At 30.9% G+C, this 68168-nt stretch overlaps 6 protein-coding genes across 8 annotated transcripts; 3 read left to right on the forward strand and 3 right to left on the reverse strand.

Moving 5' to 3' along the window:
• The first annotated feature begins 13891 nt into the window (after positions 1 to 13891).
• On the forward strand, positions 13892 to 17363 carry LOC124826921 (ABC transporter F family member 1). 2 transcript variants are annotated; one of them, XM_047299889.2, is made up of 6 exons: positions 14134 to 14276; positions 14791 to 14915; positions 15033 to 15106; positions 15195 to 15405; positions 15498 to 15732; positions 15911 to 17363. In XM_047299889.2, exons 2-6 carry the CDS (start codon positions 14853 to 14855, stop codon positions 16966 to 16968), a joined length of 1641 nt encoding a protein of 546 aa, XP_047155845.1. In that variant the 5' UTR covers positions 14134 to 14276; positions 14791 to 14852; the 3' UTR covers positions 16969 to 17363. The 2 variants fall into 2 exon arrangements, with proteins under 2 accessions (XP_047155843.1, XP_047155845.1); XM_047299887.2 differs by lacking the exon at positions 14791 to 14915 and having other exon boundaries at positions 13892 to 14276.
• Positions 17364 to 19327: 1964 nt separating this feature from the next.
• Positions 19328 to 20052, reverse strand: LOC124826917 (protein SMALL AUXIN UP-REGULATED RNA 54-like). The gene has a single exon (XM_047299881.2). It carries the CDS (start codon positions 20015 to 20017, stop codon positions 19613 to 19615), a length of 405 nt encoding a protein of 134 aa, XP_047155837.2. The 5' UTR covers positions 20018 to 20052; the 3' UTR covers positions 19328 to 19612.
• Positions 20053 to 34879: 14827 nt separating this feature from the next.
• LOC124826922 (cell division cycle protein 48 homolog) lies at positions 34880 to 40618 on the forward strand. Its single transcript, XM_047299890.2, has 9 exons — positions 34880 to 34971; positions 35077 to 35242; positions 35319 to 35544; positions 37852 to 38618; positions 38716 to 38937; positions 39048 to 39119; positions 39206 to 39487; positions 39673 to 40032; positions 40164 to 40618. Exons 1-9 carry the CDS (start codon positions 34943 to 34945, stop codon positions 40440 to 40442), a joined length of 2403 nt encoding a protein of 800 aa, XP_047155846.1. The 5' UTR covers positions 34880 to 34942; the 3' UTR covers positions 40443 to 40618.
• A 5427-nt stretch (positions 40619 to 46045) lies between these two features.
• Positions 46046 to 48657, forward strand: LOC124826923 (uncharacterized). Its single transcript, XM_047299891.2, has 4 exons — positions 46046 to 46214; positions 47028 to 47176; positions 48015 to 48163; positions 48241 to 48657. The coding sequence occupies exons 1-4, from the start codon at positions 46166 to 46168 to the stop codon at positions 48326 to 48328; spliced, it is 435 nt and encodes a 144-aa protein (XP_047155847.1). The 5' UTR covers positions 46046 to 46165; the 3' UTR covers positions 48329 to 48657.
• Positions 48658 to 49920: 1263 nt separating this feature from the next.
• Positions 49921 to 52445, reverse strand: LOC124826924 (high-affinity nitrate transporter 2.1-like). The gene is made up of 3 exons (XM_047299892.2): positions 51590 to 52445; positions 51212 to 51327; positions 49921 to 51051 (listed from the first exon to the last, which is right to left on the reverse strand). The coding sequence occupies exons 1-3, from the start codon at positions 52397 to 52399 to the stop codon at positions 50385 to 50387; spliced, it is 1593 nt and encodes a 530-aa protein (XP_047155848.1). The 5' UTR covers positions 52400 to 52445; the 3' UTR covers positions 49921 to 50384.
• Positions 52446 to 57604: 5159 nt separating this feature from the next.
• Positions 57605 to 60337, reverse strand: LOC124826925 (5'-AMP-activated protein kinase beta-2 subunit protein). 2 transcript variants are annotated; one of them, XM_047299894.2, is made up of 3 exons: positions 60070 to 60337; positions 58137 to 58233; positions 57605 to 58047 (listed from the first exon to the last, which is right to left on the reverse strand). In XM_047299894.2, the coding sequence occupies exons 2-3, from the start codon at positions 58161 to 58163 to the stop codon at positions 57721 to 57723; spliced, it is 354 nt and encodes a 117-aa protein (XP_047155850.1). In that variant the 5' UTR covers positions 58164 to 58233; positions 60070 to 60337; the 3' UTR covers positions 57605 to 57720. The 2 variants fall into 2 exon arrangements, with proteins under 2 accessions (XP_047155850.1, XP_047155849.1); XM_047299893.2 differs by having other exon boundaries at positions 60139 to 60336.
• Positions 60338 to 68168: the final 7831 nt, after the last annotated feature.

Consider the following 68168-nt stretch of genomic DNA (forward strand, 5'->3'; position numbering starts at 1 on the left):
CCAAATTAAATTATTATTGTGGTACAATTAAATAACTATCATATCATATATTATTATACAAGGTAAAAAAAAAGGACAAATCAAACAGTGTGACATGCTTTATATGGAGTATACAAGAAAGAATATATAAAACCAAGACAGAGAAACCATACGACATAATTTATGACTAACATAAGTCATTGTAAAAGAAAAATACTCATCATCATGTCTTTATTATGGCGCTTTTAAACTGATTTATGGCTGTTACTTTTGTGGACAGAACAAACTGAACTTTCCATTTAATAAGAAATTTAATCTATACTTTTAAATTTACATTTTCTATTGTAAATTTTTAAAGAATAAACTTACAAAAAAAAAGTGTCCCTGCAACTGCATTCCTTTACCCTTTTCCTTTTTGATTTTGAGTTTAGTTCTGGCAAAGAGATTATTTATTTATTTATTTATTTATTATTTATTTAATAATAGAAGAATATTCTGGGCACTAACAGAGCGAGAGGTCAACCTAAAACTTTTCGGCTTTTCCCCTTTACCGAGTGTTTTAATAAAGTGCATTCACGAGAAGGTGTGCTTTCATGTATATTCACAGAAACCAAATATCATGAATTTTAAAGATTCCGTATCCATGTGGTTAAAGCCCTTTTATTTTCATAGGTTTTTCCCATTAGTCTAGCTTCTTAACACGGTCACTCACCATGCTTTCAACTTTAACTGTTTTTCTCTCTGTATATTATTAAACTGTTTGGAAGCTTTAAATTCAATTATTATTTGCTATTCTTGGTGAGTTTGTATTTGGTTCAACAATAATTCACACATCGCTCACAGAACAGGCTAGCTGGTGCCAAAATCGTACGCATCAACGTACACTTGTGAAAGAAAATAAATAAAGTGAGCTTTATTCAGAGTTAAATTTCTCCGAAATGGGGCCACACGCGTAAAGGGTCAGGCACTGCACTAAAGGACCTTAAATATTCTTTTTCAGATATAAGTTTGAGAAGGAAAGGTTCGAGTTGGCAAACTAAGCTTTCTGGAGAAGAAAAAGAAAATCACAATTCTCACTCTTTGCTTTCCTGTAACTTACAAACACTGTGAGACTAATCCTAATAGATACTATCTTTCACTTTTATTAAGGTTTGAACTCTTGATTTTGTACAAATAATCTATGTTGGATATACAGAGGAGGATGTTCACTTTTGAAGATACGATTTCAATACCACATGGGTCTAATTATATAACAGATTGATACCACTTTTTATCAAAAATCTTAAGGTAATGAATTAATGTATTTTCAATCAGTGTTTTACTTTCTAATTTTTATTTAATGTGGGAATTAAACTCACTTTGAATTTTAACAATCTCTCCCTTCAAGAATGAGTCACTTCCATGTTAATACACTCTCTCTCTTTCAAGCACAAACATACGAGTCTCTTTTTTCAAGGTGACACTTTGTTTGTATCCTAACAATGTGAGAGATACAACATTAATAAAACCTGAATTCAATTATATAAGAATTTGATATAATTTTCAACCCAAAATTTTAAAATAATAAATTAACACGTTTTTATTTGATACATGTTTCACTTTTTCATGTTTATTTTTATTTAATATAAAACTTAAATTTATATTTGAATTTAAAAAAAAATATGGTGAGAATTAAAATTACACTTAAATTTACAATAAATATGAGACTATGCTTATCCTTGAATACCTCAACTGTTCTTTTGGATAAGTGAAGAAACATAATTGATTGTCGAATATGACAACTGCAAGGGAAAAGTCATCGGTCAAAAGTCTTGTCGTCTATGTTCTACAAACATGAGATTTTAGAGGGTCGAGCTAATACTTATTAGGATTAGTTTATAAATAATTGCAGAAATAATTGAAGTTTGGATGGATATGCGATTAAGCAACTTTGTAGTAGGATAGGTGGAAAGCTATGCTATATATGTTGAATGTAATTAAGATCAAACCAGCAATTTCCAAAGTCTGTTGTCGCATTTTCTTATCCTTAATATCATCATGGTAATCACCCAAAAGGTTCTTTCATGTTCTGCATAAATTAAGAACAGTAAAAGTTATGCCTTTTATTAAAATAAGTTTAACCCCTTAATTAATAAGTATATGATCCACTCCTATAACTAGTATATTAAATTTTTCAATACATTTTCAGTGATGTTGAAGTACTCTTTCCATTCGTAGTCCTTTATTATTTATTCAAAGAGTAATTAAAACTTAATTGTATCTCGACTTAACTGTATCTCAAGGGACACACATATAATATTAAACTTTGATCAGATATTTTTAAATCTTTCGCAAGTTTGTAAACACTGTCAAATATTTATTAGAAGTATATTTTTTTAATACAGATATTTTTAACTTTGAATGATTGAGATTAAAGTCAAAAAGTTCTCATAAGTATAACATTCCACATTTGAAGAAAGCAATTAGAAAATAAATAAAGACTACTTATACAATTGAAATGTCCATTATTACAAGATGTGCTTCATTTTTTTCTTATCACCAAACATCAAACGTTATATATATATTCGGTATAAAAAGATATCAACCCATAAAGTAGGTTAGAAATCATTATTATTGAGAGATAATTATATCATATTTATATAAAATCTGCATAAATAATAATTAACCTAGAGGTTTTTCAACCAAAGAAAGGCAATAGAAAACATAACGACTTTATATTTCACCATAAGCAAGAAAACCAAACCTCAAAAAACTTTAGTGTTTGTTTCGGATGTGAAGGACTGTGTCGTCCAATGTCTCCACGTTCTTCTTGGCTCGTGCTTCGTGTGTCCGGTCCTCCGTACTCGCTCTTCAATTTCTTCCTCAATCCGCGGGTGGGAGACCTGCGAAAGATTCTCCGATGTCAAAGTCAGTTGAAAGCAATGACGTTTTTCTATCGAACAGTAATAAATGTGCAGTAAATGCAACCTATCTACCACTCACCCCTGGATCTGTATTTATAGTTTTCGCTATGGGCTTGGGATTAGTGAAAAGTTAATCACGGCCCAAATTCAGCCCAATAGCTTTTAACCTCAACTTACCTTAAACCTGGTTAATTAGCGGTAACGCCGGCCGGTCTCCTAAAGTTCGGCTTTTGAACCAGCCAACCCCCATAGACGGCATGTGTAGCAAACGGCATGTCCGGCCGGCCTTTTAGTGTATCCGGATGACGAGGTAAGGTTGCGTGATCTCGGACGCATGACCGTCCGGTTTGTTGCGCCGAACCCTTTGATGACGAACCAAATAGTAGCGTGTTTGGTCCACTGTAGACTTCCGACTTATCTGACGTCCGGTCCCTACTGGTACAGTGTTATATGTAATTTTTTCATTCTTACCCTTTATTATACTCTTCGTTAGTTAAAGATTCTACTACATTGGTTAAATATTCTAGTACACTAGAAGACAAGATCCCAAAAAAGTTATCCTACATGATAAACATTGAATAATTCAACTTATTAAAAACTAGACATACCGTGCAATTTTACATACTATTTTTTATTCAAATATATATGATTGTGCTACAACAAAATATTTAGGATCGTGGAACAAAGTATAGATCAACATTTTTTCTAAATTACTTGTTGCACTATATCTTTTTACATGTTAATGAATTCAATTCAAGTAAAACTTAAACATAATTAAAAGTTAATGCAACTAAAAATGAAGCGTGTTTTTATGTTGCATCCTTTATTTTTTTTTATAAACTCTATAATTTACAATTTTATAAGTCCTTTACAATCCTAATCATATCTTAAATTTAACTACATTGATCTCAATTCTCGTGTGTCACCTGTCAAAACCCTATGTTATTAACATATTGTGAATGTTATTCAGATATTGAGTATAGATATGTTACACTCTTAAATTTGTAAGGTTTTTTTCCTAATTGTAAGAAGATTTGTCTCTTGAAAAAGCTTCTCAAAGATAAAAAGAAAAATAATAAGAAAATAACACTACTAAGACTCTCAAATATGAACTCATGAAAAGATTTTCATTAAAGGTGATTTTACAATAGAGACTCACTCAATTTTATAAGGATCATGCTACAATATTGAAGAGGAAAAGACACCTCTCAAGTATTTAAAACACATTAGGAAATCCAAATGCAAACATAATTTAAGTTAAAGTTAACTCAACTAATCATATTTTAACATTTAGTTAACTCTTAATTAATCCCAGTATAATGGTGATTCTTTAAAATTAGGAAAATGTGCCTGCTAAAAATATGAAAAATTCGTCATTATACTTCCAAGAAGCATACATGTCTCTCATTCAGAGGTTAAAAAATATGTTAAATAGTTACAATCACCATTATACTCTAAAATGTGTTAATTATAAATGTTGATGTGATTTATATATTTATAAATTTTGTACATGTGTCTCTTGGTGACTCTTGAAACATAAAATATTCCAAGGGAATAAAAAAATATTTCATAATATAATGAATTTACAAATATTGAAAACCTTTTTATATTTTTTTCACTTTTTTCAATTTGTGAATCTTCCTCGAAATCTCGTGGAATCTTCTTATTTATTTATTTTTCTTTGTCATGTCTCTTTTATTAATTCTTGAAGTCCCTTTTATCTTCTTCTTTTTTTCATTATATATTTTTCTTCATTAATATTTACATCATTTTATTAAACCACTCAACCCACCTATGATTGAGAATAAGAAATGAATTAAGAATCTCCTTTTAATAAACACTTTTTATCTTAAGGTAAAAGCTTCTCAAACTCTCTCCCACCTCTATTGTCTTTTTCTTTTTGCATGTTTATTATATTTATTTGAAAATATTAAAAATAAGAAATTAGATAATCGTTATCCTCTTTAATCTCAATAAGATTTTTGTTCTATTTGTCTCATCACCAATATGTTATTTATAATATATTTAGTATAATTTATGGATACAATTATCATGTCCAAAACTAAATTTAATTTCATTTAAATTTTAAGAAACGAACGAGTTAATTTGAATATTGATTTTAAAAAAATGTAAAACTATACTCATTGCAAATGGAGGTAATAATGAATTTGATATCTTTCTACATAAAAAAAAAGTAATGTAGAAGAGTTTCTAAAATAAATTATTTCTTTTACTTTTCATTTTCTTTTTTCCATATTATTATGAAAGAAAAAGTATTTTGTGTCACGTTTTCTTATCCATAGTACAATGGGGGGCCAAAAAATCCTTTCATATATATCCTTTAACTTTTGAGACTTCCAAGTCAATGAATTTGAGAGACTTTCGAACACGGAAAAGAATAGAGACGTACGCCACTTTTTGTTCTTTCAAGTTAGATGGCTCAAAGGAAACAAAATAAACAAAAAAGTCTTCCTAATTATGATTTACTAAACAACCAAAGAGTACATTTTGCAAGAAAACACACAAAATTACTATTTTTGCACTAAGTTTGTAACCACAGCTAAGCTTATTAGTTTCTTAGTTATTATAATTGATTTAAAATTAATTTTTCATACAAAATTGATTTGTAAAATAAAATTTATAAAATAAATTTTAAATTTAATTTAATTCTATAAAATTGTCTCAAAAAATATATGTATTGTATGGCTGAGCAGCCACTCCACTAAATAGGGATAGTCGGTCACGTAGGTTTGAATTCTCGAATTTGAATAAAACAAGACGAAAGTTATCCGGTCATACATGGTCAATAACCGAATGGTCAGACTCAACAGCCAAATACTTAAGAAACATTGCAAATAAAAGTAAATATCAATTAGTGTATAATTGGCTGAAATTCAACCCTGAATATAAATAAAGGTTAAAGGAAATAAGTATGTGATGACATTTATTGTGAATTTAAAATTTTACTCTAACTCTTGTGAAGTTATTTGACCCTATACCAAAAACAATATATATTATGAATTATTTCTAATCATTGTTGAATTACCAACATGAATCATTCATAAAAGATAATCCGACATTAAATAGAAAATTTAAACTAATTAAATACACTTTTTTATGTAATTAATTTGTTTTTGCGTGCAAGTAGCTAGTATATAGAAAACAAAGAAAATGGTAATAAAGCAAAAGTTTAATAATTGTCTTTAGCTAAAAGTTAAAAAAAAGTGCATGCATTCAAAAGTTAAAGTAGACGAGATAATGAAAACAATGCTTAGACTGTTAAAGAATGGGCAAATAAATAATAAAGGTATGGAAGATTTCCAAAGGAATAAAAGTTTAATTAAATGATGACAAAATAATACTGCCAGTGCACAAAGACTCCAAGAATCTTACTCACCTGAAAATCATCACACATTTTTAGTTTTATATATAGTTTTTTATCGTTTTATACATATACTCCAAATCCATAACTTCTGAAGAAGGTAAAGATCATTTCATTAAAAAAAATGTAAATTTTTAACATAAAAGCTTAAACAAACAAAAAATAAAAGTAGTAATATTGTAGAAAAAGGTGAGTTGAATTCGTTAGTATGTTTTGATCTGACTCATCTAGTTTGCCAAATTGGAAAGTCAGTCTAATTCAGGCCAGCTAATTTTTTTCTAATTTAAAATCAAAATAAAATCATTTAAAAAATTAACTTTTTTATATTATAGTTTTTAAATATATAATAATATTATAATTTAAATTACTAAAATTTATAAATTAAGTTTTAATTTTTAGTTATAATATAATAAATTAGCATATAAATGTGAAGTGTTAATTATTTAATTAAAAGCTCAAAAAATATTTATATAATTAAATATATTTTTAATATATATATGTGTGTGTGATTTTAAAAATTTAAAAAAAATAAAAAGATTTTAAAAAAATGGTGAGACAAATTACAACTTCTAATTTGTTTTTGTTCGACCAACCCGACCCAATCAGATTCCTTTTTGGTTGTCACTTCTAATTTTTTTTTTCTTATACTTTAAATTATAGAAAAAACATAAGTACGATAAAAAATAGTTTTCACCTAGGTTTTTTTCACTTAAATTTTTTTTTCAAAAAGAATAGTTTAATATTACTTCTAATTTAATGGATATATATTATCAGCAAAATATTTTGTATTGTATGACTTCTATTGTGGTTATTATCAGAATAATTATACTTGTTTTTTGAAGCAGTCGAAATGGTTAAATTTTTTTATATATAATAGTTTAGTTAGATTATGCTGTTAAAAAGTTGACATCATTAATATACATATTATTTTTTGGTTTTATTTTATTTTCTTGATATTAATAGAACAGCAATATAAATATACTATTTGGGTTTGATAGTTTGATGATCCTTTCTTGCTATATGGGAGGGAACCAGTTGATCCAAAAGTATGTCCAATCTTAATAAAAGTTAATTGATTTTTTTTTTTTGCCAAATACATATTTGGCCCACTTCTTTTCTTTTTTTAAAAAAAGATTAATTTTTAAGGTATGTTTGGAGAAAGATCTGGGCTATCCCATTTACAAGATCAAAATAAAAGAACTGGCCCATCTGGTACCGGCGGTCGTGTCTGTGGTGGCGGAGCTGCCGGTGCTGCTAATGATGAATCTGGAATTTCTGACGAGGTATGTTTGTCACCAATTGTTTAAATTAAAGTTTTATGTAATCTATGAAGATGTATTTTTTTGAAATCCAAATGTACAGTATAAGGTAATCGGATTTCTACTGTGTTTTTGTTGGGTAGTATTCTCTCCAAGTGTTGCAATCTCACTTTATTCTATAATTTATTTAGATGGTGAGATTCTTTTGCAATGATAATTTAATTGCAAAAAATAAATGCTATTATTAGATTAGTAATATTATGTTATTATATAACTATGTTATTATTATATTTCAATAAAAAATATACAATCATCATTCATATTATTTTTGTTAAAATTAAAGCATACAGTGTCAAATATCAGTGTTTATGAAAATTAATTTAGGTCTAAATAATTTTTCATTACGTAAAAATTTTAGATTGATATAAGAAGGACTCTGTTCATAATGAAGGTTTATATGAATATCTTTAATTTGTGATTAATTTATTAATTAATTCAAAATGTCTTATAATAGAAATATAACTTAAAATAAGATGTTCAACAATTATCAACATGTTATAACTATTTGTAAAAGATTTGAATATTTAGATTTGTTCATAACAATGTCAATTGGAGTGAGATTGTCATTTTGTGTTGGTAAAATGTTTATCATTATCACATGTTTGTAAAGTGTTCAAAATGAAGCTACAACTGGACAAAATGATGGCAAATTTCAAGAAGAATAAATTCTTAGTTGTTAGCTGGTCAATTAAATCAATTGAAATTATTCATATAATTTAATACTAGGAAGTTAAAGTTAATTTAACCTATTTGTTTTCTTTTATTAGGAATGTACAAAATAGAATTTAAAAGACAGGTTCACCACATGTTCATATATTACATGTGGAGATAATAAGCTACAAATGCACCATAAAATATCAAATAATATATGTTGAATTGCATGATTTAAATATTTATCCAAAATTGAAAAATGTTGCGAAAAACTATATGATTCATAAACTTCATGATGGAGCTACTGATAATAATGACATATTTTATCATAATTTCAATATTGAATTGAGAGAAAATGTCAACTATTTCTTAGTTTTTTGTCTTGTAAATTATAGTTTTCTTTTAATTTATTAAGTGGTTGCATCTTAGGCTTTAATGAGATAAATTGATCATTAACCCCTGTTTTTATATGTTTAAATAAGCTAGAAGAAGTCTTTGCATCTAATGAAGGCACTAGAACCCAAAGAAAGAAGGAAGAACAACAAAAATGAAGAATCAGGACTCAAATGAAGTCGTGCCTGAGCGCTCTTTCTCCATGGGTAGTGGAGCGCCATTGCACCATTTCTAGCTTGCAATCGGGCGCCCTATGCCTAAGGGCGCTTGAGCGCCACTTTTCTGACTAATGCGCGTTGGAGCGCAGGCTTAGCGCAACTTTCGCTAATGTGGAAGATTAAGCTTATTTAACCCTAAAACGCAAAGGGCTCGAGATCTTTTGGCATCCAAACACAATTTCTCTCTGTTGGAGCTCTTGGAGGTGAGCTAGGAGCTATGAGAACAACCCTTCTTCATCCTTGGGTCTTCATCTTCTTCCATTTCCACCATTTGTAAGCTTGAGCTCTCAATGAGAATGGAGAGCTAATTTCATTGTTGTTGGGGATTGATGTAACCACGAATATCTTATGTATATTACAGTTGATTTGAATGATTATATGCCTATTTAATTGATTGCTAGTGTTTAATTCTTTCTCTTAAAGTTTGTTATGATTTGATCAACCATGACATTATTTTAGGGTTTGGTTGATATCGGGAAATATTGTGTGAATCTTGAACTGGATAGAAACTAGGACCTTTGGTTGTCTTGAATCTCAATTCTTAATGCGAAAATAATTGTTAGGTTTTCAAAGGGATTGAAGTCTAATAAGGAAGTCTAGACTCTATCTACCAAGAGATTGAGTTTGAATAAATTAGTAGATTGACATTGGCATATTAATGAAGAGGAAGTGGTTTTCCATGCATAAGAGTGAAGTAGGTGAAATCATCCCCCAACAATACCATTCCATATCATTTCTAATCTTATGCATTTTCAAGTGTTTGAGTTAACAAAGATCACTTTTACCATTTATGTTTAGTCAGTTAGAAATTATACAATTGTTTGGTGACACGAGTCTCTTGGGAAACAATATCCGGTCTTACCGGTTTATTACTTGAAACGATTTGGTATACTTGCCAAAGTCTCAACAGTTGCAAAATTAAATTAACCATGCATGAAAGAGGGTAGATGTTCTAAATTTTATACAAAAAAATTTACATCTTCCACTACCATTGATGAGTCCTTCTTATAGACGACATGATGATGGTAAATTTTTGGAAAAGAATGTAAATAGACTTAACAATCCTAGTTTTGTTCCTTATAGTCTAAAACTTCTAATGAGATATCAAGCTTGTGTCAATACTGAGTATTACAACAAGTATTTGTTCAAGTATATTAACAAAGATTCAGATAGAGCTACAATTAAAATAAGTAGTTGTTCAATAGAATGTAACAACACACCCATTGTTAATGAAATAAAGACGTATTATAATTATATATATAAATATATGTGTGTGTGTGTGTGTGTGTTGTGTGTGTGTATTACCATGTGAGGTAATTTGGAGAATTTTTGCTTTTGACATTCACCATAGATGGTCTACTATTCAAAGATTGACATTCCATCTTCTGGGTCATCATTCAAGTTTGTTTAAAGATGACAATAATATTATGTAATTTTCAACTATTACCAAAATATGAACCCTATGTTTCTAGCTTGATTTCAGGCTAATAAAACTCATTTTGAAGGAAGGTTTGACTTAGTATGAATTTCTAATCAAGTTTGTATTGATGGCTTAACAAAAGTAATGAAAACAAAGAAAGCAAGGGTACAACATTGGTAAACTTAATTAATTATATTCCTCTATAATATGGTGAGTTGTATTACATGAGAATATTGTTGACAATTCAAAAGAGTTGTATTGATTATGATAACATTGAGACAATTAACGGACATACTTTTGAAACTTATGAAGAAGCTTGTTATGCTTTAGGATTATTGGCAGATGATAAGGAATTTATTGACGCAATCAAAGAAGCAAGTGAACTTGTTTATGGAAATGAATGAGAAGATTGTTTGTTATTTTGTTGATGATTAATACAATGCCCAAACTAGATATACTTTTGAAGGCTACTTGAAAATCATTATCTAATGAAATTTTATATCAAAAGAGAAAAGAAATCAACTTGCCATTACACGTAAAAATATTTTTGGTGCTTTCACAAAAAGGGAGAATTTTTTTTTGTGTGCATATAGTGGAACATTAAAACTTTCATGTGAAGAACATTATGTTGTGAGATGCAAATGAATAATTGTTTTAAATGTAGCTTCCAGTGATATTGCATCTATACTAACACACCCTACATTTTGCATACCAAAATAAACTATGTTTAAAACCAATTGATCATATGGGATGAAACACCCATGATGAATAAACTATGTTTTGAAGCATTTGATAGAACATTAAGGGATATTATGAAAAATGTTAATAGTGTAAACAAGGACAAACCTTTTGGGGGTAAAATAGTTGTTTTGGGAGGAGATTTTAGGAAAATTTTTCTTGTGATAAAAAGAAGCTAAATATGATGTTACCAAATCATCAATAAACTATTTTAAGTTATGGAAATATTGTGAAGTGTTCAAACTTTCCAAGAACCTAAGATTAGATGCTACCACAAATCAAATTGCAACAAATATTAAAGAATTTATCGATTGAATATTGAAAATTGGAGATGAAGACATGAATTTAAATGAAAATGGTGAACGAATTCTCAAAATATCGACAAAACTTTTAATTTAAAATAGTGAATCGTCTTTACTATCATTAGTCCAATTTGTCTACCTTGAATTTGTGATAAATATGATGTCTCATGGATTTTTTTATTATGAAGGAATTCTCAGGCCAACAATTGAATATGCAGAGAGAAAAGAGTTATTGACTTCGTGTTATCTTTGATAAATGGTGAGAGAATTACTTATTTAAGTTTAGATACAACTTTTCAATTAGATGAAGACCAAAAAATTTAAGTTGAGTGATTTACATATGAATTCTTGATTGAAATAAAATGTTCAAGCATACCAAATCATTGATTGAAGTTGAGATTAAGTGTACCGATTATATTTCTAGGAAACATTGGTCAAGCAAAAGGTCTTTGTAATGGCACAAAGTTGCAAGTTAATAAGTTAGAAAAATATGTGATTTCTGCTACTGTGTTCACAAGAAAAAATATTGGGCAAAGATATTTATACCAAAAATGAACTTAACGCCTTATGATCGAACCATTCATAAACATCACAACAAATATTATTAAAAAATTTATAGTACCCACGTAAATAAGTAGTTATGAGGTATGAAATGAGAATTTGATAAAATATAGAATGAAGATACACAAACAAGAACTAGTCCCAATGAAAAAGCAAAAAAAATAGGATTTGTAAATAATATTACTCATAGACTTTCTAATATGAGATCTGACCCAAGAAAGATTAAAATAAAATCATGTAGCGATTCAAATAAATCCATTATATGTAAAAGAAGAGATAGATAAAAAGTTCATGACCTTATTGATATGACCAGGAAATAACTTGTTAAATACTAAAATTATTTGTGCATAAATTTGAACCAAATCCTAAGATAAGATATGTGAATTGCTATACGTTGTTCTATGACAACCTTATCTACAAGCAAACGTCATGGATCTCTTTCTAACGTAACCTTAGTAGAGTTCTCAACCTGATATGTAGAGTCACCTTGTGTTTTTAACATTTTTGTAACAAAAAAGGACTAAAGTTATTAAAAAAATAATAACAAAATTGGATTTCAAAATCTGAAACATAACCTCAACCAGATTTCAAAATTTGGTATGTAACATTAACCAGATTTCAAAATCCACTATGTTCGTTAACGAAATTTCCAAAACTAAAATGGATTTCGAAAGCTAATATATATATATTTATATCAAAATTTATCACATTTCCTTAACCAAATTTCAAAATCTGGTATGTTCCTTCAACCAAATTTTGAAAATTTTGTACATTCCATCAATCAGATTTCGAATTATAATTCATGTCCTTACGAATCTCACCTCTTCAATAGATTTTGAAATTTGTTTCATCTATCCAGCTAAATGAACAAAATTTCATAAACCTGTTATCTATCTAATATAATAGATTTAAAAATCCGTCACCTAGCTTTTCACCTGCTTGATTATCCCAGATAACGAAAAAAAATTGAAACTTTCTTGAGAGGAGTGGAGTGCGCGATGCATATGAAGAAGAAAGTGAGTGAAGAAGGAGATGCACAGAAGGGAAGGAGGAAAGGAAAGGACGAGGTTAAAGGTGATAAAAGGAATAAAGAAAGACAAATTTTGAAGTGAAGAAGTGCAACATTAACACTAGGATAAAAGTGTAAGGGGTAAGTGTTGAGAGGGTTAAATAAGGTGAGAGTAATTAGTTTTTAACCCTTGTCAAAGTGAAAGGATATCTAGTAATAGAGATGACAAAAAAATCCGTGCCCGCGGGTACCTACGTATAAAATCTGCGATGAGTAGTTGATACCCATGAACCGTTTTAGTAACAAGTATTTTAATACCGTTTATAAACGGGTTTGATGCAGGTATTATACTACCCGACCTGCGAGTACCCGTTGCCCACAAAAAGTAAAAATAATAATTTAATTTAAAATAAAATTAATTTATATTTTATTAGATTAAATTTAATTAAAATAAAATTTTGATTTAAATTTAATTTAATTTATATTAAATTTTATATATTTTTTTGTAATGTTATTTTAAAAATGTATAAAAAACATATTTATAACATTTGCGGATATTCGCGAGTACTTGCAGGTTTGAAAATATCTGCACATTTTTTTGAAATGGATACCCATACGAATAGTGGGCGGGTTGTGGGTAACTTTCATTTTACGGGTCGGAATGCGAGTATAAACTATCTGTACCTGACCTTATCCGTTTTCATCCCTATTTAAAAACATTTGAGTGTGCATGAAGAACAATGTGGGGTGCAGGAAGAAGGCCCCTAAGCTTTTTTTTTGTCCGTGTAAGGTTTGTTTGGAGAAAAATCTGGGCTGGCCCATTTAGAAGATCAAAATAAGAGAATTTGCTAGGAAGCCCATTATAATAAGGAACTTAAGTTGCATAAAAGCACCACTGGTTAGCACAAATTTATAATTTGACATAGCTTCTTTAGTCACAGTCCAACTCGAACACGCAACCAAAGCGGAAGCCCACAGCTCCCTCCCTCCCTCTCTCTCTATATATATCCCAAACCTCGCCTCACTCTGTCCACAACTACCTCCTTCAAAAACGCAAACCTCGAACCCTAAGCTTTCTCTCGGGTTCGGTTTTTATTTCTCTTTGTTCCGCGAAACCCTAGGTCGTATTTTAGATCTATTTTCGTCTCTCCTTTCCGATCCTCTTGATTCGTCTTCGATTAGCGATTAAGGATGGTGTCGGACGCTAGCAAGAAGAAGGCTGCACAGAAGAAGGCCGCCGCCGCCGCTAAAAGAGGTGGAAAGGCCGCCGCCGCCGCCGTCGTCGCCGCTGCATCTTCCAAAGCTGCCGATAAGGCCGCCAACGGAATAGCCGATATGCATATATCTGATCGGACCTGTACCGGTGTCCTCTGTTCACATCCTCTTTCCAGAGATATTCGAGTGAGTAACACCAACCGTGACTGTTGTGATTACATAGTTATACATAAATCTCTTTGTTGTAGGGAATTCTCTCATAATATAGGATCATTTTTGTAAAATTGATGAAAAAACTACGACAAAAATTTATTTTAGTTATATCATCTATCAGAGAGACTTTTATGTTATGCTAGGTTTTTTTTCCCCTGAACTCTACTCCTAATTTTTGATGATACTCTACCAGCCTGCAAAATGTTTAGTAATTTAGCGCTTAGATTTTTTCGTTTGCACTTTTAATGAGAAATTATGCCTTAGTTTGTGGAAAACACAAAATTCTGGGAAGAACTTCATTAAATATATATTCGATTTAGTGTATACGTTTTTTAGATCAAAGTTTACAGCAGACCTAACATTATTGACGCACTTGTTGCCTGCATCCTTATAGCGGACATAATCTATCTTGATAATGTGTAAGTTTTCTAGAATGTGGTAGACATTCCCGGTTTAGTGAGTCTTACTTGTAGCTTATTGTTGCTAGCGTGCGTGCACGTATTTGAGCGCCTAGCTGGGCAGTTGGGTCTGTAGCTTGGCTATTCTACCATGTTGCCATGGTTCTCCTTTGTGAATGTAACCAAATACTCACCCATTACAAACCCTTCTGAGGTAGGTAATGTTGTGCAGCAAATGGACATTTCTGCCAAATTAATTATAACTTTGTTAATGCTGAAAATGATTAGTGTTTTGTATTGATGCGATTGGTCATGTTTTCTTAAATTGCAGATAGAGTCTCTGTCTGTTACATTCCATGGACATGATCTCATTGTTGATTCTGAACTGGAGCTGAATTATGGAAGGTTTGTTGTCCTTACCCTTTCTGGTACATATGTAATGCATTACTTCAATTTTTTGCCAATGATTGTTATTGCTTTGAATTTCTTTCAGGCGTTATGGTTTACTTGGGTTAAATGGTTGTGGAAAATCTACACTCCTTACAGCCATTGGTGAGCGGGAACTTCCAATTCCTGACCATATGGATATCTATCACCTCACGCGGGAGATTGAAGCCTCTGACATGTCTGCATTGGAAGCTGTCATAAGCTGTGATGAAGAAAGGTTGAAATTGGAGAAAGAAGCTGAAATTTTGGCGGCACAGGTTTTTTTAAGTGATTATTTTTCTAGATTTTACCCCTTTTTGTTTTTAATTTTGTAGGCTTGCTAACTTTGTTTGAGAAATCATTGTTCTAGGATGATGGAGGTGGTGAGTCCCTGGAACGTGTTTATGAGCGATTGGACGCCTTAGACGCAGCAACTGCAGAAAAACGTGCTGCGGAAATCTTATATGGTCTTGGCTTTGACAAGCAAATGCAGGCAAAAAAGACACGTGATTTTTCTGGTGGTTGGAGAATGAGAATTGCATTAGCACGAGCTCTATTTATGAACCCAACCATTCTTCTACTTGATGAACCAACCAATCACCTTGGTATACTCTCTACCTTGGCAATCGTCCATCTTTGGCCTTTTAGGCATCTTCTGTTTTTTGATTTAGTTATATTGAATTTGGTGTGTGCATTTTGTTCCACTATTATTGTTGTTATGATTGTTGCCATTTTTGGAAATTTCTACCTGCTTGTTCTTAATTTTTTAAAATCTGTTTGCAGATTTGGAAGCTTGTGTTTGGCTGGAGGAGAGTTTGAAGAAGTTTGAACGTATTCTGGTTGTGATTTCACACTCTCAGGACTTTCTTAATGGTGTCTGCACAAATATTATCCACATGCAAAGCAAAAAACTGAAGCTCTATACTGGTAACTATGATCAATATGTTCAGACTCGTTCTGAGCTAGAAGAGAACCAGATGAAACAGTATAAGTGGGAGCAGGAGCAGATTGCCTCAATGAAGGAATATATTGCTCGATTTGGTCATGGTTCTGCAAAACTTGCTCGCCAGGCACAGAGTAAGGAGAAAACATTGGCAAAAATGGAACGTGGTGGACTTGCAGAAAAAGTGGTCAGGGACAAGGTTTTGGTTTTCCGTTTTACTGATGTTGGAAAACTTCCCCCTCCAGTTCTCCAGTTTGTTGAGGTGTCGTTTGGTTACACTCCTGATAACCTCATATACAAGAACATCGACTTTGGGGTTGATTTAGATTCTAGGGTCGCACTGGTTGGACCCAACGGGGCTGGGAAGAGTACACTACTGAAGCTAATGACAGGTGATTTGATGCCTTCTGATGGCATGGTTAGGCGTCATAATCATCTTCGGATTGCTCAATATCACCAGCATTTGGCTGAAAAGTTAGACTTGGATATGTCTGCTCTACAGTTTATGATCAAAGAATATCCTGGAAACGAGGAAGAGAAGATGAGGGCAGCGATAGGGAAGTTTGGGCTATCAGGTAAAGCCCAGGTGATGCCAATGAAGAACTTGTCCGATGGGCAGAGGAGTCGGGTGATATTTGCTTGGTTAGCTTGGAGGCAGCCACAAATGCTTCTTTTGGATGAACCAACCAATCATTTGGATATTGAGACAATTGATTCTTTGGCTGAGGCATTGAATGAATGGGATGGGGGCTTGGTGCTTGTTAGCCATGATTTCAGGCTCATAAATCAGGTGGCCCATGAGATATGGGTATGTGCTAATCAAAGTGTGACTAGATGGGAGGGTGACATTATGGAATTCAAGGCTCATCTAAAGGCCAAGGCGGGTTTATCTGACTAAAGAAGGTAAGGTAGTAGGGATTTCTCATTGCCCAAGGATTTCTCACTCGTTGTTCTTGAGTGGGTGGTACCGTTTGAGTTGGATTTCCCTCAACTTGGACGATTTCCATTGGCATAATCGGTATATGGTATAGAAAGTGGTTATGATTTTTGTCCTAGCCGAGATGCCGGGGTTTGGACTGGTAATATTTTTTTTTTCCATTCTACTATTACTATTTGTTGTGCTTATCATTTATTTGCTTGGTTGTTAACCAGCATGGATAAATGGGATATCACCTTGAGGTAGACAGTCCCTATCTGAATACCTACGATTGAGAGGCTTATTCTAGAAAATGAACTATTGTACCCAGAGTGTTATATTTTTGGTATTATAATTACTGTTAGTTCATTATTTCACTTTCTTCCCTGGTAGCTTTTCATGAAAACCTTGTAGGGGGAATTTCGCAGTACATGTCAAAAGTTTAAACCTTCTACTTACTGAGAGTTAGGAGACTTTAATAAACAAGGAAAAAAATAATGACTTTTCTTATTTGCTTCTCTCGGATGAGAAAATTTAAGAATTAAACTGCTATGTTTCAATAATTTTGAATTTTAAAACAGGTAGATGTATTTTATTGAGAAACTTGAAGTATTGTAAATATCCCTTCTGTTTAATTCTTTTCAATGCTACACGAGAGTATATGACAGGGCTATTATTTTTTCGGAATATAAGACTCGTTTTTTATTTTTCTCTTTTATGAGTATATAGGTTTTATATAAACACATAATTTATATTATTTTTTAATATGATTCTTAAGTTGTAAATTACACATAATGTGTATTTAAATGAATATATAAAATTAAAGTTAATATGAATATTAAATATTTTTTGTATAAAATAAAGTAGCGTAAGTAGTAAGAAAATGTGGACACGCAGGTATTGCTTGTGTTATTCAATAAAACGGAAAAATATGCAAGACATGTTCTCGCCTATAAAAGACATGTATCCGAAAAATGAGAAACACTCTATAAATCTTTCTTTCGAAGAGAGGATTTTATAATAGTTATTGATTAGTAAGTATTCTGTGGTCATAAGACTTTATTTTCGCTCTAATGCATTGATAATTCATATCTCATGCTGTTGTATTGATTTGTTGGTTCTCTCTCTAATGTTGGTTGAAGTGTTTTAAATGAGTAGTCATTTTTAAGGGAAATCTAGCAAATTGTATGAGAGTGGTTTAACACATTAAAACTAATTTAACATATTAAGATAATAAATCGAGAATATTAGAATATTTATCTAATGCACTGATTTAGTCAGTCAAATACTGTTTTAATTGACTTATTGAAAATTATATTTTAAATTGTAACTCAATATAATGTTTGTAAGTTGAAATTTACATAATTTATTTACTATAAAACACAATCAAAATATATATTAATCTTGATTTAATCTATTAAATTATGTGAAAGTATTTTTCGAAACTCACAGAATAATTAACAAATTTAATATGATAGTGCCTAGATATGACCATAAGAGATTTTTTAGAAAAAAGAAAAAAAAAACATTTTTACGTTGATCTAATATCTCTGAACAGGTTAAAAAAATTTCTTTGGCGATAAAGATCAAAGTCTTCAACATCTCTTTTACAAAAATCTTTTGGCAAAACTTAGTCGAAGTGATGCCTAAAACTTTTCATTTACTTTAAAGAATCTTAATAAGGGCTGTGTTAAAAGGTATACATACTTACGGTAAGTTTCATATAAGAATATCTGAAAGTGTTTATGTAAGCTAAAAAGGAAAATAAAAATTGTTGATTATTTTTTTATACATGAGTAATAATAAACTTATGAAAGTTTATTAGAATGTTAATTTCTACATTGAGAGTCTGGATACAGCTCTTTATTAGGATGAAAAAGTAAATCATATATAAAGTCTTGATATATTACTATTTCTTTTGAACTCAAACTTTTTTTATATATGCTTCTCCAAAATCTGAGAAATATCTTTTATAATGTATTTTTCAATATTGAAAAGTTTTAAATCAATTTCATAATCTTGCAAAAGAAATGATGATACTTGATTAGCATAATTAATTAATTCATAGAAAATAGTTTTCGATTCTTTTTATAAACTAAAAAAATATCAATTCGCCCTGTTTTTTTCTTCTAATTACCTACTAACTAAACCCCTATTTTTAGATATTTTAAATTAAAAAGATCTTGCTTGAATTCGAATACAGTAGAATCATTATGTTTAATATTTAAAATATTTAACTCAACTTTCCATTTTAATATCTGAATTTAAGACTACAGATTGCATTGAAACAATCTAACAAGAATTGATATATATATATATATATATATATGCACTCTTGAAACCAATCTCAGTCGTTATATATGCAGAAAACATTATAAATGTTTCAATTTATACTGTCATGTATAATTAGTAAACATTAATAATACGAGAATACTAAAATTTTCAGCTATCTGCTATGTGCTATGAATCTATGATCCTTTTTTTCCTTTTTCTGACAACTGCTAATAGTACTTTAAATAAAACCCTCAATGTAAAAACTCTAGCAGTAGTATATGCTCAATACATGAGTACATAACTTTTGTAGCTTTTAGCCATGGTTTTTCTGCAGGAGTTTTCCCTAGCAGCATCAGAATCGTCTTCTTTCTTTCCATTGTTGAGCCAATAGCATCTCAAGTTCACTAGGCCTGCAAGGTATGGTCAGTGCACCATGTTGATCAAACCCATATTCTTCTGCAGCTTCCTCCAACAGCCTCAAGAATCTTGCGTTCTTTAAACAGCTCAACGGAACCACCAATCTCTTTGTCTCAATATTATCCTTTGCAATCACAACAAAATGCCCTTCTTTCACATCTTCAGCAACACACCCTCTGTCATCTCCCAATTCTTCATAATCTCCCTCACAGAAACTTGATTTATGTCTCCGCAACAAGACACTCTTTTGAAGCTTTTCCAACATACCCTTCAACTTCAAAATACATCCCAGAACCCTCATTTTCCTGCTGCTGCTGGTTCTTACGCTGAACCTCCCCATTGTTTATGTTCTACTGCTAGATTATTGCTTCTTAGGTGACTGACTGAACATATATTTATATGTGTAGTGGTGGACGAAGAGCTTGAGAAAAGAAGAGACTAATTGGAGGGTAGATACATCAGCATGTTGAACAACACTGAGACCAAACACGAAAAAGAGATATGGTACAAGTTAGTGGTTGAAAATTGTACATGCATGAGACTAGTAGTGCATGCATGTGCAGGTCCTAATTTGTCGAACTTTAATTTACCAAGAAACGTCTTTTGTTGTGCATGTTGTGTCATGTCATGTATCTGCCTGCACTTCCTAATTATTGATTAACGAATTCTTAATTAACTCTTTGAAGGAATTTCTTTTTCCATTAATGTCATTCCTTATTGAACAGGTTGGAGTAGGAACTAATATCCGTGGTGCAGGTACCTATCAGGAAGATCTTTTATAGCTACTTCTTTTATAGCTACGTTTTCTTGTTTATAAATGTTTTTAAACAAGTTTTAGCAACATATTATAGCCACTGTTTTCTGGTTTTTTATATGTTTTCTCGTTTTTGATATGTTTTTAACTAAGAGTGGCATAGGGATCTGAATCACTTTAAAGTAGACCATAGAAAATAGCACTGAAAATTTTGCCCCACAAGAGGCAGGCTGACGGATTAACAAGCAGGTTTGCTATTTTTTTTTTTAATTCTTAAAATTTTTTATATGTTAAAAACATATTTAATTATGTAAATCTTTTTTAAGTACATTTAGTTACATAAATATTTTTTAGTCTTTTAATTAATTAATTAATATTTTTAATTAAATAAATTAAAATAACTATTAGATTAAATCTTAAACTACTCGATATCTGTAATTTAATATTTAAATATTAATAATTTAAATTACAAGTATATTTGTATCATAATATAGAAAAGTTAAATTTTATATTATTTTTGTAACATTATAAAAATACAGTATAAAATCATATACGAGAATAATCACATATTAATAATACTACAGATAAGTTCTACACATAACGAAATACTATTATGGCCGAACGACCTTACATAATATCAGGGAATTAAAACCGTACACTGACTACAACTAGACCGAACGGTTTACAAAATAAACTTATACCGAACGGTCCTACAAAAGAAGAGGCCAACAACTTACCGAACGTTTCTAAAGTTCGACCTTCACTTCCACCTCTTCCAGTGCTTCTTCCAGCAACTCTTCTCCTTCTGCTCACAACACAGACAAGATAATAAATAGGGTAATCTTATGTAATTTAGTTGATTAAATAAAAACATACAATGTTCGTGATTAAATCAAACAACAACCAAATCATAATTCATACGTCATGGCATACAAAGACCGACCACTTGACTATGACTGTCAGGACTGTATGAATCTGTGTAGCTATGACGTTTGTGCACCCGGGTGATGTAATAACTGGGATACCCTCAACAGCTGCCACCCGAGGTTAATCCGTTTCGTCCAAGTTAACCTTATGGACTAGGACCTCCTGCCATTCTCACACATGACTTACTTCTCTCTACGTGAGAATGAGTAATCACGGAATATCAGGATAAACGCCTGCTAAGCTTTGCCCACATTCATACTTTACAAATCAATAACCAATTTCGGAGATATTCCTCCCTGGAATACTCTTTCATAACCAAACTATTTCATTCGCATCACATTTCAAATTCTCTTATACTTCATCATCAATACATTCAACTGAAATAAGATTACACTTTCTCATCATAGCACAAGTTCGAAGGGAATAACACTTCTTAGAAACTAACGTGACCGAGCGCTATTTACGAATTTATCTACTTTAATAAACAGACTCCTAAGAGTTCAAACCGGACGCCACGAAGCCTAGGACGAGTACTAAGACTCTAGGCCGAACACCTTTTAAAGACCAACACTGTTTGACACTCAATACTAATAACTGATGAGAAACTATGAAGTAACGAACGCTATTGAGTTTGGCTGAAGACTCTTATTCTAAAAACGGTAATAATAGATTACTGAACGAGACCGAGCACTTGGTTTAAGACCGAGCCCTGTAGAAACCGAACACTATTGAACGAGCGCTGGTCCAAGATCAAGTACTTATCAAGAACGAGAGCTACTGAGACCGAACGCTTGGTCCAAGACCGAGCACTACTAAACTTATAAAATGAATGAATATATATATATATATATATATATATATATATATATATATATATATATATATATATATATATATATATATATATATACACACACACACACACACACACACACACACACTTGCGCCACGCTTCTTTTTAATGAAAAATAACGATAACATCCACGACTTTAAGTAGTATAGTATACATTAACGAAACTGTTTAGGAAACCTAAGGAGAACTACACTTAGGCCGAACGCTCATTTACATATATCTAATATTATAAAACGATCTTCATGAACGAACTTCTCTCCAGAAGAAGAATTTAGTTTAGACGAACGCTCAAAGGAAAACTGAACAGTCAATACTGACTCTTGGTTATAGTTTACAAAATTTTGCAGAGTATTACAGAGTGACACTTAGACAATAACCCTAAAGCATGAGAAATTAGTTAAGACCATGCACTTCCATGAATAATCGAACGATCACTAATGACGCACGACCATACTACAACATTTACTCAAAATATTACAGTTTGAAGATCAAACCCTATCTCAACTCAGTTCACACCATTTATCAATCATCCATCACACATCTAAACATGTAGTAACACGCATATTTCATACTCATCAAATAATCAAACAAAGTATCATACAAACATACAAACGTTCAAAACAAGAATCTTAATCAAATTATATAAGCTTCCCTTACCTCTAAACGTAACCGAACGCTCACAGATGCAGAATAGAGCTCACCACTATCAAAGACCTTAACATTCGATAGTCACGCATTAAGAAACTAAACCAAACAAAAGACCAGAAATACTCAGAATAATACGATTCGCTCATGCAACCAGAAATCTGGGTTTACATGCGAAAAGAACGAACGTGCTTAGGAGAAAGTAACTCACCGACTTAGAACCACAACCCGATCGATTTAAACGAAAGCCCTTGACGCCGGGAGAGTTCAAACAGTGTCTGAGAGGTGATCGGAAGAAGAAAAATGAGATTTTCTTAGAGAGAAGATGAAGGAGATTTAGAGAGAAGGAGGAGAAAATGGTTTCAGTAGTTTGGAGAAGAAGGAAAGCATGCAGAGAAGTGACACGACATTTGAAATTTGGCATTAAATACTGCCTTCACTAAAACCGAACGACCACTCTCCTGCAGCCACCTGTTTTCCACTAACTGAAACGTTGACTCTCTCCTTGGCACTTTGCTCCCACTACTTGGGGGTTTTTAGTGGATTTTAATAGATTCTGACAATTGTAATTTTAATTGAAAAGAATTAGTATACCAAACTAATATATTAAAGTTCAATTTTGACTTGTTGACAAATTGACTAAACGAGTCAAAATATCCTAACCCAATTTGTTGGCGTGATCAGCTTTATATTTTTATACAAGTTTTAGTAATTATATAGTTACTATTTTCCTATTTATAATGTTTTTCTAAAAAAGTTTAGGACCATATTATAGCCACAGTTTTCTTATTACAATATGTTTTTAAACAAGTTTTTAACAATTTATTGGATAGTGGTTTGGGAAATAAAAAGAATCACGCATTTTACACAAATTGGTCAATACTATAAATATCTACGAGAAATTAATATTTTAACTTGTAAGATATTATTAGAAACTTGGTTAAGGGTGGTAAACAAGAAAGATATATAAATATGTAAGTGATAGATGTGATTACAAAAGAGATAGGTGGATAAAAATAATAGGTATTAGTTATGTGCTAAGAAAATGTGAAGAAGATTAAACTAAAACAAGAAAAATAAACAATGCACGAAATAAACATTAAGTTTAAATAATATAAAACTAAAGACGAGTAGTTTCAGGTTTTTTTAATTTTTAATTAAAAGTGGTCACAGTTAATATATTTTAACAGTGATTATTTAGTTTGATCTTCTGCCTAATGATAGTGTCTTAGGTCTTGTAGAGAGGAGTGAGAGTTACTTATAAGAATCAACAAGGAGATGTTTGTTTAAAGATATTTTCAGGAATTATTTCCAGAAGTGTTATTACAAGGAGTAACATTGTATAAAATGTTTAAAGATGCTTTTATTTTGTTTTAACATTTAAAGAAATATGTTTGATAAAAAACAATAAGCAATTGTTGACACGAAAATTATATATAGATTAAAATAAATAAAGTAGGCAAAATATGTTTTGAGTTCCTATAAAATTTCTAAGTTATTAAATATGTTTCTATGTTGTATTATTTTGATGTGCCTGAAATTTATAAATATTTTTAGATTTATCTAAAAATTTAACATATATTTCAATAGTATGTGTTCTTCCCAGTTCGGTTATGTGTCTTGTCTTAGGTCTCCACGATACTCTTTTGAGTTGTATTTGTGATGCTGCTAGTTGAACGTACTATTTTGAGTTGTATTTGCGATGCTGCTAATTGAATGTCATCGTTGGTTGTCGCTTGTTTGCTTGCGTCTTGCAACACATTGTGTTCTCCATTCCAAGTAAGTTTTTTTTTAATATTTTTAATATAAGTAGGGTTATTATTTATAAAATTAGATATGATTTAGAGATATTTTATTAGTGTTTATAACTTAAATATAATTTTTTTGTTTAATGTTATTTATATTTAGGATTTTGATAATGTTATGATGTGTTATAAATACTTGTTTTGTTGGTGTTGTTTTAAATGTCGACCTTGCTTCAAAGAAAACATCATTCGATGTTATTATTGGAGACTCTTTTGTACCATATTATTGATCATAGTAGATTTTTCTTTGGTCTGGACGACTCGTGATTTTTACCCTTGCATTGAGGGGTTTTCCACGTTAAAAATTGTTAATATGTCTTTGTGTTTTGGATTCTATTTTTGTTTTATTTATTTGGTGCTGCTCGCAGATTCTCGCAAGAAGAAAAACTGAATTTCCGCTGCGTTATTACTCTTTACTAAGTTACTATATTTTTTGTCCTTCCCCGTGCTCCATAACAAAACTTTTTTTCTTCAAATCAAAACCATCATTGATAAAGCATAGTCAAGTACGTTTCAAATGACACCTTTGTTCATTCATTCTTTTATACTGATAACAAACTCTCATTCTATAGCTCAAATTCCGTTTTCTTTTGGTATTTAATCCTTTTCTTCAATACATCATTTTCTATTCCACCTTTTTGTTTCCTATTACAATATAGACTAATTTTTACTTCAATTCATTTTTGTAGATTTTTTATGACACAACCCTTGGATTCAAATGTCTTAGCTTATGTTAAAAAATGCAGTATTGTAACAATTTAAAGTAATAGACAATTAATTTATACAATTTGTATATGTTTATAAAGATTTGTTCAGAACTATGTTTATTAATTTTTGTTTATAATTATATATGTTTATTAAACTCTGTTTATAATCTATTAAACTGTTGTATTGAATGATTGAATAATGAATATGCATCTCACAATTTATGGAGATTGAGGCTTTTGTAAAAATAGTCATTAAAATAAAAAAAATCATTTTTAACTATGGTTCTATAGGGAACTATTGATGTACCTTTTTGCTAATTTTTTTTTTTCCATATTTAACAATGGACAAAACCAAACCATCGTGGTTTTTAATCTTTTAACAACAGTCATTTGAAACAGTTGCTTTGTCCAAACTTTTAACAATGATTCAAAAACCGTCTTTCGAGAAACATTTTAACCGTCTTAACCAATATGACAAGACTACATTCTCAAATTTATATTTCAAAAAATATTTTCTTATTTCATAATTAAAACAAACACATGTGATGCTCTGCAAAATGAAAAAAATAATCATTTTAGTAATGAACATCCTTCCTAAGCAATGGTTGTGACCAGGTGATGAATCTCTACCTAACATACTTTCCTCTTTAAAATGCTTCATTTATATTTTCTTTAAGATATTTCTTCTACCTATTTTTATAAAACAAAATGATTTTTATATCTTGTTATTTTTTTAATAAGTAACATATAAACTAAAATTTAAGGAAAATTAAATAAAAAATAATTATTATATATGAACAATATAAAAAGTTATATAGTCATTCAGTCATCTATCACTATATATAATTCATATTTCTATTTTACCCTTTATAATATAATTGTTGTTAACTGAATTTTTAAAATAACTACTATTTTTGTTTTTTTAATAAAGCTCAAATACAATTAATAACGAAAAAAAATAGTAAACTAAAATATAATTTTTGAATTATTTTTATAATGTTAAATATGAGTAGCTTTTATTTTCAATAATTAAGTATGTTTCACTTATAAAAATTAAAGTAATTAATATAGTTTATATTGTTTTATGATGCAAACAAAAATAAAAAATTAAAAACTAAAATTATTTATAATCATTTATTAAATAATTTATTATATTAAATCAAACATATTTTTATATTATCACCTCACTTAAAATATAATATATACACAATTATTATTATTGATCTCACCGCCAAAGTCCTTTTGTTTCTTTTCTGTTTTTTTTTTTTGGTTTTTTTAATTGTTTCTCTTTTGTAAGAAGGAGATACATTTGTATTCTTCATCCTTTTATTTTATAAAAAATATTTTTCTACATTTGTGATTTATGTTTTATCCATATCGTTAACCTTCTTCTTCTTCATGTTTTCTTTTGTCTTTATCGACACGCTTCCACTACTAATTTAATAAATACTTTCGATATTGATTTATTACACCATAACCATATTATCACATGTGCTTATATTAGTTTCTGGTCATCATCCATTAGAGTAAAGTTTTGTTGAATAGACATTCTATATATTAAATCACATACAAATTAAGAAGTTTCATAGTAGGTGTAACATTCCAATTTCTTTATAGTGTTCAACTACTTATATATTACATTTTTAATAAAATACCATTCAAGAAAAGATATATATAATTGTCATTACAATTATTCAAAATAATATACATATAACTGTCATTACAGTTATCCAAAATAATATATATTAACAGGATATAATTATATTTATTGTCTTATACTACAAAAACGTAATATAAACTTTTCTAAACATAAGAAAATGATGGAACATTCTACTAAACTTCAGCTCCGCTACCAGCTAGCTCATGCTCACTAGAGACACCCATAAGCTTACACTATTAAAGTGATGCAAAAGACAAAACAAAACACACAAACAAACAACACAAAAGTAAATATAAGCTAAAGTACCAAAAGAACATATATATATTTTAAAACAATAATATCACATTCATAATATAAATCAAGCAATACAGAAATAATACCATCAACGTTAAACTCCAACCATTGGATATATATATATATATATATATATATATATATATATATATATATATATATATATGTATATATATATATATATATATATATATATGTATATATATATATATGTATATCTATATATGTGTGTATATCTATATATGTGTGTATATATATATGTGTGTATATATATATATGTGTGTATATATATATATGTGTGTATATATATATATGTGTATATATATATATGTGTATATATATATATGTGTATATATATATATATATGTGTATATATATATATATGTGTATATATATATATATGTATTGATGTCAGACTTATGGAAGACTTGTCTTGTGTGTGTTGAAACAACTTTTCCAAACCATAATACCATACCATCAAATTTTCACACAGTTAATCCATCAAACATCTATGACCCAAACTAGTGATCATAGACTTAGATCTCCTGCTACTGTCAAAATTTGTACTCTCAAAACACAAGCATGTGGACCGAAATTGCTACCACTTGAAAGGTTTATGATAACCCTTTTTCTTGTGGTGTTGCATGTGACAACATGAACGGCTATTGTTCTTATTGGTATTATATGACTTTGATGGACACGGTATGTCTATGATGATTAACTTCGTAGCTTGGCTTCAGTGAAGTTTAACCAATTTTAGTTTTCTATAGTGAGTGAACTGCTAATGATCTTAACTAGTGGACTTTGATATCTTGTTTAATATGTTTAATATCTTGTTTTAATTGGTTACTTCTTTGAATAGAATCGATGGACAGAGATGTTTCCTTCTATGATTTCTAGAGCTATCAACCTCGATGTTATATCTAATGACATGGGTGGAACAAGAAATGACACTCTCTACAAGTGGTGTGTTTCTTTGCTGTATCTATGCTTGACTTTGTCTTAATAGTTGCTGGAACCGATGACTAGGATTATGCATTTCAGATGCATATTAAGGTACAATTGCTTTCACCACTAGTTCCTGTTTGCCAAGTGAGATTCATCCGGTTCTGTCTAAGTTCTTTTTAAGACTATTTTCTTTTCTCTTTAATCTTTGCTTCAATTTGTTTATTGCTTCTTTTTATAGCATCTGTAGTTTTATAAAATGGTTTATGATATCTTCATTCCTTTTTTTATAGTGAACAGGGTGTTTTGACATATCTGATGTAATATTTTTGCAAGAAGTTTCACTCTACTTCTTTGTCAAATGAACTTTGTTTTGATTGATGTAACTTATTGATCCTTTCAACTTCTTTATCAAGTGAACTTTGTAACTTTGTTTAATGTTTTAATTAATAATAACATTAAACACAATAATAACTTATTGATTCTTTCAACTTAGTCTGTTGCTGCAAACTTAGTGCAAACCATAAGGACAAAGGCTACAAACTTTCATTCTTGTTACTTTAATAATTAGCCATGGCCAAAACTTTCATAAAACAATACCATAAAAAGGATCGTAAACAATAAGGCATGAGACATGTGTAACAGAAGAAAAAAAACCTTAAAACAGAGAAAGGCATGACTGAAAAGAAGAGTGCAGACACGTTAGTCTTTTAAATGAGCCAAATGTTTGTTGTATAAGAAGCCATAAACCACTATTTCCCTCTTTCAGTAAAAGATTTTTGTCTTTTGTTTTTTTGGAAAGAATGTGGTTGTGACACATGTTAAAAACATGCTTTTTTGGGTTTTTGTTAAATTTTTAGATTTTGAAAACAGTATTTTGGATCAAACTTTTTAGGTTCTAAAACACATAAAATAAAAAATATGTATTTTAAATTGATTGTTCCAAAATGCATATTTTTACTTTCTTGGTTACGTGTTTTGAAAAGTAAAAATATAGTTCAATTTTAGTTTTTTTTAACACTTAAATTTAGTTTCGTTTTAAACTAACATTCATTCTTATTTGGTAGTTAACTGATCGAGAAAACGTTAGCGTAAAAGATGTAGCATTTGGCATTTCACCATATACATTAACTGCAAATACAAATGTAACAAGTGGAATTTGTCATGCTTTCTTTTTGGAAAATTATCATTTTTAGTATAATATTAGTTTTGTTGCGGCAGGATTTAGAACTCTAATCCAAAACATTCAAAGTTGTCTGCTCCGATGTTCAGTTGTGTTGCCTTCTCTCTTCTCCTTGTCCAAGCCGCGGGGGAGGATGCCTGCAAAAGACACTCCGACGCTCAAGTCAGTGACTTTGCATAATAATCTTGTAATCAAGGAGTTCTAAGTTTCAGTTCAAGTTCAAGTCACCTGTCTCCTTTGCCAGACAAATATTTATAAATTATAATGAGCTTACCGTTAGGTCTGACTCATTAACCACCAATGAATGACAATTGTCAATAAATGACAATTATTTTCATTAACTCCCCGATAGTTATTACTATTAATTACCTTAACGGCTCTTTTTACCAATCGATCAGCTATGAGCCCACAATAACAAGTTTATTAATTTTATGTCCCAATCCTGAAAGCTTATATGACCCTGATGTTCGACATAAAATAATCAATTGGTTAAAAGACCATGTATATTCTGGAACATTTCAGAAGGGTTTAAAGGTCAATACTTTCACACTTTCAATATGTATAATTAAAACTTTCAATAAGTATAATTAAAATATAATGCTTTTTAAAATTTTCTTTTTCTATATATTGTTCTAGTGTTTTGTTTTATTACTTTAACCCTTTTGCATATATAGAATCAACATTTCGGTACTTTTTTATAATTTTATTTCTACCTTCAATTTAAAGGTCTAATGGAAGTGGAAAAGTGGGTGATAAGAGACTGGTTCGAGCTATTGACATGATTGCATTTGAACTTGATCTACTAGAAGGATTTGATTCACACTTTAAGAAGTTGAGTCTAGGTGATAAATTGCCTATCAAATTCTCCAAATGATTAATTGTTAGAAAGACAAGTTATTAAATTACAGTCAATGTAATTGTTAATTTTTTAAGTTCGATTGCAAACAATGTAATTTTCAATTTCTATATAACCGTTTATAGATGATTAGATGTTTCAATATTACATTTTAAATTGAGGAACTATTTTATGTGTAATTATTTATGTAAATATAGTTATGAACTTTGTTAGGTTAATATTACATTGAAGGAACTATGTTGACGTATTAATAATAGAAACAATATTGATTATTTTGTTCGTTATTGTTATTCAAATGGTATTCTGAATTTTATGCAGGTCTGGATATAGATATTAACACATACAGATTAAATATTCTTAAAAAGCGGCACTTTTTGCATCGATTATAACACCAACATGTATAAAAAGTGGATCTTTTTACACCAACAAGTTTTTTATACTTTTTTTTCACATATTAGGCATAAAACACCAGACTTTTATACCTATTTTTGAGCATACCTGATATAGAAAGTTAACTTGTTTATACCTATTCTAGAACAGTATAAGAAATTGAAAACTTTTTATACCTCATGTTTTAAACATGCTCGAAAACCAGTATAAAAAACCTTTTAACATGTATAAAAAGTCGAGCTTAGGATGATGTCCTTCTAGTTGATCCAATGAGGGTAAGGGTGAAACAACGACATAGTTAGGTTTTCATTAAATAGGTATAAGCCTTCTCCTTAAAAAAATCTCTAGATTTTATTGTTAGCTATCATCTTTGTAACATTTTATTTAATAATTTTACATTATTAAAATAGAATGTTACACTTCTCACTATTAATTATAATATTAAGAAAAATATAAATGTTGTTGTGACTATATATATTCATATTTTTCAAATATTTATGATATTATAATATATTATAGAATATGTTATATTAAGATGTGTGTTAACTTATATGATATAATTTACCAAGATTTAGAATTAATGTGGTACAGGTTCTTTCACCTAATTAACGAGAGTCTTGTTTAAGTTTCAATTACCATTAACAATAATGTTCATCTTTCATCTCGATATTTCTTGCCATAAATACTAATATGCGTGATATTTATTAATATATATGATTAGGACAATATTTTATAAAATAATATTTATTTCATAATATTTAAAACATACAAATGATTAATAACATTTATATCCATAATCATTTAAATAAAAATAAAATAATTTTTAAAAAAGTTAGACACAATCACAATAATTTAGATTATCTACTATATATATTCAGAACAAAAATGCCAAATTTTATTAGTAGTTAGTTTTTACATTATTGGTGGTTTTGTTATATATTTGTTATGATTACGAAAATCATTGGAAAAAAAAATAATGTTGGTAAATAATTATTGACGGTTTTTATTTAATCACTGTTATTTAAGAATATTTTCATAACGTCATTACTTTTTAAAATTTTCCAAAATTATCATTGGGGTAATTGAGATTTCCAAAACTACCGCTAAAGTTTTCAAAACCACTCCTAATTAATGAGTTTTTTAAAATCACCACTACTTAGAGTTTATCAAACTGCACTGGTGCAGGGCTATAGACGTCCGTTATGTGGGCTTTTTGACGTCCGACCTCCAACGGACGTCTATGCGGGTGACGTCTATGTAGACGTTCGTTGTGTCAGGCCAGACGTTTATACAAACGTCCGTTGTGTCAGGTCGGACGTCTATACAAACGTCCGCTATGTCAGGCCGGAAGTTTATATAGACGTCCGTTGTGTCAGGCCGGACGTCTATATAGACGTCCGGCACCTCGACCCTTGACGTCTACTTGGCTGTATTGTTAGTGGTAGGGGCTGGGGGGTTGGACGTCCGTTTGTGCACTGCCGGAACGGCCTAAGAATGTAGCCCAGAAATAGTCAAAGGGAAGGAAATCGAGGAGGGAACGGAATAAAACGTAGCCCAAAAACAGTCAAAGAATCCGCCCAAGAACACGCAAGAGACTGCAAAAAAGTACCGAAAACGATTTTTAATCGGTTCAAATCAAAGGTATTTCATCACAGAGCAATGTAATCGGATTGAAAGTTAATTTAAACGGTACAAAAAAGAGAAAACGCACCTGGAAAATCAATGGAGCAGACAGCGTTCGCGGGGAGAAGACGAGCGTAACTGCTCGCGGGTTTGCGTTAACAATATTAATACTGTTATAGACGTCCGCCCCCTCCCAGGACGGACGTCTATAATATTATAAACGTCCGCGTCCTCCCAGGACGGACGTTCAAGTGGCTGAGACATGGGGAGTTGAAACGTTCAGTGTTCAGCCTAGTGAACGTCCGCGCCCTCCCAGGACAGACGTCTATAATATTCTAAACGTCCGCGCCCTCCCAGGACGGACGTTCAAGTGGCTGACACATTGGCAGTTGAAACGTTCGGTGTTCAGCCTAGTGAACGTCCGCGCTCTCCCAAGACGGACGTCTATAATATTATAAACATCCGTGCTCTCCCAGGACGGACGTTCAAGTGGCTGACACATGGGGAGTTGAAACGTTCAGTGTTCAGCCTAGTGAACGTCCGCGCCCTCCCAGGACTGACGTCTATAATATTATAAACGTCCGCGCCCCCCAGGACGGACGTTCAAGTGGCTGACACATGGGGAGTTGAAACGTTCAGTGTTCAGCCTAGTGAACGTCCGCCCCCTCCCAGGACGGACGTTCAAGTGGCTGACACATTGGCAGTTGAAACGTTCAGTGTTCAGCCTAGTGAACGTCCCTCCTGGGAGGACGGACGTCTATAATATTATAAACGTCCGCGCCCTCCCAGGACGGACGTTAAAGTGGCTGACACATGGGGAGTTGAAACGTTCAGTGTGCAGCCTAGTGAACGTCCGCGCCCTCCCAGGACGGACGTCTATAATATTATAAACGTCCGTCTCGCCCCAGGACGGACGTTCTAACGGCTAACAATGGGGACTGAAACGTTCACTTGTTCAGCCTACTAGACGTCCGTCCCCCCCAGACGGACGTTAATAATAACGTCCGTCTTGCCTCAGGACGGACGTTCTAAGGGCTGACCAGGGGGACTGAAACGTTCACTTGTTCAGCCTACTAGACGTCCGTCCCCCCAGACGGACGTTCATAATATTATAAACGTCCGTCTCGCCCCCGGACGGACGTTCTAAGGGCTAACATGGGAGCCTAGTAGACGTCCGTCCCACTCCCACGGACGTCTATAATATTATAAACGTCCGGCTCGACCAAGGACGGACATCTCGAGTTTTACTTATTTACGAATATGCCACCTGTCAATTATATACGTTGGGGCTTTTGTGGACGGACGTCTATGAGGGGACGTTAAAAGCCAATTCTGCACTAGTGCTGGTTGGAATTTCCAAAAGTGTTGAGATTGGAAATCATTTTTTTTTTACATTATTAAAATTATTTAATTAGCATAAAAATACTTTAATAATAAAATAGACAATTAAATAATTTGAAACAAAAATTAAATATAATTATATCAAATAAATCGTAACATTTTTAATATAATTAATTGATGAGCATAAAAAACAACATTATAAACAATACACTGTATACTTATACCCGTATCACAGTTGGTGACTTAGACATTTTTCTCTTTGCAGTTTTGTGTAAGTAATTTTTTCTACTATGAGTAATCATTTAAATTTGAAGAAGTGTTTGATAAAAAATAAATAAATGTTTTATAATAAGTAATTATTTTACTTAAAAAAAACTAGTTATTAAAATTATAAAACTGAAAAATACAGTAATTAAGAAGGTAAAATTAGAGAATAAAAAAGATATTTTCTTTATATATTCTTTATATATAGTTATAGATGGTAAACTATTTGACATTTTTTTTAAATTAATCATTGTTTTAAATGCATAATTTATTAAATTTATAAAAGATATGTTTTTAAAAAATAACAAAAAAAGTGGATACAAAATTTTAAGAATAAAATAACTTGTATTAGTAGAAATAAAATCGGTACTAAAATTATAGATACTAGTAGATATAACTGTTTTTTTAAAATTGATTATTTGACATTTTTTAAATTTAACTATGATTATAAATTAAAAAATATATTTTTAATAAAAAACTATTTACAAAATAAATAAAACTTTTCTATAATAAAATTAAAAAATATTCATATTTATTTTTATAGTTATAATAATAATAGTAATAGTTTTATTATTTTTTTTTATAAAAGAAATAAACATACATGCCCTTATATTTATATCTTTTTAATTCAAAGATGTAATCAAATGGAAATATTATATCAGATTTATATGCGCATTATTTACTTTGTTAGATTTTGAAAAAAATCTAAAGATTTAAAATAATTTATTTTTAATCTACTATCAATGTTTTGAATTGATTTTCTGTTATTTATATCTGTTCCAGTTTGTATTTAAACACTCTACTAATTATATTATGGAAAATTCCAACTAAATTTACAGTTACATCTCATATTATATATTATATTTTATAATTGATAAAAAAAGATAAGTGATTGATTCCTAATTCCTTATAAGAAGTTATAAGAGGAGACAAATCCCTCAAAGAGTCACTCATCCACTGCTCTCTTCTTCTATACGTTTCGCTGTCCAAGACTCTGTTTTCATCTTCTTTTACACCAATGTCTCACCATGCTGAATCGTCCGACTCGTGAGTCAACTAGTCCTCGCTAATTTTCTTGTTTTTCCCCAAATGTTGAATTAGCATGCAATGAAATTGGAGTGTTTGTTTTTGTTTTTTGGAATCGAATTTCAGGAAATCCGAGAAGAAAGACTTCTCGACAGCGATTCTGGAGCGGAAAAAATCTCCTAACCGATTGGTGATCGACGAAGCGGTTACCGATGATAACTCGGTGGTTTCCATGCATCCTGAAACCATGGAGAAAAATCAACTGTTTAACGGAGATACTATCCTCATCAAGGTTCGCTGAATTCTACAAAGTTTATTTAGTTTCTGGAGTTTTCTTTTTTATTATTGTTATTGGATATGTGGTGCAGGGAAAGAAACGTAGGGACACGGTTTGCATTGTTCTGGCAAACGAGAAATGTGAGGAAGCGAAGTTAAGGATGAATAAAGTTGTGAGGTCGAATTTGAGGGTTCGTCTTGGAGATGTTGTGTCTGTCTATTGCTCTGATGTTCCGTATGGGAAGCGTGTCCACATTCTTCCCATTGATGATACCATTGAAGGTCTCACAGGCAATCTCTTTGATTCATATTTGAAACGTGAGTCATACCTTTTCTTTGCTTTTCTGTTTTGTTTCATCATTAGTTTTCTTCAATATATATTTTATATATTAAATCACACCTCAAAGTATTGGTGCATGCTTAAATTTAGAATATGTCATATATTTACTTGTATTTGACCAACGTATTATATTTTTCGTTTACCACTACTTATTCTCAAATTCACTTTTTTCAGTTCATTTATTTTTATATTCAAATTTTCTCCTAGCATTTATAAAGCACACACATTATTAAGTTTAAAAGTTAAATTAATTATTCTTATACGAGGATTGTCGTGGGATGTTGTGTCTGTACATCCGTGCTCTGATGTGCTTCGTGAAAAGATGAGTTTGGGTCGATAGTGTCAATTGGTTAGGGGTGTTACTCCCTCCACCCCCACACGTCTCTTCCTCCACCTCCCCAATTTTCTAAAATGCCAATTATATCCTTCTAAAATGACAATTATATCCTCAAAAGTTAAAATTTTTTATTTTTATTATTTTAATATTTTAATTTATTTAAAACTTCTGATTTACTTCCCTCTGCACCTCTTCCTCTCTTCCATTTTCGTTTATCTTTCTCTCTTCCGTTAAGCTTCTTCTCCACCTATAACAAATTCATATTTTAACAAATTCATATTTTAACAAAATTATTACGTTTAAAAACTAACCATATATAACATTTAAAATTATAAATTTAAATATAAATTACTGTAAATAAAATAAACAAATAAAATAAAAACGAAACGTAAAAGGAACACTGCCTCTGGAAGGATGACATCCTTCAACGGATGTCAACATCCGTTGAAGGCAAAACGGATGTCGACATCCGTTTTGCCGTAAACGGATGTCGACATCCGTTTTGCCTTAAACGGATGTTGACATCCGTTGAAGGATGTCATCCGTCCATAGGCAGTGTTCCTTTTACGTTTCGTTTTTATTTTACTACGTTTTGCGGCTCATGCAAGGATTATAGGCTTGGATATTAAAAAGATTATTGGAAGTATGGGAAGGATTTAGGGTTTAGGATTATTGGAAGGATTATGACTACGTACCTGGAGAGGAACCACGACAAGGACACTACACCATAAACGCACTGCACCACGTACTGCACCGAGAACAAGAAGAAGATTGTTTGATAATTCTTTTCACGATCACCAAGCTTTGTAGAAAAATATTTTACTCATACAAGGAACTACGTAGGTTATCAGTGAAATATGTTATAAATGAATAAAATTAAAAAACAACAATTTTAAAAATAAAATTTTACTGAGGGACAAAATAGTAAAGGAAAGGTGGAGGAAGGGGCAAAATAGTAAAGGGGAGGTGGAGGAAGAGATGTGTGGGGGTGGAGGGAGCAACACCCATTGGTTAGATATTTATCATGGTTTGGCCCGTAGAGGATCAAAGAATTTTGGGCCTTTTACCCTACACCTTTAAACTTTCTATCTGAACTCCAAGTTACTAAAAATATCCTTAAATTCAATGTTTTTCTTCCTTTAATATATATTCTGCATCTTCAAACCGTTGTGGATTGAGTTCGAGAGAGAGAGAGGTTATTTAAGAAAGAAGTGGTGCTGGTGGTGATTCTTGTGAGGTTAGTGGAGGGAACATATGTACGAAACATTATCATGAGATTTTTAGGTTTTAATTGGATTTCGAAATTTAATGAATCGGATTTTGAAATCCAATTATAAAAAAGGGCATAATAACCATTTTTAATAAAAATTAAAAGTACAGAGTAAAATCCTTGAAAGTACAAAGTGAGATGCCCAAAATTTTTTATTACAAAAGTTCAGATTATTAGCTCAAAAGTTTTATAGGTCAGCCCGATCTTCTTTTAAAAAAATATTTATTTTAAATATAACTAAAAACTGCATTTAATTCCTACTTTTTTTTAAAATTTAATTACTTTTAACTTATTAAAAAATTATATACAAACTATTATCTCATACTAATTCAAATCTCAAAATGATAATTTGATAAACATAAATATTTTATATTTATTTAATATTACCTTCCTTTATTTTATTTTTCTTTCTAAAAATATATCTTTTATAATTATTTTACATCTTCAAATATAAGAAAACAAAAACATTAATTAAATATGTATCACAAATTCACACATTTTTCACAACATAAAAAGTTAATTAAAATAAATATTCACGCTAATCAAAATAAATATGAAAAATAAATAATTTAGTTAACTTTAATAAATACTAAAAATATTTCATTTGATGACGTTTCCATTACATATTTCTGCAGTTGTATAAGAGGTTTTGACTACATTTTTGTTTATAATTTGCAGCATATTTCTTGGAGGCTTATCGTCCTCTGAGAAAGGGAGATCTATTCCTGGTTCGAGGAGGGATGAGAAGTGTAGAGTTTAAGGTCATTGAAACTGATCCTGGGGAGTGTTGTGTGGTTGCTCCAGACACTGAAATATTCTGTGAGGGGGAACCTGTGAAAAGAGAGGATGAAGAAAGGCTGGATGATGTTGGATATGATGATGTGGGTGGCGTCAGGAAGCAAATGGCACAGATTCGTGAGTTGGTAGAGCTTCCTCTTAGGCATCCACAACTTTTTAAATCAATTGGAGTGAAACCACCCAAAGGAATTCTGCTGTATGGACCCCCAGGATCTGGTAAGACCTTGATAGCAAGAGCTGTTGCTAATGAGACTGGAGCGTTCTTCTTTTGTATCAATGGACCAGAGATTATGTCCAAACTGGCTGGAGAGAGTGAAAGCAACCTTAGGAAAGCATTTGAAGAAGCTGAAAAGAATGCCCCCTCCATCATATTTATTGATGAGATTGATTCTATTGCACCCAAGCGAGAGAAAACACATGGTGAAGTTGAAAGGAGGATTGTTTCTCAACTTTTGACTCTTATGGATGGATTGAAATCTCGTGCACATGTTATTGTTATTGGAGCTACGAATCGGCCAAATAGCATGGACCCTGCATTGAGAAGGTTCGGTAGATTTGATAGGGAAATTGATATTGGTGTTCCTGATGAAGTTGGGAGACTTGAAGTCCTTCGCATACATACCAAAAACATCAAGCTTTCAGATGATGTAAGCTCAGCATTACTTAACTCTCATTTATGCGATGTGTAGCTTAAACACATTTTTATTTTTCTTTTATTGAACTGTACCGGTTCCCTCACTGTAGGTTGATTTAGAGAGAATATCAAAAGATACTCATGGATATGTTGGTGCCGACCTTGCTGCCCTTTGCACTGAAGCTGCTCTGCAATGCATCCGGGAGAAGATGGATGTCATTGATTTGGAAGATGAGAGCATTGATGCTGAAATACTGAATTCTATGGCAGTTTCAAATGAACATTTCCTTACTTCTTTAGGAACTAGCAATCCATCTGCTTTACGTGAAACTGTTAGTAATTTTTTTCCTTTTTGTTCTTTAAATTTAAAACACAATTAGCTGGTGAGAGTTTCTGTCTTTAATGTTCTTTCCCCTAACTGCTTACTTTTTTTTTTGGAAAGGTTGTCGAGGTGCCCAATGTCAGTTGGGCAGATATTGGAGGTCTTGAGAATGTCAAGCGTGAGCTGCAAGAGGTCATAAATCACATCTATCTTGGTTAAAGATTTTTACTTAGTTTAATTTCAATATAGTCTGAAAGAATCTTACCTTTTTGGTGCAGACTGTTCAATATCCTGTGGAGCACCCTGAAAAATTTGAGAAATTTGGTATGTCACCATCAAAAGGAGTTCTGTTCTATGGTCCTCCTGGATGTGGGAAAACTTTGTTAGCCAAAGCAATTGCTAATGAATGTCAAGCTAACTTCATCAGCGTGAAAGGCCCAGAATTGCTCACTATGTGGTTTGGTGAAAGTGAGGCCAACGTTCGAGAAATTTTTGACAAGGCCAGACAATCAGCTCCATGTGTCCTCTTCTTTGACGAGCTTGATTCTATTGCTACCCAGGTCTCTATTTTTGTCTTGTATTTGTCATATTAAACCGAGTTTTAGTTGTGTCTGTTTTTGTTATTGCTAATAACATGTTTTGAAATACTCCAATGATCTTACTCACCAAAGTTACATTTTGGATGTTATTTAATACCTTTGCAATTGTTAGTGTACTCATTTTTTTCACCTTGTCATTGTTGTAGAGAGGAAGTAGTGTTGGGGATGCCGGTGGAGCTGCTGATAGAGTTCTGAATCAACTTCTCACTGAAATGGATGGCATGTCTGCTAAAAAGACTGTGTTCATAATTGGGGCAACCAACAGACCTGACATCATTGACCCAGCTCTTCTACGGCCTGGCCGTCTAGATCAACTGATATATATTCCTCTCCCTGATGAAGAATCCCGTTATCAAATTTTCAAGGCATGCATGAGGAAGTCACCTGTCTCAAAAGAGGTTGATTTGGGAGCACTAGCTAAGTATACCAAAGGCTTTAGTGGTGCTGACATAACAGAGATATGCCAGCGGGCATGCAAATATGCTATTAGAGAAAACATAGAAAAGGTATTATTTTGCATAAGTTAGTCACACCACTCACTTGTCCTTTGATTATTCTGATTCTTTTCCCATACCTGCTCAGTTAGTTTCTGATCATTATGTTTGATCTGGGTATATATCTGTTGGGTTTCTTTCAGGACATAGAGCAGGAGAAGAAGAGAAGAGAAAGCCCTGGGGCCATGGATGAAGACAATGAAGAAGATGTTGCAGAGATCAAGGCTGCTCATTTTGAAGAGTCAATGAAGTTTGCGCGTAGGAGTGTTAGTGATGCTGATATACGTAAATACCAGGCATTTGCTCAGACCTTACAACAATCCCGTGGCTTTGGAAGTGATTTTAGGTTTCCAGAGACTGGTGGATCTGACCCCTTTGCAACTTCTGCTGCTGGGGCCGAAGAAGATGATCTGTATAGTTAAGTTTTTCTTTATTTGAATAGTTTGCTCGAAAGACGTCTTTTAAGGTTTTTTCTAGATTTTAATTTTTATATACTTGAGAAAGTATCCAACACTAGTATCAGCTTTTGCAAAACTCGGATATCGGATAATTATATGATGGACGAATTTTTTATTGTGTTGGAAAATAATTGAGTATATCTTTCGTAGCTTGCTAGCCTAGTTTCATTTCAGCTGGTTTATCAGTATAACGTTATCAACCTAACTTTGAAGATTACCGAAGTTTTTGGATGTGATCAATTTATTGGATATCATTATACTTGGAGAATTCACATGACTGTTGTGAGAATCAATTGCCAAAATATCTTTCTCAGTCATAATTTTGTAAACAATCACTTTAATAATAAAATATTACACGTCAAGAAATGTGATAGATATAATCAAAATGACAAATTATTATTGTATGATGTATCGGGTGTGGGTAAAAATAACAATCTAGACACTTTTCACATTTTTTTTATTTTTTCTATTTTTATATTTATAAATTTTGAAATGACTTTTTAATTAACATTAACATAATCACAACTCAAAAATAAATAGATATATTTAATTTAAATGTGATCATTTATAATGTGTAAATCATGATCTAAAAATTGATAAATGTATTTAATTTGTAATATGATCACCTAATTGGTGTTTGACCGAAAAATGATTAGCTATTTGAATTAACCGTTCAATAAAAAATAAGTAGTTGTAGAAATGTTAACTTTTATTCACCTAATATTCATTTGAAAACGTTGATGGTTAAATCATAAAGTATATAAGTGTTAAAATATTAAAACTCAGGAAAATAATTTGACAAATAATTAGGATATCTTTTTGCAATTGGTACTAATATGGTTATAATTGTTTATGCTTTACTATTACAGGCTTAAAGAAAAGATTGCATATTGATTTGCTTTGTCTTGACATCAAATGTACATAAGCTAATAATGACATTAGTTTGCCCTACCCTATGCTCAGTGTGCTCAATATAGTACTTAGAAAGAATAAATGTTTTATTTATTTATTTATTTTTAAAACAGGTAAATTTAGTTTTAATTTTTAATATTATTTAGTCATTTTTAGTCTTTTAATTTCAAAATGTTTTATTTTTAAATCTCAAAGTGATTTAAATAATGTTTTAAAAAGGAAAAAAGTGGTTTACATAATATGCTAAGAGGAATAAAAGTAGAGCATTTAAAAATAAAAAAGATAAACAAAAACACAACTTTTTTTTTATGGGAAATTAAAACTTAATATACATCTCTGAATAAAATCGTATTTTGGAACGTATAATATATGTGCCCATTTTTATATTTCTTTTTTCTTCCAATTAGAAGGTGCTTTAGATAAACTTGGAAAAGTAAGACTGTTCTCTATTTCTTTTTCCAAACAAACAATCTTTTACTTAGAAAATTGAATCTAAGAAATTTTTATTAACTTATTTAATTATAATAACTTCAATTTAATCTTTTACTCCTTACACAAACTGAAAAATTGTAAGCCAATGCGCCAATCACACTTAATATATTGTACTTCACGATAACATGCAAAACATTACATAGTATAATATCACATCACCCTATTGGGGTGGTACATGGTATATAATGTTCCTTTGGCGTTATTACATGCATGGCAAATATGCTGACGGCTTGGTAAAAACAAAAACATCTTCTCTGTTTCTCATGTTCTGTCAATGTTTTAAACATTGACCTATACAAAACAAGAAAAGAATACTAACATTTTCACCTTACCTATGCACATCCCTCAAAATTGCAACAAATATCAATCACAAAATGCAAAGCAAAGCGACACAATCTTCTCATCTTCCGACCATTTACAAACACCTGAAACGAAAGTCTTCCCCATTGACCACGACATCATCATCCTCATCCTCATCCTCGTGGCTTCTCCAATCGCATTCCAGAACAGCCACTAGAACCAAGAGTGTCATAGTTGACGAATCTGCTCGGAGCCGAGTTATGCCTATACCCTTTTGGCAAGCAATTCTTTACCTGTCCCTCACGGAAGACACTGTGTTTGTGACCGAGACGTGGCTTCAGATAAGTTTCAGCTTCGGATAAAAAGAGAGGCCTTGTAACTGTACTGGGAGCACTTCGAGGAATGACCCTTGCAGCCATGGCGATGTGAAGGGAATCCAGAGAAAGGATGAGGAGAAGGGCAAGAAGGGAGATATGTGTAGTGGGAGACATCTAGATATTTTTCGAACTTGTGTTTTTGGTCTGAGTCTGTGAAAGAAAGAAGGGGTTTTATGGTAGATTGTTATGCAGTGGTTAAACCGAGTGTCTTAAATAGGCTCGTGAATAGCTACAGAATGCAGGTATGCACAGCTCATTGGTGGTACACCATAACTTTGGAGGTGTGGTGGAGGTGAGTTGGCGAGGTTGGTGTTCTTTTTTTTCTGTGTTTCGAGTGAGGATGCTCGTGAGTTCATGTTTATTGCACTCACTCAAATTTGTGCTGTTTTTTGCCCCTAAATCCAAGTAATATCTTCTTTTTGTTCACAATATTAGTTAGCATATGTCTCACAATAACACTGTTTTCTCTTTATTAAAGTGAAGAAAAAAGTGTTGCAGGAAGTCACCTGGTGAAAAATAATTGAGATTTTGCCAACCAATTGGGGAACCATTTAAAGAAGATTGTAGGTAACATAATAGCACAATTATGAGTGTGTTGATGAGTCAGTGTAAGAATTTAAGTGGATTAATTAACAACATCTGTATCATCTCTATCACTATATATACTCTTTACTTCCCATTATATTGGTTGGCCACCTAATCATCCTCATCAATCTCTTTCCTAATGCTAGATTTTCCCCCATTCACACATTCCAAAAAAACCCTCTTAATAAATAACACATTTAACTCTTCACCTCAAGGTTAGACAAATCATGGTAAAATAAAAATCTTAACTTTGCATAAATTGAAGATAAAAATTGCAACTTTTAGTGTTTTTATGTGAATATCCATTGCCCTATTAATTGAAATGATTCAACAAGTACAAGGGGACATGTAAATCTTGTGATGTTTAAAGAGAAGCAAAAGAACATGAACCCCACCCCGGAAATCTTTTGTTTCCCCTCATCTTTTTTCAAAGTTTATGCAATCTGGGAACAATTGGTTAAGTTGGGTCTGAAATTTAATAGACATGGGCTTCTTAGTGCAGTTTAACTACTGACACTCCCCATAGCTACTCTCACCCAACACGTAGCTTCGTATCTCAGAATCGGGCCCACTATATTTCCTTCACACATGAATTCTTCTTACTTTCTCACACACTCCCCCCCAGATATGTAAAGTGGTTTTCGGATCAAAATCAACCATTTTTCACTGACACTAATAATTACACAAAACTAATCTGGAATAGAAGCAGGAGAATCTGTAACAAGTCTTTGAAAACCTCACGCATAGCTGAACCACCCACAGTAAAAGATCATAAAATGTGCAAACTCTATCATTTATGATTCACATTCATCAACAAAACGTTGAAAAAGAGACCGACATCGTTTTCACACTCGACTCTTAACACATGGTTATGTTTTTTTTTAATCAATTCAACAAAATATGCAGTCAAGTTTTATTTATCTTTCAGTAAATTAGAAAACTCGGTTAGTTCATTTAAACATTGGACTACGAAATCATAATGCTAAGAAACTATACATTAATTTTTCCGAAGACACCGCCATAATTAGTTTGCTCACGGGAAGCACGTCACAAGTTGAAGCTACATTAGACACGGGTATGACACAATTCAAACAAGAATATTGCTGAATATTTAAATTTTTTAGGACACAATATAGTATAAGAAAAAAATAAATTCATGCGAGTTAGAACTGTATAAATCTCGAAAGAAAATATCAAGAATTAAAATGTTGAAAAAAATTATATTTTTTCTTATTATTATGATATACTTATTTGCGTTACAATAAATTGAAAAAATTTGTAAAATAGAGTTATTATTTATGAGTATTCGAAATGTTCATGAGTTGCAGCGTTCAACCTGAATGCGTTTTCTGACACACATGTGACATATACGACTGTTATTTTAAAGTGCTTGGAATTTGTTTATCTTCGTAACAAAAACTAAATTATTAGATGTAAGTATTCACACACACTAGTTAATGTATTCGTCGAAATAAAATACATGTTCAAATAACTTTGTATATATTATATAACTTTAAGAAAAGTAATAATAGAAAAATGAGTTATTGAGTATATTTTGTTTTAAAGCAATATTAAGTATAAAAACTTCATTTTACTTATCGTTATGAAAAAACATAAATATTGCTTACATTTTTTTACTACAATGTAAGACCAAAATCTTAATGTTTATTTAAACTTAGTCTCCTATTAAATGATAATGGTACTTATTAATGGACTACCTGAAAGGATTGATAAAGTGATTTAACTTAAAATGAAAGAAAAAATATGAAGAAGTTGTGGTTTAATTCTCTTATTAACATTTCGGAGATAAAAGATAAATTTGATAAGTTTAGAAAAAAGGAAAAAGGATTTTATAAATTTATTTTTTTTATTAACAAAATATTAATAATTAATATTTATCGATAAAAGTTTTTAATTTAAAAGGTGGGAAGATTATGAAGAAAGAATATTTCAATTAAATTAAGTTTACTAGAATATAAATAGAAAATATAATATTTTTTTCTTAAATGACCATCTCGATTGTATCTAAATTTTTTCAAAAATTTCGAAACATTTTATGTTTGTTTCTTGTTTATATTTTACCAATTCAGAGAAAAAACAAGTTTAGGTATCTTTTATCTTACCAAAATCTTAATCTAAGTCTTTTTACATGCGAGAGTTATATGTCTGATCATAAGGAAAATATAATTTATATTCTTTCAAATTTAAAAAACAATATATTTTAACATCTATATATAAATTATAATTAAATTTAATTATTAATTTGGTTTTAAATTAGAAATAGATCATTTTAAGAAATAAGTATTACATTGAATTAAAATTTTAAATATAAAAACTAAATTAAAAATAATCACTCTCTGTGACACGATAAATTGACATGTGATGATTTATTCTATTTTTTAAAAAATAAAAAATTTAAAAAAATAAATTTTTACAAATTAACACATTACATATGTAAGAACACAATTTAAACTTAATGAAAATAAACCATTAAAAAAATAAAATAAAAAACTAAATTAAATAAAAAATAAATAAAAAACGAAATCAAACAACTAAACAAATACGAAAATAAAAAATATAATTAAACTAAAAATTAAAAAAATAAATTACAAAGACTATTTTAAAAAGATATGTCTAAAGAAGCCAAAATATAAAAAAATACATATTATATATATATATATATATATATATATATATATATATATATATATATATATATATATATATATATATATATATATATATATAGAGAGAGAGAGAGAGAGAGAGAGAGAGAGAGAGAGAGAGAGAGAGAGAGAGAGAGAGAGAGAGAGAGAGAGAGAGAGAGAGAGAGAGAGAGAGAGAGAGAGAGAGAGAGAGAGAGAGAGAGAAAACATGTTAAAATCTAACCTACCTGTATTTTGGTATACAATAATGTTAAAAGAAATATATTTTTGGAAATTGTGGGAGAGAAGATGATAAGAGAGCGGCAGAGAAAGGAAGGGTGGGTGGACAGAACAGAACCGAACAAAACATAACAGAATGGCTACCTCTGTATCACTTCCTTGCTTCTCTCACACTCACTCTCATAGTAAGATGCTTTCTTCTTACTTTCCTAAACAAATATATTTATTGTTCTTCATCAATCCTTCTTGTACTTTCTCGTTTCTTTATTTATGTCGTATCTCAAACATAATAAAACAAGTAGTTAAATTTGGTGTGGATTGAAGATGGTGTGTCTGAGTGAATATACACCTATTGGATGAGGAACTAGTTCTGGTAGGAATAGCCGTGTAGTTCACGTTCACCGTTTCTCAGATCAACAACGATACTGTTTTCAACTGTTAATACAATCAATGCTGCTTGAGGGTTCTTTAATTTTTTTGTTTGAATTCAATTTAATACGCACAATTTGATAGTATTTGTTACGATAGATGAACAAGAATACACAGAACTAAATACATGTTAGGAATACACCTTAAATATACCATTGAAGATAGAACAAAATTCTGACTTCCAACAGAGAACTGAACTACTATATTTTACTTAAAAAGGCTTGCTGGTGATATCTTCAAGATACTTATTTATAAATCTTACTGTTAATAGTTAATGTTACAACTTTCTCTTTTCAAGGATCTTCCCTCTTTTTTTTTATGAATAATAGTATTTAACAACTGTCTAACATTTTCACCCGTGATGTAATGGAAACTAACCTTTTAATTCAATTCTCCCTATTCAGTACTGAAAGATAAAAAGTAATTACTCATTTACTTGATGCATAGAATATGGATGGCTCTTCCATCTCGTCTGTCACTAAACAAGAGATTCACTGATGAAAACTGTTGATGTTGCAAAGTACGAAGGGAAAGCTGTATTTGCTATTCTCATTTTATTCATTTAACAGATGTTAAGTTACAGCTGCAAAGAAGGAGAATATCCACCGTTTCCTCTGCTCTGGCTGAGACTGCAGCTTCAATGGCAGTAGCTGTAACTTTCGTTGGTGCAGCAGCTACTCTTATCGTAAAGAGATCCAAAACTTCTGAACCAGCACAGGTCAGAACCCCTCGTTATTGATAGTATCAGAAACATGATTAATTGTACTTACTAACTCAGCAATATGCCATGCTACTGAAAAACAACCTTGCTTGTCCAAACAATTAACAAAGGCTTCTCTATACTTCAACTTTTCAATGGTTGTTGCAGTTGTAGTTTTAGTGTAATGTATAGATTGAACTAGCGGAATTCACATATCTTATGTGACATCACTAATTCTGTTTCACTAAAGAAATTTCATGGAAAAATTAATTGTGACGATTAGCTCTAAATTATGTGTAGCAGACTATCTGCTGAAGAACTCTATCAAATGGTTAAACTGTCTAATGGAGGGTAGTAATAGACAGTCTAGAAGTGGTGCGTCAGACAGTTTATTTGGACAAAGATTTATTAAATTTAGCTGTCTTGACGGTTTTCTGTTCTATATATGAATACCTTTATGAACTTAAATATTATAACTGAAATTGTGTTAGACTTATTGTGTATAGAACCTTCCAAGATCAATGAGTGTTTTCTTTCAATTTTATTCTTGTGTTTTGTTACATTGTTATTGTTGACAACCCAACATTAATAGGGTTAATCTTTCATATCTCTTGACAACTTGGTAAGTGTTTTCCCCTCATTGATTTATGGGCCAACTCAATTTTATAAGGAAAAAGATTCTTTGACACTAATAGTTACTATTTGACAATCCATTATAGGAGTAAAGTGGTTCTAACAAAAGCGAACTTTTGCATTTGTAAAGAAAAATGGGGTAAAGAAGGAAAAAACGATGATTAAATCGTGTGCTGAATTTCGCACTGTTTATCTAAATTAAGTTTTTGATTTGAAATTAAAGATTCAATCCAAAGCATGTGAAGATTGTGGAGGTTCTGGTATATGTTCTGAATGCAATGGTGAAGGATTCGTTCTTAGGAAACGTTCTGGTGAAAGTTCTGATCAGGCAAGAGTGCCGGCCAAGAATATGGCGACTCGATTCACAGATCGGTACTATTTTCTTACATCTCTTTTCCTCAAATAATTATTTTTTCAGTTTAGCCATTCGAGTGGATTACTTATACCAGGCTTCCAAAGAAGTGGAGCTATTGTACAAAATGCTCTTCTGGTCGATCCTGTTCAACCTGTGGTGGCAGTGGAAAACTAAGTTACTAGTTTAGAACTGCATGCTGTCAACCTAGCTAGCTCATCAGTACTACCGTTTACACACATGCTCTTGTTGAAGTCACGGTTCAGAATGAGGCAACATAATGAACTCAACGCTTATTAGTGATTCACATCCACTTTGATTTCCTTGATCCATTCTGCATGAAGCAAAATTCTATGTATATGCATTTCAATGGAAGTGTATAGTGAGTTTTTACTTGATTTGGAGAGGTTTTGAGTTTAACATATGTGGGGTCTTGATAGAATAGGATTTGAGTTGAACTAACATGCATATTAATATACTCCTCTTGCAAATTGATGGATGGCCATTCAGATTATTTGTAGCATGATAAAAAATCTATGCTTCATCTCAAGGGAGAGTATTAACATGTATGGTTAAGAAAACATGGTTTTAGTACACACAGAACCTTGAAAAAGAGAGTTGTGAATCTACTGAAAGAAATAAAGATGGAGAGTATGAGTATTTAAAGATGAGAAATCATATATGAAAACCTATTTCTTTTAAACACCTAATGGATTTTCATTAATTATTTCGCTTTTCTTATTACATTAATACCTATTTTTCTTTCTTTACGCATCATTTAAATATTTAATTTCGTATGATAAAAAGAGAAATAAATATGCCAATTTGGTGTTTAAACTGCTTACGCAGATAAACAATTTCTTCAATCTTGTTGGCTTCTTCAGTGTCTGTAGACTCTGTACCATTACTGGAATGAAAAATACTAATAATTTATGTGCGTGGCCAAAAACTGACAATAGCTCACAGACACATATCACACTACTTGTACTTTGTCTGGCATTTGACATTGTCAAACACAAAGGTTAGCATTTGCCGTCCGAAGAAGTTGGAATTGAATGAAACAGGAAGTAGCATATACGCAGCATACGACAGAAGTGGTTAGCAGACGCAAGCACGTTACCCATGTAATTAACAAATAAAATTTACAAAAGGGTTCGATGCAACACTTCGGCCTTGATCTTTTGAGTGGATTTGAGTGAGTGGATTTGAAGGGATTTGAGAGAATTTGAAGATAAATTTTTTTGTCGTTTATTTGAGTGAATTTGGAGGTAAAAGAGAGTGAATTTGAAAATAAATGTTTTTAATTTGTCACGTCAATACAATTCTATATTAATTCTCACAAATTTTATTTTCAAATTCACTCTCATTTACCTCTAAATTCACTCAAATAAATGACAAAAGTTTATCTCCAAATCCTCTCAAATCCCCTCAAATCCATTTCTTCAAATCCACTCAAAAGAACAAAGCCTTCCGAGTTCACACTGAACCCAAGTCAAGTTAATGTTTTTAATTATTGAAATCACATTGTGTTGGTCAGATATTAGGCAACTTACCTTAAACAAATCTTCAATAATGGAGTTTAGGAATTAATATATGAATTCAATCGCTGATTCCATTCCACTAATTAATAAAACGTCATCAAAGAATTCCCACCATCTAGATCCGTGCTGACTTTTTGATTGAGAATGAATTAGTGACTTTTTTATTCTCTATTTCTTTTACAAGGCAGAATATTTAACGTGCCCATCTCATAATATGAGTATATATCATTTGCACAACAAAATTCAAACACAATATGCTTTATTAATTATTTTTTACATCACTTTTTTTTCGGTATAACGATTCATTCTTGCGTATAACACGTATATACGCAAATCCTTACACAGAAAGAGCAGACCACTCCTATCTAGGAATGTGTGAAAGACTACTACACCAAAAATCTAAAGCGCAAGAATCATTTTACTGTTTCAGCATTTTTTTAAAAAGAAAACTACTTATTCAACATGAGATTCCCTTAAGGTTGTTCTTGACATTTTCTACTGCAGTAGTTATACCTTGCAGCCTTAAAACATGGGATCCAGATTACCTGCATTCACTTTTCAGCACATTCACGCATCAAACAATAACCGTTTGACTTGGATCAGATGACTCATATTTTATCTAAACCAAGTTTTGTTCGTTTGATCTTCGTCCAAGGGTTATAAATGCGACAAAGGTGTGAATGTGTGGAAAGTGGAGAAGCTAGATATGGGTTGGAGTTGTGTTTGGTGGTGTGAGGGCCGAGGCCACACGCTTACCTCTTTCTGAACGGCTATTCTCAGCAAATTTCAGACTATTCTGATGTAAACCCTTTTGCTTCTCTTCCTCATTCCATTCAGAAGTGTAATAATATTCTTCAGTGGACTTATTGATGTCTTTTGAAGGAGGGAGGAACATGCCACCCCACTGGGGGAAGTGAACAAGAGTCACAGGAAGAGTGCAACACACAATCATGACACCCATCAAGGAGAGACCAGTGGATGTAGAAAACCTTGAGGTTGAAAAGAAGATCAACTGGGTCAAACCAGAGCCAAAGTTGCCACCTGCACCAGTTAGACCGGATATGATCCCCAGAGAACGCCTTGAGATGAAAGGAATGATGCCAAAAGTGGCACCACATGCAGCTTGAGCGCCAATAGAGAAGAGCATCATAGCCAAGACTGCAATGGGAAGTGAGTTGGCACGACCAAGCCATATGCAGAAAACACCTCCTAAGGTTTGGAGGATCCACAGGTTCCAAAGCCTGCCCCTCATGCCGAACAACCTGGCTGCAACATCAGAAGTGTATCCACCAAAGGGACGAGCCAGGAGATTTGCCATTCCAAATGAAGCAGCGATGATTCCAGCAGTGTGTAGCTTCAGATTAAACCTGTTTACATCAAATTAACCAATTACTTAAACAGATAGTTATTATAAAAACTATATTAAATAAAAATATAAATTTTGTTTAATATTCATTCTTTGATCTCATCAGAGAGAATTAGTTAGTGGGGGATATTATGTATGAGTTCGATGATGAATGAACTAACCTGTCATAGAAATACTCAGCAATAACATTATCAGTGGTTAATTCAACTCCCATAGAGTACCCATAGAGGAGGGTAAAAATCCATGTCCTGTAATTTGTTATGGCATACCATAACACCTGAACACAAAATAAAGTCAAGTTAGATAATGAGTTAAAGCTTGAAAAAGTCTTTCTTCTTCTTCCCAAAAATTTGACCAATTTTGTCCGATTAATGTTTTTACGGTCACTAGTCGTAGGCAAAGAAGGAGAAATTCATTTTCGTTTTCTATTTCCACAGTGAAATCAGATTATATAAGTGATTGAAAATAGAAAATAAAAATGATGTGAGAATTTTACAGTTACCGAGAGATGAAAACATATAAAGAACAAGGAGGCTAACCTTGGAGAATTTGTCTTTGGCAACATTACCCTTCTTCTGCAAGGAACCAAGGTTGCCATCAGGCAAATCTTGGCCTAGGGTTAGGACCAAGATCCCCATGATGACATGCAACCAACCTGGAACGAAGAAGGCAATTCTCCAGGCAGTGAAGGGAGAAGCTCCAGCTCTTCTGATCAATTCGTAGACCAAGGGCATTATGAGCTGAGTGGCTCCGCCACCCATGTTTCCCCACCCTGCAGCAGTCCCATTCACAAGCCCAATAATCTTACTGTTGAACATGGTACTCATCCAGTACTGACATGACACAAAAGTGGCCAAGGAGAACCCAATCATGAACCTCACTGCTATATATCCTGCAGCGTCATCCACAAACGACATGCAGAAGACAGTTGGGGCAGAAAGCATGATGAGGAAGGCACAGCCATAACGAGGGCCCAAGAGGTCACAAACTGCACCCATTGTGAGCCTGGAGAAGATGCTGCCCGAGACAGAAGCAACCCCGGCATTCCCAATGTCACTCTTGGTGAGGTTGAGGTTGTCTCGAATGATGGGGACAAGAGGGGCTGCTGCAAAGGTTGAGACAAAGCATGTGAAGAAGGATATCCAAGAGAGGTGGAAGGTTCTCATATGGGGATTGGCCAGGGAAAACAGTTTAAAAACCTTGGCTTTATGCTCAGAATCAACTGGCAAAGCAAAATTTGCCGTTGTGTCAGTTGGGACCATAGGGGAAGCCACTGAGGCAATGAAGGTTTGTTCCCTCCCTGTCACTCCATGCATGGAGCTTCCCGGAGATCCCTCAATATCACCCATTTGACCTTAACACTGTCTTGAATGAGAAAAAACTCAGTTGGTTTGAGATGTGATGGTGATGCTGTGAAGGAGAGACAAGGAGTGTGTTGTATTTATAGTAGTGTTGAAGTCGTTGACTATCCGCTAAGAGCCAATGAGATTCCCAACGGCTGCAAAGCTTTAAACATTAAAGAAAACTGTATTTCAGGTAATCCATTTTGCCGCGTATATACGTAAAAGAGCCCATGCTATGTCTCAAAGGTTCATGTGACGTATAATCAACTCTGGCACATGTGCTGTTAAATTATAACACTAGCACTTAAATAGTTTTATTATTCAACCAATTTTGCCTCTAACTTAACCATTCTGATTGATTTTTGGGTTAACCTCGGTCGCTAATATTATGTAAAGTTGTCTCAACTTTTACTAGAAATCTCTGCATTCCTTGAATACAGATTTCAATATTACTTAATCTTTTAAATCTGATATGATAATAAGTAACTATTCCCATCTCGATGTTCGTCAAATTGTTAAAATACTTTTAATTTAATAGACAATCTAAGATTTATTTGCATCTAGTGTTTTGCTGCTTCTTCTTTTTTATTTGAAGAGTTTATTTATTTATTTATTTATTATTACACAATTTTTATTCTCTCTCAATTGGTTAACACATTTAACATCTAAGTTCACTAATTATACCTCTAACTATTTTCCTCTTCATTACAACCTCATTTACACGATTTGTTTTTCTTTATATGGTTTTGTTCAAATGAAAGATTGCTTTATGAAACATATAAATATCAATTTTATAAAAATTAAATCGTTATAGAGTATCCATTTGATTATTTCTATTTTTTTTGTCACATAATAAAAGATGACTATGAATTTCAAATAATCAATTGTATAAATCCTTAGTTAGTTTATTAGGTAATCTATAATGTCTCTCTCCAAAATTATTAGTTTTGTTTTATTTGAAGAAAACTTCTTTCATTACACTTTTTTTTCATTTTCTCTCAACTCTTTGACACATTTGATATATCAGGTGTATTTGAATCTTAAAGTAATTTCGCTCTCAATATTAGAAAAAAATAATAATAGACGTTGAAGTAGTTGTGAAATTTCGAGTATTCTTCTCTATAATTATATGCCAATGTTACTTTATGTTTTACTTTAAGATTTAGTTATAATTTTTTTCTTAAAATTTCACATTAAAGAAAAGTGAATGACATTAAATTCTTCATAACATCACACTTTTTTACGTATTATGATTTATATTTTTGGTTAAAAAGGTTATTTAATGAATATTTGAGATAATATAGGTAGAAACTCGGATAGGGGTCCCACTGGTGAGATTAAATAGTAATACATACTTGATGGGGATGAAAACGAAAATAATTTTTTTAGTTTAGAAATAGGATGAATATGGTTAAAATCAAACATGTCCAGTTTATATTTGGGAGAACCTGAAGAACAAATCTAAGAAAAAACCATTTTTCATACATTTTGTGGCACATATACTTCCTCTTCAGTAGCAAAATCAGTTTATGTAGCATGAACAGAAGACAAGCAACCTGTTAGATAAGTAAAATGAATTAGTTTGTCACGACAAAGTAAATCAAAATATTCATAAAGAACGAATGTTCAATTTTGTGTCAAAGAAGATTGTTCCCAAAATATGGTAACTTAAATATAGAAGTGAATACGCACACAAACCGCAACCTAATCGAAGGTAATCGGAAATGTCTAAAATGCTTTCATGAGGATACACAAAATTTAGAAAAAAGAAAATATAACTTACTTTTAAAAATTATATGTAATCGAGACATAGTTTTTCTTATACCAAATAATCATTATTGTGTTGCTTTTATCCCATTTACATCCTTCAATTTCTTCTTATTTATTATACAACAGTGTTAAAATACATTTAAGTGATATAGTTACAAGTACTCGACTATGAGATATGGTCAACATCAAAATGTTTTGATCGAATACATGTTGGTCTATCAGAATAGACATCTAAACAATGTTGATTGGTTTGATTTAAGATCATGATGTGCAACTAAATAGTGTGATTTATTAAAGATTAATCAAAATAATTAGTTATATGGATCACATCCAATAAAAAAAACTCACAAATATGATATAAATAATATAATTTTTCCTCAAATTAGATAACATTATAAAATACTTATGCAGTTTTTTAGAATTGGAAGTAAATTAATATAAAAAAATGATTTTTTTTTTCCGGTGAGAATGCAGCTATTTATTTATTTATTTGCACTTCTTTTTTCAAGTGTGAGAACATCTGACCAAATTTATTAATTGATATTCAAAAACCAAACTTAAATATGTTTCAGTGACGTAGTGTTACAGAGTTGACAAGTAGAAGAGAAGAAGTAGCTTCTCTACTAACAACTTTGGGCCCACAGCAAATCGAGTTGAAAGTCAAACAATAACTATATGGCCATATCATTCATTCATATTTCTCTTAAATATATACCAATTTCAATTTCACTTAAACACAATTTCTTATACACTCATGTTTCTATTATAAATATGTGAAAAACCCACTTCAACTTGTTCACCAACATGAAAGTTTATAATAATAAATTCAGTACACCAAAATACTTACAAATCATCTTAATGACTCGATCAGACAATAGTTAATAACATATGATAATATTATTCATATATTATGATTTGATTTTATATATAGTAAGTGAAGGATTTTTCATACATTTATTCCGGGAAAGTCATATATACCTTTTTCACGTGTATGACTAAATTTTTGTAAATAATTTATTATAATAAATTTTAATATCCTATTAAAAGATAAATTTAAATTGTCATATTTTTTTATAAAATCAAGTAACATAATTTAACTTTATCTCAATAAAAAAATATTTAAAAAATAATGAATATGGTGAACAAAGAAAATAAAGATATATATACTGTTATCGATTAAAAAAGTACCTCTCATGATAATAAACAAGGTATTTTAAGCAGCTAATTAGAAAAATATTATAAAATAAATTTAATTAACACAAACAACACAGTCCGTATATATAAGCGTCCCACCCTTTCAGGATCACCTAGAGTTCTTTCAATATTGTTCAACATCCACCATTAAGCATTATAATAATAATAATATTTATTATTATTAATTTATATGTCTTTTTTACATCAATTATAATAATCTTATACCTTTTCCGTATTACGTTTTAAACACGTGTTTATATGTCATTTCATTCCAATATATTCGTATATGTTGCCTAAAGTACGAAAGTGATTTTTTGAAAATACAAATTATTAAAAACTTATAATTAAAAAAATTTACAAAAAGAAAAAGTGATTTTTTTATAGCATGTCTTAAGTTAAGAAAGATGTTTACACATGTTACTAGACATCAGGGTGTTGCTCCCTCCACCACCCCAAGTGCTTCTGTACCTCATCACTATTTTTTTTTATTTCAAAAATACTTTACATCTTCTCACTATTTTCTTTTATTCTAAAAATATCCTGCACCTCCCCACTATACTGAACAATCTTTCTCTTTCTCTTTTTGCATTAATGGAACATTCGTATGACTTAGATTTAAACTTGTAATATATTGCAAAATATAAAATTCAGAGGAAACTTCAATATTAGTGCTTCTACCACTTCCATTTTATAAACTTAAAAGTTAGATGCAAATACAAAATAATAAATATAATAATATTAATAGTAAATAATATATTATTATTATTATATACTAACTTTATAATGACGAAAGAACTAAATAAATTCTAAATCTTTAACAAATAACTTTTCTTTTATATTTTAAGTATTTAATAATATTTTTATATTATTTATCTAATAAATTAAATACTTTATTCAAGTTATTCGAGTCAAACATGTCAGTAAGTTAAAACATAATATAATGTTAAAAATTATAGATATTAAATGTAAAAAAACACACACATATATAAACATTTTTCTAGAAATTTAGAACAAAATTTTACCATTTATTAAATAATTTGAAGAAAAAAAAATATTGAACAGTGAAAATAAGATTGAATCAAACTTATTTAAGGGAAAATGTAAATAAAATTTTGTAATATATCACAAGTTTAAATCTGAGCCATGTGAATGCTTCAATAATGTGGAAAGAGAAAGAGAAAGATTGTTGAATATAGTGAGAATGTATAGGGTATTTTTGGAATAAAAGAAAATAATGGGAAGGTGTAGAGTATTTTTAGAATAAAAGAAAATAGTAAAAAGGTGCAGGAGCACTTAGGGTGGTGGAGGGAGCAACACCCTAGACATCAAATTGGGTCACATTACATTTGTTATATGGATTGGCGAGTTCAATCCACTTTTTCTATTTATGATTAGCAGTAATATCATAAGTTACGTGGGTATTGTTTAGCTTGTTGAGTTTGGAGTGTTGTATAATAAAAATATTGCTATATATTGTGATAAGTTCAATTTAACATAATTAATTTATGAATTTTTTTAACTTTTTTTTATTTAACCTAAAATTTAAGTTCACTTATATTTTGAGGTTATAAAAATTAAAAATAATAAATATAAATTATTATATTGTACCTAAATAGTCTTATAAAATAAATATAAATATGCATCACTTTTAAAATGATTATGTAATATTTTGGTCAGTTTTACTTTTATTCATCAATGCATAAATGTTATCTCACAAAACCATCTAACGAACATTATTAATATAACTATTCAAGAACCAAACTTTAAAACAAAGTTACACTAAACTAAATTTATCATAAGTAAGAACACCAAATTAAAATCAAGGATCATTTATGAATATTAAAAATATATTCATAGGAGCATGCTCTTTCAGTTCTATGAGTACCTGTTTTTGTCAACATTAATAGAAGATAGAGAAGAATGTTTGTGCAAGATACTTTGGATACTTTAACCTTTTCAAAAGCCTGAAATAAGTATAGAATAAAATAGACAATTATTTTAAAACTAATAAGCTGGGTTAAAATGCAAATGAAATGAAAGAGTATATATATCAACATATGTAATAATAATTTAATGGAACGGGTGTTTTAGAAATAGTTGATATTGAATTCTTATTCCAGTTTCAAACATCTGTTATATATATATATATATATATATATAACAGATTCCCATCAAATCATCCAAAACTTATTATTTATAATTGTGCCACAAGGTTAAAACGAATTTACAAACAAATATACAGTTAAATTACCAAGAAATAATCTACTTAAGTTCATTAAAATATCATTTCCAGTAATTGGAATATTGAGTCTACAATAAATCATTACAAACAGTCGTCGGTGATTAAGTTTCGAATATGAACATTAAATGCCTGTATTTCCCCTTCTTTGGACTGGTTTGTAAAGGACGACTGTAACATATTTAGAACGGAAACGATGAGTGAATCCCAAAGCCACCACAGATCTTGGGGACTCTCTATTCTCGATGTAAAGATGATTTAGAATCACGTTCTGAGGCAATGGAACTGTTCCTGCAGTGTCTCTGGTAGCAGGATAATTGAGCAAAGTGTGTTGCAAATGTGAAGGCACCATAGGCGGATCCCTTGCCTCATCTTCATTTCCAGGGTAGACATTGTTGTAACTGGATTCAGGTGATTTTGGAACTTCAAATCCCACCACAGTTGCTTCATCCTGCATATAGATAATTCTATCTTTCAGACCAACTAGGCTACTACAGACAACTAACTAATAGATGAAATTACAAAGAATAAATCACTTGCATGATTTTCAGAGTGAGAATTGCTCATCTTAGAATTGAAATCCAACTGCTAACGGTGTGAATGCATCAATTAGAACCCAGGTGAGATTCCAATATACCTGAAGAAAGAGCAGCTTTTAATGCATATACTTGATGCCGGTTTATTAGTTAATCTGAGGCAACATTTGCAAACAAGCATTGTAATCACAAACGCACATCAAATCTAAAGCCAAATTTAAACCGACTCAAACAACAATAAGAAATCATTTGTCCTCGAATATATGTCAAAAGGCATGCGTGCAGGGGAAGATGCTAGTGCATTTGCAAAAAGAAAAAATGGACAAGCGGTGTTTTATGGACAATAGATCAATTGAGTTGTTCAGTAATTGCAATCCTAGGGTAAAATGAGCAATTGTTTTCTTCAGTCTGACACTAAGAACAAAGAGAATGCAGTTTATATCCGTAACGCGTAATAATATTCTCAGCATAAATCTTCTAGACCAACTAAATCACCACCCTTCCCAGCATGAATTGCAGGTTCAACTACGTAACAGGGACCTAACCCGCAAACTCCTCTCATGTATTCATTTCGCTCAACGTCAATGATAATAAAGAAAACAAGACACAAGGAAGGTCACTCAAGCCATACTTGATCAAAAGAAATCTACAACTTTAGGAATGAGAACTCCCCGAGTGGTAAAGTGTATTACTATAAATCTGAGTCTATATCATGTACTATTTGCAACGTTCACTCAAAAATAAGTTCCGTATGCAGCATCTTTGTTAATTCTTTCGAACTCACCTTTAGCATAAATGTAAAATGCCTGGTCACTGGCCAACCCCGCCTGAGATAACTACCCTCCTGAGATAACTACCCCTCCCAAAGGTGAAAAGAAATTTATGAAAGTATTAATGGCACTACTTTAGTAGCTTAGTCAATGAACGATTGAGCTCCACCGTTTTTAATCATCCAAAAGTCTTACAAAATATTACAGCTATATAACTTCTTTGGACATTCCTTTATGACAGGCCATGGACCAAAGAAATAGAAATGCTGATCAACTCATGACTAACTCATAACACATTAAAACAAAGAAAGATAAAAAAAACTTACAGTGTTCAATTGCACTCAATTATTGTAATCTAAAGAAATACATTTCATTCCAATCCAGCCATCGAAGTTGGGAAAAACTAAACTGTCTAATATAGGCATATGCTTGGCTTAATCACAATGGTGCACTCTAAAACTTAGCATTTGGCTGAATGTAACTAGGATTAAAATTTTCATCAATAGAAAAACTGGATATACGCAAATAATAGTCTAAAAAAACTCGCTCCACAAACACCAAGGAGGAAAGACATACGCAATAAGCCATAAGTACCGGTGTTTAAACAACCAATTATAATACAAAGACACAGGTTGAAACCATACATGTCATCAATGCCACCGCCACTCCAGACGGAAATTTTTAGATTGAATTCAGGGGAGGCACAATCCACTCAAAATGAACACAACTGAATACAATTATTAAAAACACAAGCCAAATGTACTCGGTTCTAACCAAAAATCAAGCTATAAGCATACATGAAAAATTACTACCCTCCTTATAAAGCAAAACATTAAATCCCTAAATAAGATTATAACTGCATTTCTTTCTCCACGAAAAATTGCCCCAAAATCTTTACTTCATAAACAACAACTTAGAATCATAAACCAAGATGCAGTTCCCATGTTTCCTTCTATTTCTCACAGAATCAAAAACAAAATCAAACATTCCACCCAAACAACCAAAAACCGAAAACAGAGCACACATTCATTATTTCTATTTTCGAAACAAAATACCCCAAATCGAGCATTCCAGTCCTACTAAATTCGAGCTCCAAACCCAAACTCGACACAACGGTACCACAAAAGAGGAAAACTTCCCTAATTCACAAAAAAAAAAAAAAATCACCGCTAAAACGACATGGCAGGTGCAGAGCACATTGAAGGAAGAAACGTGGAGAGAGAAAAGCAAATGTACCGCGTCGAACGATGGTGAAATTAGACGAATTGGAGAAAGAAAGCGAAAATAAAAGGCATGGATTGAAGGAAAATGAGATATGCAAGGTGAGAGGGAAGAAAGGGAAAGTGAAACTTTGAAACCCTTAAATGGCGATGGGAAAAGAAAGCAATATTTGTGTTATGTTGTGATGTGTGGTGTGTCCGGTCACGAGAAATTTTGTCTGGACAAGTTAAATAGAATTAAATAATAGGTTCAGTTATCGAGCAATAACTATAAACTAATTCAATAACATAACACCCCGTTTCACATGTCGCTTTCTTTTATTTATTTTTTCTCATGCATTCATAATAGAAAATATAATAAGAATTTGTGAATTATTATCATTTAATTACCTATGTATGAAAATATTAAAAATTATATTTTAAATTGAATTAAATCATGTTTTTTCCACAATTTAAGTTATGAAGAAGCTAAATTTTAAAATATTTTCCCTATAATTTGTGAAAATTATGACTTTTTAAGTTTTCTTCCAAAAATATTTATAAATAAATTTTTTAGAAATTAAGTTTCTATGAAATTAATGAAATTTCATTTTGGTCTCTAATTTTCTTTCATCCTTATAGACATTTGGAGATTGTTGTTATGGTATGCAAAACTTACTATACACAAATTTAAAAGAAAAACTATTATCCTTCCAAACTTTGAACTAAATATCACATATTAATATTATATCATAGACATTAGTAAATTTCAATTAAATATTTCACGCAATCTCTCTTTGAAAAAATAGTTAATTAATTTTGAAAAATACGAAGGACCAAAATCATTTGTATTTTTGATTGAAGGGATTTGAGAGGATTTGAAAGTAAATTTTGTTGTTGTTTATTTGAGTGGATTTGGAGGGAAGTGAGAGTCAATTTCGAAGTAAAGTTTGTGAGAATTAGTGTAGGATTTATTGACGTAACAGATTAAAAAAATTTACTTCGAAATCCAGTCTCATTTACCTCCAAATTCACTCAAATAAACAAAAAAAAAATTAACCTTAAGACCTCTCAAATGTCCTCAATCACTCTCCGTGAAATTCATTCAAGTGAACAAAGCTTAAAACTATATCATTTTGTAGAAATTTAGAAACATGTTAAACGTGGTAAAAAGTATAAAATAATTAAATTAAAATATAAAAACATTAACTATTAATTTTAGTAAACAAAACAATGAGTAAGGTACGAGAATAAAACTAATTGTAAATACGTATTAATATTTTTATTATTAAATAATCAAATATATAATTTAATATTTATTTCATAAGAAAAAAATATTATTAAAATATTTCGAAATATTTTTATCATTAATTTAGTATATTAACTCAATACAAATATTATTTTTAACCCATTAAATGTATTAAAATTTGTCTTTAATATTGTCTAAAGTAGTATAAATTGGTGTGTTTAGAACAGAAAGTGGAAATAATTTAAAAAAATGTGAGATCTATATTCATTATAGTATGCATCACATATTTTTATTTATTTTGTAAAACTTTTGAATTAAATAATCTATTTTTGTTCCAATTTCTTATATATTTTTGTTTTTATTTTTTTCCACCTTTTTTTTTTCTATATATGCTTTGAGAAATAGTTCATTAAGTTGTATCCTACGAGTAAACCAATTATCTATTGTTAATGGAAGTCAATGGACAATAAATAGAGACCCATCAACTAAAGTGAGAGCCATTAACTTCTCTTCAAAATCAACCACACAAAAATCCTAGGAGAAAGTGGAATCCCAAGTGGAAAAGATATTGATTTCTGCAAAGTCTATACAAAAATCAATAGTCAAAACCCATAAACATTCAAAGTAAAAGTAAAAGAACCAAAAATAAATGTTTTGATTTTTTTAAGAAGAACAAAATTTGACCAGTAAGTGAAAAGATTACCTCATTAGAAGTTAAATCATGGACTGATAGAATCTCGTTCTCCTTGATGACAAGTTATATCTAGTTATGTGTTGGGTTCTAATGAAAAGAAGGTGTTGAGAAAGATTAAAATGTAAATTTTATTTATTTCGAAATGTTTACCATTATGGAAGTTGATGACAATTTTTATTTTTAGTTTGATTTTGAGATTAGGTTGTAATTTATGTGTTAAATGTACTGTAATTGATATTTTTATTTTATTTTTATCTTGTATTATGCATAGAATTTTGAATTATTTTGGCCGAAATTTGAATTGTGTAGCATTGCTTAATGGATTAAAAATTATATTAATTTATTAAAAATGTTTTTAAGATTGTCGACTGTAAAATGCAATAATCCAGTTTTTCAGTATACCACCGTATATAAACAAGGTACTTCGATTTGGTATTAAAGCATATAATATATATGGCAAAAAAATAAAGAGTTATATTTAGTACAATCTTCCAAAATATTCATTTGTTTTTCTAAACATCAAATAAGACTTAAGACTAGTAGAAAATATAAATATAGTATTTTCAACATATATCATATTGGTCGTCTAGTGTTTAGACAATCTAACGTTTTTATCAATACGTGTTTCTTTTTACTAGTACAAAAATATTGTACAATATTGTTGTTTTTTTGCCTTTCACGTTCAATTCGAGGTCGACATCATATTGAAAGACTTTAAATTGACGTCGAATTTAAAAAATTCAACGTTAATCAAATTGACATCGAATTTTGTTAATATTCGACGTTAAGCAATTTTTTTAATTAATTGTAATCTTTTTTTACAACTCTACGATACCTGAAAAGCAGAAAAACAATAAATTTCAGTTTTTGGTATTTTATAAAGCATGAACTATGAACGTGTAGTATAATATCAACAACAAACAACAATAACAAACAACAAACAAGTTCAATCAAACAACAACAACAAACAAGTTCAACAAAAAACAACAACAAACAAGTTCAACAAATAAGTTTCTCAAAATGAAAACGAAAACGAAAACTAACCTTCAAGAGGTGGGTTCGTCGGAATAAAGTGTTTCTACCAGTGAGAAAGAAAGCAAAATGCGCCTATGAAGGATAAGAACAAAAAAATAATAGGTCAAAATAAACGAATATTATACATAAAGTAGTTAATTAACCTGCATTTGTATCAAATGAAAGAAAGATTACATGTGATGGTCGTCAAACTTCGTTCGAGAAAAGTTTGAGAAGAGAAGAGGGTCTCGCACCTTAAGATAAAGTGAATGAATTTTCAATCTCCCGCTCAAATTAAAAAGAAGAAACTTTTGGCTGACAAATAATATATCGAAGCTCCTACAAAATTCGACGTAATATATGTGGTTTAAAAGAAAAAAGAAAAAAGAATTAAAAATGGGTTATTTTTTGGCTTCTGACTGACAAATAATATGTCGAAGCCCTTACAGAATTTGACATATTATTTGTTGTTTAAAAGAAAAAAGAAAATATAATTAAAAAGGATGACACTTTGACTTTTGACTAACAAATATTACGTCGAACGTCTACAGGATTCGACGTACCATTGGTGGTTTAAAAGAAAGAAGAAAGAGAATGACGTGTTGATTTATATAATTACCATCATAGAACGTCGAATTGAATGTAGTTTCATCGGTCATTTTTAACGTTGGTTATTCAGTAGTTGAACATTGAATGCGTGACGTTATGCGTTGTTTTTGCGCTAGTATTTTTTACTCACATGAGTAACATAAAATAAAATCACACACAAATAAAAATACAAAATAAGGTAAGATAAAGCCATTAAAAGTTTACGAATAATTCGACATTATGACCATAGTAAAATGTCACACATATTTATATACATATACACATTATTTATGACAATAATAAAGGATTATACATATATTTTAAATAGATGGCTCCTGATGTTCTTTATCAAGATGGTGTTGAGCGGTATGCTAACTTTGAATTATAAGTACAACGCATAAATTGTATAAGGTGAGATTTGCACCTCATTTATATATTATAATTTGGTCTTATCTCTAACGACCCGACAACGGGTGGAAACAGAAATATCCACTTAGAACTTGCTAGGATAGACTCTAACCATGACTTTGATACCATGTTAGTAGTGGACTTTAAGTCTAACTCAACCCCACAAAACCAGCTTGTAAGGTGAGGTTTGCATCCACTTATAAAGTATGAATTGACATTATCTCTAGTCGATGTGGAACTTCCAACACACCCCCTTCACGCTGAGGTATAGACATCTCGTGCGTGATAGTAGAAATTAATGGTGGTCCGACAACGGCCCGACAACGGGTGGAAACAGAAATGCCCACTTAGAACTTGCTAGGATAGCTCTAACCACGACTCTGATACCATGTTAATAGTGGACTTTAAGTCTAACTCACCTTACAAGCCGGTTTTGTGGGGTTGAGTTAGGCTTAAAGTCCACTTCTAACATGGTATCAAAGTCATGGTTAGAGCCTATCCTAACCTCACCTTACAAGCCAGTTTTGTGGGGGTTGAGTTAGGCTTAAAACCCACCTTCTAACATGGTATCAGAGTCATGGTTAAAGTCTATCCTAGCAAGTTCTAAGTGGGCATTTATGTTTCCACTCGTTGTCGGGCCGCTATCGGACCACCCATTAATTTCTACTATCACACACGAGATGTCTATACCTCAGCGTGAAGGGAGTGTGTTGGAAGTCCCACATCGACTAGAGATAAAGTCAATTCATATACTTTATAAGTGGGTGCAAACCTCACCCTACAAGCCGGTTTTGTGAGGTTGAGTTGGGCTTAAAACCAATCATCTAACACTTTTTATAAACAAATCACCAAATTTATAGTTCAAATCATCTCATTTAGACAAAACTTTTTAAGTATCGCAATATAGGACAATCACAGTACACATAATTCACCAAAACCAATTCACAATTCTTATCATCCAATGCAACCATATATTAAACAATCCTAAATTAAACAAATTCTTAGACATAATACGCACGGAAATGTTGTTGGTGAACTAGTAATGTTTGAGGTAACATAATATCATAATTGGGAGCATGTATAATAAGAGTGCATGAGTTGGTACATTTTACCTAGTTTCGAAAAAAAAATGTTGTTGCAGTGTTTTTTATAGTGTTGCTTATGGACAATTTTCTTGGTATTGTTGTCAACTGAAATTGATATGAAACAAATTAGGATTAAATGTGGTAATTACATATAGTTAATAAAACATTGAATGTGGTAAAGACATATTAGACCATCCATTTGGTTTGGGTACTTCTTATAGATTATGGAAAACTTTTTTGAAAAGTACATTTGTGTATTCTAAAGGCTTTTTTTTTCATTATCATGGATTAGTATCTTCAATCTAGCTTTGCTTTGTACTCTAAATACTGCAACATATAGTTTGAAAAACATGCATACACACTGGTGGTGTTTGTTTTTATGTTGTTTTAGGTAATAAATATATATTATGTTATAAGAGATTTAAAGGTTGTGAAAAGAAAGATAAATATGTTAGACAATGCATAGAAATGTAAGGAGTAAATAATCTAAAAATACAAAAATTAGAAAATCCAGAACAAAAAGAATATAGAGTAAAAGATCTAAAAATAGAAATGTTAGGCAGTGTAAAATAAATGTAAATATAAAGTCCCTGAAAATAGAAAGGTTATACAATGTAGAAAAATATAAATAGTATACAATCTAAAAATACATAAGATAGACTATGTAGAAAAGTGTAGAGAAGTGATTAGACAAAATAGAGTAATGTCTATTGCTAGGCTCATATAATATGTATTGTTAGATTATTTTAATTAGTACATGAAGTAACTCATCTAATATATATTGGTTTATTTGTCTAATTAGTGTATGGAGAAACCCATCTAATGTGTGTTGGTGATTAATTTATCAATATGTGTTGGTAGACTTATTTAATCAATGTGTGGACACACTCGTCTAATACATATTCCTAGACTATCAGTATATGGAATGAATAATGTAATATATATATATATATATATATATATATATATATATATATATATAATATATATTATATATATATATATATATATATATGGGGTTTGGTAACGCGCGTACGTTTGTTTTTCAGTTGGTACATTTTAGCAATGTATACCGGATTTTAGTAGACAAAAATACCCTTATATATCATGGATTTTAAGTTTTAAGGTTAAGGGTATTTTAATAATTTTCATTTTCAAAACTTAAAAAAAAAAAAGAAATCTCCCAAACCTTTACTCACCTCTCTGATTCCTCTCAATCATTTCTCTTTCATCTCTCTCACTCTAACCTTTTCTCTGTCATCACTACTCTAGCCCCAATTGAAAAAATCAGAAACACTTGTCATTTTAAAAAATTTGCCTTTGTAAAGAGTTGAGTCATTGACATATTCACCTTCAGGCAAATGTTCATTCAAGATCTCTTCAATTTCACCATCTTCACTAACCTCTCTAATTTCATCATCTGCATATGTTGAATCATCATCTCTAAAAAAACTCTTCAGGCCAATTACCAATTCTTTCAGATGTCATTATGCTTGTGAAAATTAGATAAAATTATATAGGACAAAAATTATAAAATGAAAACTTATTATAAAGTCATTTTTTGTAAGAAATTGTTTAACAATGAGTGTTTCTGATTTTTTTTCGAGGCCAATTACCAATTCCTTTGATGTTATTATGCTTGTGAAAATTAGATAAAATTAGATAAGACAAAAATTATAAAATAAAAACTCATTATAAAATCATTTTTTGTAAGAAATTGTTTAACAGCGAGTATTTCTCATTTTTTCCAGGTCAATTACCAATTCCTTTATGCTTGTGAAAATTGGATAAAATTAGATAAGACAAAAATTATAAGATGAAAACTCATTATAAAATCATTTTTTTGTAAGATTGTTTAACGGCAAGTGTTTCTGATTTTTTCAATTGGAGCTACAGTAGGATGACAGAGAAAATATTGGAGTGAGAACTGTACTTTCAAATTCAGTCTCCTTACCTTCAAATTCACTCAAATAAACAACAAAACAATTTACTTTCAAATTCTTTCAAATCCTCTCAATCACTCTCTTTCCATATCAATTCAAGTGAACAAGACCGAAGTGTCCGGTTGGGACAAAAAAAGCTTCTAGTGTTCCGTATGGTTGAGAAGTAATTTTTAATACGTATTGCCGAATTTATGACGAACTACATTTGTTACGAGGAACTTCTCATGAAATTATACTCCCTAAGTTTGAATAAACCTAATTGAGAAATATCTCACACCAATAGCACCATCATAAGAAGAAAAAAAACAATAACGAAAGTTTGTGCAAAAGAAACATTTAATAAATACAGTAAATAATAACATTTAAGTACATTAAATAACATAAAAAAAAACTCTACACTTTTAAGGAAAAAAAAGGTGAATAGGTGTTTAAAAAACACTTTTTATCATTAATAGAACTAAAGGACTTTTTTCTTATAACATTTTATTAAGAATAAGATCATAAAAGTTAGGAGAGCTCAAGGCTCAAATAGGTAATAAAGTTTTTTTTCCAAATGAAAAAACCTTAAAGTTCTTTTTTTAGTAATCGCAAAAAAATAATTGAGGTTTTTTTTTTTAAAATAATCTCAAAAAAGGTTTTAAAACTTGTTTTAAGTTTTCCAAATTCTTGAATCGGTCTTAATAAGTTAAGATCACTTACCAAACAAAAATAAGAGAAGGTATATAATAAGTTAATCCAAATATTTTTTATTATTGAATTATTCTTGAATGAGCATTAATTTGAACTGCATCTAGCATTAGTGGTTGTTTTGGCTAGACAAATCTGCAGCATTTTTAAAGAGTTGAGGGCGGTTACCATGATAGATAAATCAGAGGTAATTCTGGTTTCAAAAGTTCTTTATTCTCATTATTCAACTCAGCAGTAAAAGTAATGTGTGATGTGCAATTTATACAGCAAAAGATGATTCTAAAAAAGTAATAGTGCCAATTGTAATAGAATATGCAGCAAGGCAAAATAACAATCCTAACAAACTAACAATAAAGTAACAAATAGAATATGCAGTGTGCAAAGATAATAGTGCCAACT

Source organism: Vigna umbellata, chromosome 3, assembly GCF_029865625.1.
Source record: "Vigna umbellata cultivar VRB3 chromosome 3, Vumbellata_1.0, whole genome shotgun sequence".
NCBI classification, from domain to species: domain Eukaryota; kingdom Viridiplantae; phylum Streptophyta; class Magnoliopsida; order Fabales; family Fabaceae; genus Vigna; species Vigna umbellata.

Bases quoted from the DNA above. Each gene is read 5' to 3' on its own strand.
- LOC124826922 (XM_047299890.2), top strand. From the start codon at position 34,943: ATGTCTCACCATGCTGAATCGTCCGACTC. The intron at 35,545-37,851 runs GTGAGTCATACC...TATAATTTGCAG, and splicing joins CTTTGATTCATATTTGAAAC to CATATTTCTTGGAGGCTTAT. The intron at 39,488-39,672 runs GTCTCTATTTTT...TCATTGTTGTAG, and splicing joins TTGATTCTATTGCTACCCAG to AGAGGAAGTAGTGTTGGGGA.
- LOC124826925 (XM_047299894.2), bottom strand. From the start codon at position 58,163: ATGAGCAATTCTCACTCTGAAAATCAT. The intron at 58,048-58,136 runs GCAAGTGATTTA...ATCTATATGCAG, and splicing joins ATTCTCACTCTGAAAATCAT to GATGAAGCAACTGTGGTGGG.
- LOC124826917 (XM_047299881.2), bottom strand. From the start codon at position 20,017: ATGGGGAGGTTCAGCGTAAGAACCAGCAGCAGCAGGAAAATGAGGGTT.
- LOC124826923 (XM_047299891.2), top strand. From the start codon at position 46,166: ATGGCTACCTCTGTATCACTTCCTTGCTTCTCTCACACTCACTCTCAT. The intron at 46,215-47,027 runs GTAAGATGCTTT...TTCATTTAACAG, and splicing joins CTCTCACACTCACTCTCATA to ATGTTAAGTTACAGCTGCAA. The intron at 48,164-48,240 runs GTACTATTTTCT...TACTTATACCAG, and splicing joins GCGACTCGATTCACAGATCG to GCTTCCAAAGAAGTGGAGCT.
- LOC124826924 (XM_047299892.2), bottom strand. From the start codon at position 52,399: ATGGGTGATATTGAGGGATCTCCGGGAAGCTCCATGCATGGAGTGACA. The intron at 51,328-51,589 runs GTTAGCCTCCTT...TTTTGTGTTCAG, and splicing joins CCAAAGACAAATTCTCCAAG to GTGTTATGGTATGCCATAAC. The intron at 51,052-51,211 runs GTTAGTTCATTC...TGATGTAAACAG, and splicing joins GCTGAGTATTTCTATGACAG to GTTTAATCTGAAGCTACACA.
- LOC124826921 (XM_047299887.2), top strand. From the start codon at position 14,067: ATGGTGTCGGACGCTAGCAAGAAGAAGGCTGCACAGAAGAAGGCCGCC. The intron at 15,107-15,194 runs GTTTGTTGTCCT...AATTTCTTTCAG, and splicing joins CTGGAGCTGAATTATGGAAG to GCGTTATGGTTTACTTGGGT. The intron at 15,733-15,910 runs GTATACTCTCTA...ATCTGTTTGCAG, and splicing joins TGAACCAACCAATCACCTTG to ATTTGGAAGCTTGTGTTTGG.